This window comes from Ruditapes philippinarum, unplaced genomic scaffold, assembly GCF_026571515.1.
Source record: "Ruditapes philippinarum isolate M1 unplaced genomic scaffold, ASM2657151v2 ctg3062_1_1_1_1, whole genome shotgun sequence".
NCBI lineage: Eukaryota > Metazoa > Mollusca > Bivalvia > Venerida > Veneridae > Ruditapes > Ruditapes philippinarum.
The window spans coordinates 273,514-345,602 of record NW_026852595.1 but is presented as its reverse complement, the minus strand read 5'-3'; the positions used below and the strand labels follow the sequence as shown (position 1 = coordinate 345,602).

The window sequence follows — 72,089 nt, the reverse complement described above, 5'->3', positions numbered from 1 at the left end:
AAACATTTAACCCGTGGCAATTTTACTAGCACTCCAATCAAATCAAATTCCATGCATACAGTATCATCCAAGATAAATAATTGAGTAAAATGTCACATCCATTTTTAAATAGGAAATCATTCCCAAGAATTGCTTCATTCTTAAAGATCCTGTAACACAATTTTTTCATGGTTATATTTCATAAATATGATGCTCAAATTAAGATTTGTCAATATTGTAAGTTCCAATAAGCATTATTTATAAAGATATTACCCAATTTAACATTTCATGTAAATAAAGGGAGGTAATTAGAAATTTATTTTCTATAAATTCTAAGTCAAATTTTCCAAAAAGAAATGAATGCCTGTAATTTATTGATTAAATATAATGTGCACAAATATTTGCAGTACACATTTTACATATTCTTCGATGGCGTTCATATAAAAATAGTAAGTAAAATGATACCTTTACAGCAAACGAAGAAATGGGAATGACATTTTAATATATATTGTAAATATAATTTGCAAAAAACGGATAACGATTTTAAAATGAATTCATGTTTAGAAATAAGTTAAGTAAAGACAGTCCTAATGTGCACTGTAGGAAACTGTAAAAATGACAACATAGGGCAGTTCTATGTCTTAAAGGACACCTGTAAAAAATTTGAACAAAGTTTACCATATGGTTATTAACATTTTTTTGAACTAAGACTTTGATATTAAAAGGGCTCTTTTTCAGAAACGAGGAAACTCATAAATAATCTATAAATAATCTATAACATCATCATTATGAAAGAAATGTTTTTCTATTGATCATAAGTAAGAAAAAAATAATAGCATTCAGGTAACAAATCAAACGATCAAAAGGACCGTTTCTACAAAATGTGCTTGAAATATGTATAAAAATGTTACCGTACCCCACCCTTTTTAACCCATTACTTTAACCCATTACTTCATGAGCATTTTGTGAAAAATGGCTCTTTTCATTGAAAGGCATCATGTTACAAATTCAAATTGCTATGAAACTATAAAAAATTCTTCAATACTGTTCAGACTTGGCACAAATGTTGACTGGACAACGGCATACTCAATCTTAAATAAACTGTTACCATGGCAACGAGGGGACATCTCAAAATTGCAGAAAATAACTATTATTTATTGAATTTTTCATCAAAACTGATTTCAAAGTGCTGCAACTTTTAAATGGATTGAGATACAGTAAAAAGATTTTCAGCGTTGGTTACACATTACCTTAAGGTCGACCTGAAAATCAATTTCATGCATATTGTCGTATAAAACAGCTACTTTTAAAACGCCACCAAAGACAAAAACACATTAATACCAGTAATAATCGAATTGTATTTAATACAAAATGAACATAGACAATATATATCTAATAACTACGAGAAAGTTTGTTAAAGATTGAAGCATGAGATTATCATGGGTTATATCTATTATGAATGACTCCGTACAACGACATTTGTGAGTTTCTTCATTTTTTTATTAGTTTTGGCAACTATCCTGATCATAAATTTTGTTAGTGAGTTCTGTGTTTGATTTAAAGTGATTCGAAATATTAGAACAGCCAATAAATGAAGTAAGGCGTTTGCTTTAAAAAGCCACAAAAGGTATGAGGAAGAAAAATTTCTAAAGAAGGCTATCAGAGACAAGGTCGTTAGTCTTTGTTGACAGTGTCGATTTTAGCGAAAGTGAAATCTAGAATCTAGAGAGACAGGTGACACACTAGATGTTTCCACTTTAACCTTACTTTTTGTACTAGCATGGTATAGTATGCATTGTTGTGTTATCGTTCTTTGCTGTACTTGTTAATTAAAAGAATTTGTGTTTTTATCAATTTACATACTGTTGAAATATGCATTCAACTTTAAAATAACATTAGAATGTTTTCAAGTCCATGTAGTTTTATTTTCAACAATAATCTATGAGGTTTCAAATCATTCCTCGTATTTCATTCAAAATAAGCGAAGTCATGTGGCTAATGTTGACCTATCATCTACATTGAAAAATAAAAAACAATTTCCAATAATTACCAATAAAAGATGTTTCCACTTTAACCTTACTTTTTGTACTAGCATGGTATAGTATGCATTGTTGTGTTATCGTTCTTTGCTGTACTTGTTAATTAAAAGAATTTGTGTTTTTATCAATTTACATACGTTGAAATATGCATCAACTTTAAATAACATTAGATTGTTTTCACGTCCATGTAATTTCATTTTCAACAATAATCTATGAGGTTTCAAATCATTCCTCGTATTTCATTCAAAATAAGGCGAAGTCATGTGGCTAATGTTGTGACCTATCATCTTCATGAAAGATAAAAACAATTACCCAGAAACTTATCCAACGAAAGTAAGCGCAGCGTCAAATCTAATGCCTAATGTGACAAATGTGGATTAATATGATATTATGAATGATTTTGCTGTCTTTCGTCCTGCCTTTTTCATCAAACATATGGAATACATGAAATGTGTTTAGAGATTTGTTTTAAATGAACAAATATAGATACACCGTGTCCTTATAAAATATGATATATTTTTTCATTTTTGGCCTTATCAGTATTTACTTCCTGATCGACTTCTAGGAAAAAAATAAAGTAAATATACATTAATACTTGAATTATCTATATTGAAGATTGCGAAACGTTATATTGTTCTGAAGGGTTATAATTTATGCTTACCTGTACGTTCAAAAGTTTGAAGTATCATACAGAAGCATAAATTAAACAAGAAATATCTCTTAAAAGATAAGCGGGGTTAATACCGTACATATAAAGGATATTTGTTTGTTTTGCAAGATCAATATATATTCACAGAAAGAGCATGACTGTATGTATTTTTGTAAATTGCGTAGACATGACTGTAATATAATTTGATCTTACATACAAACGAATTTGCTATTCATATCATGTGTTTCTCGTAACCAAGCACATATTACATATGAAAAAACGTCTTTCTGACGAGATTTCCTCTTTTATTGTTCATGAGCATTCACGTATAGTCCGGCTACTGTGTGTGATTTCACTGTGAAAGAATCAATATATCTTCTCAAAAGCATGTAATAGTATAAATGTCTTTTAGATTCAGAATGTTATGACAGCCCCTGTAATGAAATAAATAATAATCTATAGATGGTAATAATTAACGATCTTAATGTTTTAGGCAAAGTTTACTTTCAGATCATCAAAAATATATACTTTTCCATTTTACAAGCCCTCTGTTAAATCCAGCTTGTTTGAAAAACGATGATAATCAAGAGTGTGCACAAATGGAGGCTATTCGTTGCCAAAAATCCAGCCTTTGAAACTTGACAATGCATACTTCGGTTCTACTAAACAGATTAGTAAATCTAATTGTCGATTCGAGAGTTACACACTGCACTGGTATTAAGCATTTTGATTATCACGATTTGATAAAATGGAAGCTGTTAACATGCAACTTAGATAAATTGCAAACTATATTTTAAATGTATAACATGTAGAAATGTTAACGATATAACGTACACTATACGTTTAATGCTGTACATCATGACGTTGAGAATGAACTGCATCAACTTGACACACTCTGGTTTACAACACCACACTTTCATTTTACATTCTAACGCGATTAACATTTGTAAACGATTTTGCAACTTTCATATGTGGAATTATCACGGAAATAGACGAAAGGTAATAAGCGGAGCTAATTTTCACGAAAGCAAAATATAAAGAGAGGTACCTCTTCAAAGTATATAGAAAAGTATTTCGAAGTATATAGAAACTGTTATAAATTTCACATACATCAACTGCATTACAGTTGACTTTAAACATCCTCTGATTTTGTTAAAACGTATTCTAGTACAGGATAGTAATGCAAGTAATGCAAAATTGGTTAAGATATAATGTAACAATGTAACAACGTTTATACTGATAATGAGCATTATAATATGCAAAAATAAAGTTGGTGAATTAACATAAGGGAATATAATGACACACACAACTACTTGTTGATATGAACGATAAGGATTATGTGCCTTCAAACGTAACACGGTAATACTCGTACGCATATCTTTTACAGTCAGCAAATAGTACTAGAATGCGATACATGGAAGTCACTTTTGGCAACACGAATAAAGAGAACTGAACAGTAAGCCTGTGCCCTCTTTCTTTAAAGGACTTTGTTTGGTTGTAGAAAAACCCATATTTTGACCAAGTGTATAACCACGAAACAATTCAAAGATTACTATCGATAATTCCGTTGTATAACCAAAAACTTGTGAATATGTCCCATTCTTATGTTGAAATAAATATTCAGTGTATCCTAGCATCTCTGTTTACCTCCATTGGGAGGTTTTTTGAGTCATAGGATGTGATTTAGCCTTTTAGTTTTTAATATATGTAAGCTGACGTAGGTTAAGGTCTTTCTATGCATTGTACTGAATCAATAGCAACTCTAAAATCTGAGTATATGTGCTGTCAATAGCTGTTACATAGACTTGCTGTCTATCTGATCAAAAGCAGAGAACTATTTTTATGTACATGACATACTACACAAAATATTTATTAAGGTTTTGTAAGTGATTACTTTCTAAGAGATAAAATAAACATGGTATATATAAATTGATAATCAACATACATACCTTTGGACTCATTTAAATATTATTATTGAAAAATAATATGGTAAAATTGGGAAAATATATCTATACAGTATGGTTATTAAAAGTATGTACGAAAGGGTTACATACAACTTGGTTATAAATTTTACTTTTGTTAAAAGTTTTTTCTTGTCAAGACATACCTAGAATTAAGTACTAATGTATCATAGTAAATAATACTACTAGGAAAGACAACAGCCATAATTGGTCTGTATTATAATTAACTATCAAAAATCTCTGTCAGATGTACTTTAAAATTTGAAATTAAGATAGCATATAACTGAAATGTACTCGATTCTATGCAAATGAATACCCTCAGTAAAATTTATTTGTCGTGAATATAGTCTTATCAATATTTTTACTTCATGAAAAATATTAACCCAGCAGAAGTAGCCTGGTTAGTTTTTTTAAATTATTTTTTTAGTTCTTTTTACTAGGAATGTCGGAGTTATCTACAACGTTTTAAAACTTATAGCATAATCCTTTAAAGTCCGCTGATGTTGATTTCATAGAATGTTCAACCATGCAAGGAATTAGTTGGTGAAATAACTAAAATCACATGATGTTCGACAATGTTAAAGCTAAGAAGTTAACTATTTGTTTTGTCGGCGTATACACAACAATGAGTATTCGAACACTTGGATGCTAGACATCAGCAAACAGTTATATGTTTGTCGTTTGTCGTTAACAAAATGTATTCTTGTGAAATGTATATTAACAATTTTAATCTGCCAACTGAAAATCCAAGACATCAACATTGGAGTTACATACAAGAAATCAGATTGTATTTTGCGGAAACAAACTGTTCAACTCAGATCAACAAGACTGGATTTTTGGCAACGAATAGCCTCCATATGCACAAGGGTAAAATAGATTTTTGTAATTCTCCTGCACATCGGTCGATATTTTCACTACCACCATCAGTTTTATTAGCTGCTAAGTATGATGGCTACCTTATGTCGTTTTTTCGCTCCGCGGGGAGCCATCCCAAAAACCCCGGAAATCGAAAAGAGTCAAAAATTCCCTATAACCCTAACGTAGGGTTAAATTAAAATTTATGTAAAAAAGGGTACATACAACTTTGGTTAAAATTTTCTTTGTAAAAAGTTTTTCTTTAAAAGACTCCCTTTAAATTAAGGTTACTATGTAAAGTATAGTAAATAATACTACTAGGAAGAAAAACACCCAGAATTTGGTCTTATTGTAATTAGACGTATAAAATCTTTTTCCCCGATTTTTGACTTAAAATTGTATTGGTTCTTGAAAAGGGAAATTTAACCCCGCTTTTTGTCCCGACGGTAATCCCAAAAATGGGGCGAATAAAACTTTTATTTCGTAATGTGTGGGGGGAAAAAAGGGGCGGAGCTTTTTTTTATCTCCTATTGAAAAGTGTAAATAAATTTGCTATCCGAATCATGATGGTTCGCAATGTAAAGAAAAAATTGAAACTTTTTTTTGTGGGCGTTACACGAAAAATTTGAGTTTTAAAACCCTTTGGTATTCCCTATTTATCGGGAAAAACATTAATTTTTTGTCGTTTAAAAAAATGTATTTTTTTGAAATGTTTTTAAAAATTTTAAATCCCCCAAATAAACCCAAAAAAGAAACCCTTTTGGGGTTTTTATTTTAAACCCAAAAAATACAATTTTTTATTTTGTGGGAAAAAAAAAACGTTCAACCAATAAAAAAGGGTTTTTTGGGAAACAAATTTAGCCTCCATATGCACAAGGGAAAAATATTTTTGAAATTTCCCGGGAAAATTGGTCATTTTTTCCCACTCCACCATCATTTTTTTATTCCCCAAATTTTGATGCTACCTTATGTCTTTGTTTTCCTCCCGGGGGAGCCATCCCGAAAACCCAGGAAATACGCCAGTCAAACCTTTTTTCAGATTTTTTTCTCAAAATAGGCGTTAGCGAACACATCAAAGACCCCAAACTTTTTTTGTATTTTCGTTTTCCCTTATGGGGGCCAAGCGAAAATACGACAACGAAACCCCTTTTGTTGTATTTTCTTTTTCGTTTGCGCCTGAAAAGGACCCCCAAAATTCACTTCTTTTGCCCGATTTTATGCCGGGCCCAAAAACGAAAATACTCCCAATTTCTCCCTTAATTATCCGGGGAGTCTTTGCGCCTCGTTCCCGCAAAACAAAAAAAACATTGTTTTAAATTTGTTTTGCCTTACACCCCCAAAAATTTTAACAATGGAAACTAACCAGCCACCAAGCAAAAAGGGTTTCCCCCTTTTTAAAAACAGGAAAAATTTTCAGAAAAAAAATCTGTGTCCACTAAAACATGTCCCCTTTACAGGGGTTTTTAAATTTTTACAACAACATATCAAAAGCAATAATTTTGGCCCCCAAAAAAAATTTATTTTTAAAAAAATTTAACCGGAACTTTCTTTCCCCTTTTTTTTGCAAATATTACCAAAAAAAAATAAAAATGACATAAGTCACTTTTTAACCCCGACTTTTACTTTATTTTTTTTTTACTAAAAAAAAAGGCAAAATAATAAAAGAAATAGAAAAGCTTTGAAATATTTATCTTTTTAAAAGTGGATGTACTAGCCCCCTTTCTAAGTATCTGCAACACCACAAGAATAAAATCATGAAAAAAAAAATACCCAAACTTCTCGGTTTTGGGAAATTTTGTGTTTTTAATCCTCTTATATCCCTTTTAGGGAAACCTTTCTTCAGACAGTCCCGGTAACTTGAGAAAAGGGACACCCCCCGGCGACTACGCCGCCCCAAACCCCACACACGAAACGCACACCCACAAAACATCCAGAAAAATCATTTGTGCTTTAAATTTGGTTACAAAAATTGATCTAAATTTTCCCAGTCCCTTTCGTCTATCGCATCTTAAACATAAAACTTTAAAACGTTGATTTTAACGTCACATTTTCGTCGGGATATTCATGTGTATATATACATGTAACATTTCTTTTTTAAATTTCTATTCAAATAACTAATGAAGTTTGGCTTGAAAACACCTTTCTGATGACCAAAAATAACAAACGTTTTATTGACTTTTAATAAATTATAAAAAAAAACAGCTTTTTGGACACCACAATGACAAGTGAATTAAAACTTTTTAAAAACTCATCTTTCATTTTTTCAAATCTTTATTTAAATGCTTTTGGACTTCAGCGGAGTTCCTTTAATACAACAAATTATAATAAATTGATACTGTTGATTTATATAATGTACATTGAAAATATAAAAAAATGATTAAAAATGTCTACCCTCCATTACAATAAAATGAAGTCATTGAAAAGACTAAAATGTTTTATTTTCCCATTGTTTAGAATTTGCAAGAGAATTGATTAAAATAATAGTGTGATGAAAAAATTAGTTTATGAAAAATGAAAAAAAAATGTCTTTTTTTGTTTTGTTGTCATTCCTTCATAATGTAAAGACAATCTTTCTTCTTTCGTAAAACTATTTGGCCCAGTGTTAAAATTGCGAATGACAAACAATTGAGGCATTGTCAAAGGGAATTTCCTCCATATGCTCTATTGCCCGAGTTTAGATTCTTGACCGACCAAAGATCTGACTGACCATCAAGTTTTGTAAAATTATATAGCCTTCTTGTTTTTTGATGTTCTTTTCAATTACTTTGAAACATAGTAGGACTTAATCATAATTCTTCTTCGAATTCCCATACTGAAATAGTCATCAACCAATACCCCAAACCGATACACATTTGAAATCTCAAAAATATCTTATCTTTGCAATCAGTAAAATCTTTATCTGTTCACGAAATCTAAACTGGTACTTATGATCTGGGTTGAATTTGAACGTACTTCTTCAACAGGGAGATTCATTTAATTCTCTGACACCCCCTGTATACAATTGTATGCCCCGTTAGGTATCCAAAGAATATCCCCGATACCCTTTTTATAAGATCCCAGAATCGTTTCCAGATATTAGGTCTGCTGGTATGTTAGTTTTCACGTCCATTTCTTTGTTCAAAGATTTTGGCTAGAATTTGTTCTCTTCTTGAGTTACAAGTGGAAAATTCCTATTTGCATACTTTCTATTCCATGGTTTCATCAAGACTCCATTCCTTTCTTCTGCCTTTTCACATTTGATCTAAATCCAAAGTCTTCCGAGATCTTGAAACAATTTTTCAAACCCTCACCAAAATAACCTTCAATTTAATCAATACCAGTTTTAATTTTTATTTCTTTAATTGAAAACTGTTCCCAGAACAAGCGTTAATGCAAAAATGTTAATTGTAGTTTTGGGAATTTGTTTTGCTTAGAAGTAATAAATGAAAAATGAGCGATATCAAAAATTAGCAATAATTAATCATCAACAGCCTTCATGAAGAAAATTACCAGCTGTAAGTAAAAATTTACCGCAAAATAATTTTTTTTAATATCCAATTAAAACATACCACATTGTACTAGTCCTGCAAAACAGCAAGCGATGACGAAAGAAATTGCCTTCACTTTCCACATTTTTGAACTTATTTGACACAAACAAACTGTCCGTTAAATCTGTTTTAAGACTGACGTTATCGCAATCTTTGGACTATTAAATAAAGAAATATTCTATCAAGAATAATCTTGTCCCCGTATTTTATCTACGGTATCCGATAAAGCTTAGTTCAATTTTAAAACGAAAATTTAAACAATCAACTTAACGACTACACACCCTCTCGACTTGATTTAAGATAAGAATATCCATTATCAATTCTTTTGCAATATACAGGTCTGGTCTTGTCATTCAGGCCTTGTCATGTAAAACACTGAACAGAAAGACATGCCTTCATGCAGAAGAAGAAAAAATGAAAAGCATTGTTGGATATATTTAACATTTTCTGTGCAGGTAAAACGTCTGGAAGGAACTATTTTCAACTTTTAATCCATTTTTAGAAAAGTCACCCCCGTCATTAATTAATTTTTATTCTGTGCCGATTTTTAATACAAAATTTACATGAAAAGAGTCATTGTTATATTTTCTCCAGACAGAAATGTTATTTTATGCGGTAGCTTTATTGAAAGACATTTAGAAACCTAACCTCCTACGTATATTGCTATCTACCTGATATGTCTTGTCAATCTCTTTATATTTCTTGTTTAATGTAAAATCTGATTTAAATGATTTACTTCGCCATGTTTTCCTGAGAGTCAATATTCACCTGGCGCTTCCATAACTTTTCAAGGCAAAATGAAAACCCTACAACGTTTGCATGACCTGAAAATATGATAGCAAAACAGTTTAATGGAACAAGTCTTGGGTGTTCGGCCTCGTTTTTTTTTTTAGTTCTTCCCTTAAGTTTGAAATTTGTTGTTGTTGCTTTTTTACATTCTACTTTTAATGTAGTTTCGAGTGATAGTGCAAAATACTTTTTCATAAACCTATAAACTTGTATTTTCTTTGAAAAGGAATAACACTTAAAAATGGTAAAACAGAAATGTTTGATCAATGGCAGTGAAATTGTGTGTGTAATTTTACGAAGAATAAATTAAAGCAGGGACAAATTTATGATTAGGTTTTGTCATAGTTATATATCTGTTTGTTTTTAATATGAAAATGACAAAAAGGAACAGATTCACTAGAAAGAGAGCACGATGATCCCTATTATGGTCGCTTTTTATCATGTTATAAGATCATGCAAAGTTGATTTAATTAAAAAAACAAAATATTTGTTCTGCATACATGTTTGTTGAAGTACACTTTACCATGTTCACTTTTGTCATAATTTAATGTATTGTTATGTCGGTTATAAATTTCGAAAAATGACACGATTCAGTAAATCTGAATAGTGTTTACATTGAAAAGTATCCATTATTTTCAATTTTATTGTATTTTATATTGACATCGGAATAATAACTTAAGTGCAAAGTGTGAACAATATTTCGTTCAAATTTTTCTCCAAATTTTTCATTACAAGGAACTTTATTATAAACATTTATGATTTATAAACATAATTATAAAACATAACTTTTCATTTGACGTAGACGTAACACAATTGTTAACAAATTATACCGAAATAGATTATAACTTTTTACAGAGATAATACATAAACCCATCGCTACAATGTGAAGGAAAAAAATCAGTAAAACTTGAATACTTCATCTTTATCTCGTAAAGGCAATCACCGGGGCCCATTATCTTTTATGTTTTATTCCTCTTATGTGGTCACGTGACTAACAACGAAACATTATCAATGGAAGGAGCCATTATTCCTTCGCAAATATCTAAAAAATGAAACCACGAAGGATGTGTTCGTTATTATGGGACACTAAATATTTCTCTGACTCACTAACTGTTGTTAAGATAGACATACAATTGATGAAAACAAGTCATGATTTTTATAAAAGTAACTACAGACTACTTTTAGCAAATTTACATAGAAGTTAAATGTCGCAATAACTTATTTTCAATTTATGGCTATTTTGGACCGCCATCTTAAGACTTAAAAAAGAAATGACACGAGTTAAATTTAATAAAAACTTAATTTACATCACGATACATTTAATAACCCGAATCAATGAAATTTTACAAGTTATCTATTAATTATTGTAAGGTTTTACAAAATATTTCTGATGTATGTACCACTGGAAATGTTGCCATATTAAAATGACTCAATATCAGAAAAGAGATAAATTTCGTATTTTCCGAAATTATCTAATACTTGTTTAAAAATAATTCCTACCATAAATTGATATGCTTTTATAATCTTGATCAGTATGAAGAATTCTTTTATTCGGAATCCATCTGGGAAGACATTAAATGTTTCTTTTTCCCAGTGGTGGCAGTATGACACCCTGAATTATTTGCAATGCAAGTATTTATGCAACTTTCTAAAGAGAAAATTAATAAAGAAATATATTTCCCTTTTATTAAACAAGAAATAGGTAAAACTTGTTTTTTGTTGGTCGTCAACCAGATATGGTAGTAATCTGATTGTGTTACGCATCCTCCACAATCATCGGCGCACAACGCTAGTCCATGGACAAAGCTCAAATACTATGTACTCTGATGTATAATTATAATACACATCAAACATACTTATATATATATTACATTGAGACCTCTATTCATGGAAATATATACATCGTCTGCTATTGTTATCGTACTGATACTTGTCGCCTTCTTCACTAATCACTGGCATTAATTACAATATATTACTTTAAGATATTACTAAAATTCATATCTATTGATTCAAGTTTATTACCCCTAAGTGCTGTCGTTTGTCTAATGTTTACAGTTGCATATGTACCTGGGTAACGCACTTAGGGTGCAGTGTTACAGGGCCTTTCCATGCTCAGTCAACACGTTTTCTATATTTAAATAAAAGTGATTTTTTTTCTTTTGGTTGAATTCAACTTAGTACCATAACAGTATAGGTCACATGGCGACTTTCAAGCTGAACTGAAGGAGAAAAGCTCTCAGGTGCCCATCTGATCATTATTTCAGGCACAAACGGGAAACCTGAGCAGAACCATCAACGTGCCGTTAGCTAGCTGGATAGCTATCTCACAATTTAGCTACAGTGTGAACTAATACGGGTATGGAGAATTATATTTAAGTGGAAATATTGTGATTCTCTCTTCAAATCGCTATTTTAGCTGCCTTTCTTAGATGCTACCGATCTATGTCCCCGCCCGCGTATAACTCAGAGAGCCAATATATGTAAATGACGATTATTTTGATAAATTAATCTTGGTTGTGAAAATAAACATGCATTTTCATAATAAATGCCTTTAAACTTAAAGCTGTTTGTTACTTGAGTACATGTAATTGATACATGCACATGAATTTGAAATTACGTCCTTGTACAGGGCGATCAGTCAGTGATGTTCATCCCCTGTATAAAACTTTTTATGCTCTGTTTTTGAAGTTCGTGAGATGAAATGAAATTACATTATTTTCTCAATATCAACTTGAATATCAAAATCAGTTTTCCCCACCTGTAGCCTCAATTTCAAACCAATTTCTCATAAATATAGGATAAAAAGTAAGTCGAAAAATGAACGTTGAATTTTGATGATATTATTTTTTTAAAGAAATATATGAATAATCACTTGTTTTAGTTAAATAAAACAAACAATTCTAGAAAATTAAAATGTAACACCATGCCGAACTTCTCCGCGAAACGGCAAAAGTACATATGAGGCTAGCCTTAGCTATGTAATCGACCATCTTTTTTTAAAGTTGTGTATTTTACGGGAGGAAAGAATAAAATGTGTTTGATCAAGCTTAATAAAAATGATTATTATGAAAAGTTTGAGACAATTTTTAAACGACATACTGTTAATTGATTTCAGCATCCCTATAAATGATGTTCCAATAAAGAAAATAAATACTTATCAATGTTAAGACACAGTTTAGATTTACTTAATAGCGTCATTTCCGACATTAGATACGTTCAAATTATGACAAAGTGTACTTTTACAGAGATATATGCAGAACGAAAATTTGTTGTAAATTTTACCTTAGTTTGCATGATACAAGCAAACATAATAGGGAAAGTCGTGTTTGTTTGCTGTTGATATGTGCTTAAATTCGTCTTTTTGTTCTTTCAGATAAAAAACAGATATATAAACCGTATTACTTAATTAGTTTCTGCTTTCTATTTCTCCTTGGTAAAATACCATAACAAAAGTTTATATCATTTTTAAAGCAAATCATGGTAAGTTAATGAACAGAAGTTTTGCACCATTACTTAAATGAAAGTAAACTACATGAAAAATCTGAAAGTTTAAGGCTTATTTGAAAGAAGCCATTGTTTCAAACTGAAGGGAAGGTAACTCGAAAATGGAACTGATAACCCGAACTTTGTTTGCTAAAATGTTTTTCTCATGCATACATTGTACAGTTTTAATTCTGCTTGCGAATCGTAAAATTATGAATAAGTCTAATGTATATTAACTCTCAGTAAATGTGGAGAAGGATATCAATCCAATCAGACTTTACATTAAATAAAAAATGCACCCCCCCCCCCCCAAAAAAAAAAGAAAAAAAAAAAAAAAAAAGAAAAAAGCAACCAAAAAAAAAAAAAAATAAAAAAAAAAAATAATAAATAAATAAAATAAAGCAACAACAACAACAACAACAACAAAAACAACAACAGAAAACAAAGACACTTTGTTATAAACTTAGTGATTTGACACAACATAATTATCATGTATATATATATTACCACCGTCAGTTTAATTAGCTGCTAATTATGATGGTTACTTTATGTCGTGTTTTCGCTCCGCTGGGAGCTACGCCAACACGGAAATACGGCAGAGTCAAACTTTGTCAGTTTTTCTTTCCATAAAAGGCGTTAGACGAAAACATACAAGACACCATTTTCTTGTACTTCGCTCCTCTTGGCGCACAGCGAAAATACGTAACCATTTTGTTGTGTTTTCTTTTGGCGCCCTGCAAAGCGACACACGACAGTCACTTTTTTGTCGTATGTATGCCAGGCCATAAACGAAAATACTACAATTTCTACATTTGAATGTATCCGTGAGTCTTTGCGCCTCGTCCCACAGATCAAAATGAGACATTGTCTAACTTTGTCGTATTTGGATTTTTGGTCTTATCACCGCAAAGCATAAATACGACATTGCACTAACCAGCCACCTTAGCTAAAAGAGTGTCACGCACTGTGTAAACAGGATAAATTCAGAAAGAAAATCTGTGTGCACTCAAACTTGTCTCTGTTACATGTTTTTGATAACCCGACATTTCATTGTCCATTGTTTTGCGAATATTACCAAAAACAAATCAAAATTGACATAAGTCACGTTGAAGCCGACTATATCTATTATATTTTTTTACTTAAAGTAAAGGCATTAAGTAATATCAAGCAATAGAAAGAGCATTGGTTGAAATAATTATCTCTTTAAAGTGGATGTATTAGCCGCATTTCTAAGTATCATGCAACAAATGACAAGAATAGATAAAGTAAAAAAAATATCCAAACTTCTCGGCTTGGAAATTTCTATGAAATATATTCTCTTATAGATACCTATATATAAATACCTTTACGTCTGACAGTGCGGTAACTTGAGAACATGACACACACGCGCACGTACACATGCGCACACACGCGCGCGCGCACACACACACCAACACACACACGCACGCACCAACGCACACACACACGCAAACACGCACACACACCAGTAAAATCACTGTGCATTTATTGGCTTAGGAAATGTATCTCGAATTTTCAAGTGCATATTCGTCGATATCGCATCTAAAACAAAAAACTTAAAACGTTGATTTTAACCGTTACGTTTTTGCCGAGAAATTCATAATTTATATATGATATACATGTACATTTTTAATTTTTTTTTATTCAAATTACTAATGAAGTTTGGTATGAAAACACCTTTCCTGATGACATTGAATAAATAATAAAAACTACAGCTTTTGGACACCAGAATGACAAGTATTTAAACTTTTTTAACTCATCTTCCATTTTTTAAATGCTTTTGGACTTCAGCGGAGTTCCTTTAATACAACAATTATAATTTTTGATACTGTTGATTTATATGATGTACATTGAAAATAAAAAAAATGATAAAAATGTCTACCTCCTATACAATCAATGAGATCCTTAAAAGACTAAAATTGTTATTTTCATTGTTTATATTATTTGCAAGAGATTGATTAAAATAATTAGTGTGATGAAAAATTAGTTTATGAAAAATAAAAAATGAATGTCTTTTTTGTTGTTGTTGTTGTTGTTTTAAATGTCTTCCTTATAATTTAAAGAAAATCTTGTCTTCTTTCGTAAACTATTTGCCCAGTGTTAAAATTGTGATGACAACAATTAAGCATTGCATAAGAATTCCTGAATATGCTCTATTGCCCGAGTTAGATTCTGACCGACCATAAGAGTCTGACTGACCATCAAGTTTGTAAACTATATAGCCTTCTGTTGTTTGATGTTCTTCAAATACTTTGAAGACATAGTAGGACTTAATCATAACTTCTTCTTCATAACCATATTGTGAGTAGTCATCAACCAATACACCATACACATTTGAAATCTCAAAAAAATATCCATCTTTGCAATCAGTAAAATCTTTAGCTGTTTCACGATCTAAAGTGGTACTTATGATCTGGTTGAATGTGAACGTACGTCCTTTAACAGGGAGATCATTCAATTCTGTACATCCCCTGTATACAATTGTATGCTCCGTAGGTCCAAGAATATCGATACCCCTGTTTATAAGATCGCCAGATCGTTTCCAGATATTAGTGTCTGCTGGGTAGTTTTCACGCATTTCTTTGTTCAAAGTTTTGTAGAATTTGTTCTCTTCTTGAGTATACAAGTGGACAATTCCTATTGCATACTTTCTATCCATGGTTTCATCAAGACTCCATCCTTTCTTCTGCCTTTTCGACATTTGATCTAAATCCAAAGTCTTCGAGATCTTGAAACAATTTTTCAACCTCACCAGAATAACCTTCAATTTAATTAATACAGTTTTAATTTTTATATCTTTAATTAGAAACTGTTCCCCAGAACAAAGCGTTAATGCAAAAATGTTAATTGTAGTTTTGGGAATTTGTTTTGCTTAGAAGTAATAAATGAAAAATGAGCGATATCAAAAATTAGCAATAATTAATCATCAACAGCCTTCATGAAGAAAATTACCAGCTGTAAGTAAAAATTTACCGCAAAATAATTTTTTTTATATCCAATTAAAACATACCACATTGTACTAGTCCTGCAAAACAGCAAGCGATGACGAAAGAAATTGCCTTCACTTTCCACATTTTTGAACTTATTTTGACACAAACAACTGTCCGTTAAATCTGTTTTAAGGCTGACGTTATCGCAATCTTTGGACTATTAAATAAAGAAATATTCTATCAAGAATAATCTTGTCCCCGTATTTATCTACGGTATCCGATAAAGCTAGTTCAATTTAAAACGAAAATTTAAACAATCAACTTAACGACTACACACCCTCTCGACTTGATTTAAGATAAGAATATCCATTATCAATTCTTTTGCAATATACAGGTCTGGTCTTGTCATTCAGGCCTTGTCATGTAAAACACTGAACAGAAAGACATGCCTTCATGCAGAAGAAGAAAAAAATGAAAAGCATTTGTTGGATATATTTAACATTTTCTGTGCAGGTAAAACGTCTGGAAGGAACTATTTTCAACTTTTAATCCATTTTTAGAAAAGTCACCCCGTCATTAATTAATTTATTCTGTGCCGATTTTAATACAAAATTTACATGATAAAGAGTCATTGTTATATTTTCTCCAGACAGAAATGTTATTTATGCGGTAGCTTTATTGAAAGACATTTAGAAACCTAACCTCCTACGTATATTGCTATCTACCTGATATGTCTTGTCAATCTCTTTATATTCTTGTTTAATGTAAAATCTGATTTAAATGATTTACTTCGCCATGTTTCCTGAGAGTCAATATTCACCTGGCGCTTCCATAACTTTTCAAGGCAAAATGAAAACCCTACAACGTTTGCATGACCTGAAAATATGATAGCAAAACAGTTTAATGGAACAAGTCTTGGGTGTTCGGCCTCGTTTTTTTTTAGTTTCTTCCCTTAAGTTTGAAATTTGTGTTGTTGCTTTTTTACATTCTACTTTTAATGTAGTTTCGAGTGATAGTGCAAAATACTTTTTTCATAAACCTATAAACTTGTATTTTCTTTGAAAAGGAATAACACTTAAAAATGGTAACAGAAATGTTTGATCAATGGCAGTGAAATTGTGTGTGTAATTTTACGAAGAATGAATTAAAAGCAGGGACAAATTTTATCATAAGGTTTGTCATACTTGTATATCTGTTGTTTTTCTATATGAAATGACAAAAGGACAGATCACTAGAAAGGGAGCACGATGATCCCTATTATGGTCGCTTGTTATCATGTTATAAGATCATGCAAAGTTGATTTAATTAAAAACAAAATATTTGTTCTGCATACATGTTTGTTGAAGTACACTTTACATGTTCACTTTTGTCATAATTTAATGTATTGTTATGTCGGTTATAATTTCGAAAAATGACACGATTCAGTAAATCTGAATAGTGTTTACATTGAAAAGTATCCATTATTTTCAATTTTATTGTATTTATATTGACATCGGAATAATAACTTAGTGCAAAGTGAACAATATTTCGTTCAAAATTTTTCTCCAATTTTTCATACAAGGAACTTTATTATAAACATTTATGATTTATAAACATAATTATAAAACATAACTTTTCATTTGACGTAGACGTAACACAATTGTTAACAAATTATACCGAAATAGATTTTAACTTTTAACAGAGATAATACATAAACCCATCGCTACAATGTGAAGGAAAAAAATCAGTAAAACTTGAATACTTCATCTTTATCTCGTAAAGGCAATCACCGGGGCCCATTATCTTTTATGTTTTATTCCTCTTATGTGGTCACGTGACTAACAACGAAACATTATCAATGGAAGGAGCCATTATTCCTTCGCAAATATCTAAAAAAAAAACAAAAACGAAGGATGTGTTCGAGACATACAATTGATGAAAACAAGTCATGACTTTTATAAAAGTAACTACAGACTACTTTTAGCAAATTTACATAGAAGTTAAATGTCGCAATAACTTATTTTCAATTTATGGCTATTTTGGACCGCCATCTTAAGACTTAAAAAAGAAATGACACGAGTTAAATGTATGTACTCTGATGTATAATTACAATACACATCAAACATACTTATATATATATTACATTGAGACCTCTATTCATGGAAATATATACATCGTCTGCTATTGTTATCGTACTGATACTTGTCGCCTTCTTCACTAATCACTGGCATTAATTACAATATATTACTTTAAGATATTACTAAAATTCATATCTATTGATTCAAGTTTATTACCCCTAAGTGCTGTCGTTTGTCTAATGTTTACAGTTGCATATGTACCTGGGTAACGCACTTAGGGTGCAGTGTTACAGGGCCTTTCCATGCTCAGTCAACACGTTTTTTATATTTAAATAAAAGTGATTTTTTTTCTTTTGGTTGAATTCAACTTAGTACCATAACAGTATAGGTCACATGGCGACTTTCAAGCTGAACTGAAGGAGAAAAGCTCTCAGGTGCCCATCTGATCATTATTTCAGGCACAAACGGGAAACCTGAGCAGAACCATCAACGTGCCGTTAGCTAGCTGGATAGCTATCTCACAATTTAGCTACAGTGTGAACTAATACGGGTATGGAGAATTATATTTAAGTGGAAATATTGTGATTCTCTCTTCAAATCGATATTTTAGCCGCCTTTCTTAGATGCTACCGATCTATGTCCCCGCCCGCGTATAACTCAGAGAGCCAATATATGTAAATGACGATTATTTTGATAAATTAATCTTGGTTGTGAAAATAAACATGCATTTTCATTATAAATGCCTTTAAACTTAAAGCTGTTTGTTACTTGAGTACATGTAATTGATACATGCACATGAATTTGAAATTACGTCCTTGTACAGGGCGATCAGTCAGTGATGTTCATCCCCTGTATAAAACTTTTTATGCTCTGTTTTTGAAGTTCATGAGATGAAATGAAATTACATTATTTTCTCAATATCAACTTGAATATCAAAATCAGTTTTCCCCACCTGTAGCCTCAATTTCAGACCAATTTCTCATAAATATAGGATAAAAAGTAAGTCGAAAAATGAACGTTGAATTTTGATGATATTATTTTTTTAAAGAAATATATGAATAATCACTTGTTTTAGTTAAATAAAACAAACAATTCTAGAAAATTAAAATGTAACACCATGCCGAACTTCTCCGCGAAACGGCAAAAGTACATATGAGGCTAGCCTTAGCTATGTAACCGACCATCTTTTTTTAAAGTTGTGTATTTCACGGGAGAAAAGAATAAAATGTGTTTGATCAAGCTTAATAAAAATGATTATTATGAAAAGTTTGAGACAATTTTTAAACGACATACTGTTAATTGATTTCAGCATCCCTATAAATGATGTTCCAATAAAGAAAATAAATACTTATCAATGTTAAGACACAGTTTAGATTTACTTAATAGCGTCATTTCCGATATTAGATACGTTCAAATTATGACAAAGTGTACTTTTACAGAGATATATACAGAACGAAAATTTGTTGTAAAATTTACCTTAGTTTGCATGATACAAGCAAACATAATAGGGAAAGTCGTGTTTGTTTGCTGTTGATATGTGCTTAAATTCGTCTTTTTGTTCTTTCAGATAAAAAACAGATATATAAACCGTATTACTTAATTAGTTTCTGCTTTCTTTTTCTCCTTGGTAAAATACCATAATAAAGTTTATATCATTTTTAAAGCAAATTATGGTAAGTTTATGAACAGAAGTTTTTGCACCATTACTTAAATGAAAGTAAACTACATGAAAAATCTGAAAGTTTAAGGCTTATTTGAAAGAAGCCATTGTTTCAAACTGAAGGAAAGGTAACTCGAAAATGGAACTGATAACCCGAACTTTGTTTGCTAAAATGTTTTTCTCATGCATACATTATACAATTTTAATTCTGCTTGCGAATCGTAAAATTATGAATAAGTCTAATGTATATTAACTCTCAGTAAATGTGGGAGAAGGATATCAATCCAATCAGATTTTACATTAAATAAAAAATGCCCCCCCCCAAAAAAAAAAAAAAAGAAAAAAAAAAAAAAAAAAAAAAGAAAAAAGCAACCAAAAAAAAAAAAAATAAAAAAAAAAAAAAATAATATAAAACAACAACAACAACAACAAAAACAACAACAAAAAACAAAGACACTTCGTTATAAACTTAGTGATTTGACACAACATAATTATCATGTATATAGGAGTTTAAATTTCTAAATGACTTTCGGTAAATTAAACATACCGCATAAAAACATTATTGTCTTTTCAAATCGTATTATATCATGAGTGTCGGCCTGAAAATGGCACAATTGTCAGTTTTTCAATATTTTATCAAAGGGATGGATTGGACGTTCCTCAGTGGTAGCGTAAAGGTTATTAATGTTTTTCTTTAAAAGTTAGCAAGAACTTAATTATTTTTGCAGTTAGAATGATAAAATAGTTCTTTCAAGAAGTTTAACCGGTTCGGAAGATGTATAATATTCCAACCAAAATCATTGTTTTATCTATATTTATAATCATATAATTAGTACTATTCATTGGAAGTAACTGCGGTAAGACAATAGTGTACATATTGTACCGAAATTGATTATGATTTTAAAGAGGGATAATCTATAAGTGCACCGCTACAATGTGATGGTGTACATCGGTATTTAAGATCAGTGTATCGTTAACTAAACCGTCGGGTCAATTATCTTTTATTTTTCATTCCTTTTATCTCACGGTTCAGTTAACATGGAGCATAGACGTAATATTGCTTTCAGTGTCAAATCGAAACTAAGTTGTTGCGCATCAAACACATGATTCTAAACTTTTATCCAAAAATTTTCGTTCGTTCAAAAGACTTTGCATGCATCTAACTGCAAATCATCTCTAAAACATTTACAACTTTCTACTATACAAACCTACCTGAATACTATTTTTTTTTTATTTTGTCTTGTCGCGGGGACTCCCAGATAGAACTACATGTAAAAGCCGATTTTCCTTTCTTTATTTGAAATTTGACAACATATATAAAGCGATCATACTATTTTTTTTTTCTTATTAACTAAACACATACATGAACATGATGTACTAACATCTGAATATCGAATTGTAGTAACTACATATTTATATGTAATGTTCACTTCAATTTAAAGCCTCCAGTTGAGCGAAAATATTTCAACTAATCATACTTGAGAAAAATGTACTAAGATTTTAGGAAAAGTAGAAAGATTCAAGATTCAAGTAATAATTTACATGTTATGAGCGATTAATAGTGAGTTTTTAATTGTGTGTAACTATATTTCTACTGCGTTACTTACGCAGTAAGGACATACTTTGCATATTTTGACCTCTTTGTTTTAGTTAACGTGGGTTGTAAATGTGATTAATAATGTGTAAAGTTCTTTCTTTAGTTTACTATTCAATATTATACATTTTATTTTATTTCATTAAACTGGAGGCGTGCTGCTTTAAAAAGCATGCCTGATTCGTATAAACGCTTTCAAATTTTAAATTACCCACTAAAGGAAAAATCTCGTAACTATGTTCATTTATTAATTTTACATTACTTTTTTACACTTTTAAAGTCTGTAAAACTATATGTCTGATGTTTGCAGTTTTCAAAATAATTGGTTAAAATTCACAAACAATGCTTCAAAAATACCTATCTGAACGAAATATTTGTATGTAACTTAACGAGCGAATGGCGCATGCTTTACGGCTATCATTTTGATCCGGTTATGTGCAATATTCATGTGTGTGAGCCTTTAATTTCATAGATTCAAGATTCAAGATTCAAAATATTTTATTTGGTAACGTAAACATGACGTTTCTTGCTACACAACACATATACAATGATACAATATAACATGTCAACATGACACAAATTTATAGACAATTATATTTTTAGCGGAAAATATGATACATATAGTCAAAACAAGAAAGAAAATGGAAACAAGGAGGTTGAACTAATGGAGATTTTGCATATTTAATGACTTACAGCTAAATAACAATCAAAATCAGTCAAATGTTTCATGAAATTATTGAATTATAACACGGACAATTTGTATATTTTTGGTATATACAGTAATAAGCTTATTCAGATATCATATTAACAATACCTTGACGTATTTCAAACGCTTCATATATATATTTACATAATTTAAGTTGCATGTTTCTGTTTCATACATGTTATTCTATAATTACTTCCTGCTTGACTTTTAAGACGAACGATTATTAGGCAAGGCTTTATACTTCTTGGTTTACTTCTAGGAAAACGGTAGGGAGAAACCAGATATACATGTACACATATGCAAACAAATCATTTTAAAGTAAGCGTATTGTAATTGGTCATGAACATTTACTATTTAACGTATCATATATTTTTTATAATACTGCACGTTTGTAACGTCGCTTTTCATTGGATAATCGTGACGTTTATATAATTTTATATACAAGGCTGCTGTCGATTCATGAAGAAATCCTACTTTTTCTATAAAAATGATGCCTGCTGTATTATAAATTCGTTATAAAGATTGTTGACAGGTTATATGGCCGTATATAAACGGCTGTTTGCAATATAACCATAGCCTAACTAATAATATTTGTATAGCAAGTGTTGTATAGAACTTTAAAACGTTAATGTTCTGTTGCATTTATCCTTGTTATATTTATTATGACGTAATATAAACCGTATGTTTCTTCTATATGATTTACAGGACATAAAACTATGGCTTGATAAAACATCAAAGAAGAAAAAAAGGAATAAATGAACTCGCTTTTAATCAATACGATTTGGATATTTATCATTATGTTATAGTTATACCCTTTTTACATTTTTTTCTTATGTCAATGTATCAAAAAAATATGTATCAAAAAACTGTTTCAGGTAATCATTTTAAACTTGGAATACTTGTTCATTTAAAATTTAAATGCAATTCTAAAGAGCAGGTAACTTTTGTTTTCTTAGTAATCCCCCATTTGACGTTTAACTTATTTTTTTGCTCAAAATGTATCGATGTTATTTACTTAAAATACTTGTTCGTTTTGAAAGAATTTGAAATACATTTCGAAGAGACAATCGTGAAAGTCAATTTTGCTTCATTATTGCCATTGTTTTACTTTTATCTAATAAAAAGTATTCACTTCAAACTTGAAATATTTGTTCACAATCTAGGGCAGGTAAGTATGCTCGGCATAATTGCAGAATTATACCCCACTTTCTATGTCTAAGACACTAAGACAAGTGGAGCATGCTGTCTTGTTTTACTGAGTTTAATACTAATTATCCAATTGATGTGAATCTAAAAATATAAACTATATAGTCTAATAAAGTTATAAAAGACAGTTAAAGCAGAAAGTTTACTGGACAATACTTTTCAACAATTGATTAAAAACAATACAGTTAAGAAGTCGTTTGACGATTGATTCGTTTTTTCATAAGGTGAGACAATGCATTATGTGATTGCCATAAGTGACAGATGGTTTGATCTTCAATGTAAAACAATTGTTTCGTGCTTCAGTGTAATGTCACTGCTTAATCTTAAAGTTTTGTTGTTTCTGTGACGTCTTCTTTATCATATAACAACACATTTAATCTCTATGAGTATTTGACAGGAAACAAACCTAATAAAATGACATTGTTAAAGTTAGTTGTTGGTGCTATAGACTTTGGGACAACATTTTCAGGATATGCATTTTCCTTTGTACACGACTATGATAATAAACAATGAACAAGCAAACCATTGGATTGTTGGAAGACACATCTCACTTAAGTTAATCATCTGATAACTACATGTACAAAAATTAAGGTTAAAAAACACAAAATGAATTAATACGAATATATTGAAACACCCTTGATTTTGTTGGAGTTATAAAATGTGCAGCAATTCAGACCATCAAACAATAAAGATACATGTCAATATTAGGAAATATGACCGAAACGATATTCTTCTAAAATATCAATTTACGAATGTCTATCGTCTTACAATTTCACGTAGTGGCAGAGAATCCTTGTGTAACTATATAAAGTTATTACTTTAATATAAAATATATTTTAGATAAATCTTCATATGATAAGTGAATGTAAACAACATTGTATTGATATTTCAATGACAGTCTTCAGATTTGAAATCTATTAACCTTTATTAAATGATGATCTCAATCTTGAATATATTTTTCTTTATTTGATCTTGACGGAACTATTCTCCCATCTTTGATATAATCACGAATCATGTCATTGAAACAGCTTTAAAATGACATTAATAATTATACAAGGAAATTGGTTGTACTTAACAACCCGATGTTAAAGATTATAAGTTGAGACTTGATGTGGGACAGGGAAGGTTTTGAAAGTCACAAACACCGAAGCTTTATACTTTTAGAATGTGAGAACATTTTTTCTTAAGATCAAATCAGCAGTTACACAAAACAAAATAGTTTCGGTTATATAACTCACATCAATTGTGTATAAATTAAAACAAACAGAATTTACTTTTGGCAAGTCTGTCAATACCTATACAATCAGTCCAATGTAAGCGTATATATACATTGCCATATTATTAACATATAAATAATGATAATTCCATAAAGTAAACAGCTGTGGACGAGTACGTATACGATTTCTAAACAAATGTTTTTAGTTATACAGCTACACGAATAAAATATCATTTTTATCATTTACTCAAATTACTGTTTATAGTCAGTGGAATAAGTTTATCATTGACGAACCTACACTGTTACGCCAAAGCAAGCAATCTTTGTATAAAATAAATGATGGAACGTTAAACCAGTGGATATATGACTTGCTCTAAAGATATAACTGGTGTTTGATGTCTATGAAACTTATGATCAAGCTGCTTTGCCAAACACACTGATAATGAATTTTAAAGACATTTATTTAATGAAATAAAACTGTCACGAAATAAATGTCATGTCAAAAGCTCGGTCAGAAGGAAATGTATTAAAATTTTAAAGTTTTTGTAAATAGTGGTTGTATTTATAGCAGAGCAACAGAAAAACATAAATAAAAGTCCTTAACCAATAATAAAAAACATGTCTTAGCTATTTCACGTTCATGATGTTTTATCTAAAATTAAGGAAATGCTGCCGATGTTTTATATGGTTTTCAACGTTATATGTTCGTGTCATTAGATATTGTGTGTTCTTCCTAAAAGAAGAAATATAAATAAATAAAAAATGTGTAACTAATTAAAATGGATATAGGAGCCTGTTTGTCAAACGGGACCTGCAACTGTCCAATGTTTGCAAGTTGTGTGACATTCCAGATTTTCACTAATATATTTTCAGGCCCCAACAACCATTCTCAATTCACCTGAAAAGGTTTGCGATTCATTTGAATATCAAGCAGAAGATAATTACGCTGATCTTGCTGAAGAAACAATCATAAAACTTTGTATACTTTAGGAGGTTTAAAATGATTCTATATCTGACATCAGAAAACGGTAATATTTAAAAACTTAAATCACTAAGCTACTAGTACGATACAGCTTTTTAGCAAGTTTGAATAAACAAATAAATGTATGTAATGTTTAATTCTTACCGTTATTGTTTTCAGTTACAAATCTTAAAATAATCTTTAAAAACCGATTTATAGCACATGACATTTAACCCATTACTTTATATAGACGTCTTTTCACGTCTTATCAACCCCTTTGAGGCCTCAAATGGTGAAAACACCCTATTTAGACCCAAAACACTTGTTTAGGTTTGAAAAATGTTTATGAAAATGATCACTTTTTCGGCGCCGTTTCATTTTGGAATAGATTTATCAATTGGAACTTGTGACAGGATGTTTTTTTAATGAAAATGGCCATTATCCACAAAATGCTCCATAAAATGCCCATGCAGTAATGGGTTAAATTAACGCAATTTTGTGATAAATAGAATCAGATTGTTAAACACGAGATTGTACTATTCGTTTGTAATTTTATAAATATTAGACATTGTCAGGCTCGGTTTGGTCGGAATTGTACAGTGCAAACATACGTCCACGCACACTAACATCGGCTTGAGCAGAATTCAACATTTAAACATGAAATGGTAAGCTTTTGAATTTAAAAACATCCGCAGACGTTTTCAATGTCCTTTAAAATGGTCTGCATTTTACCTGAGTGTGATGATTACAAGTTTGTGGATTTGGCGACACTTAATTTTTCGTTTGGTGTTGAATGATTTAAACAGTACCTGTAATACAGGCACGAATGCGGTTTTAGAATTTTAACACGCTTTTAAAAAAATAAAATAAAGCACACTGTTGGGTTTAGAACAAAGAGTTATTTTAAACAGATTATACTGCCTTTGAGAATTATACATTGGATAACTTCTGTAATTGTAGGATAAATCTTTTTATACACCTAAGAAAATTGACTAAATAGACCTTTATCTCTTCTCCTTGCTTTTTTTCTATTATATACAATTAAGCTTGTTTATTGAATTTTTAATTGTATATCAACCATAAAGTTTTTTTCAACTGCTAATTTTCTATTTACAAATTTACTTATTTTTCTTTTATTATAGTCTGGTCTTTACATACATACACAATTAAAACAATATACATCCAGTAAATTGCATAGCCATTCTTTTAAGAATTATAACAGGCTTTTATAATTTATAAGAGGGGCAACTCCACAGTCCATATTACAGATACTGTAGATTTACCTCCCTTATTTACATAATTATACACATTTACATGTCAATATAAACACATCATAATTAATATCTCTAAAACATTTACAAGTAAAACAGCATATTCCAAGCATTGAATGTTATACTTAAAATAATTAAATTGTACTAATATTTATACCTACAACATAACTGTATGAGTAATTACATTAGGGTTGTTAATATTAAAATGAAAGAATGAAATCTCATTATTGTACTAAACTCTAAATGGATGTCTCCTCATAAATGTACTAAAATCATCTATATGGTTTGGTTTTATTAACCTGTCAATTACATACTGATTACACGGTCGATGCACACATTATATACGCTGTACGGTTAAATTTAATTTAATTTGTATCTATAAACTAAGTGTCCTCAGAGTAATAGCGCAATGGGGTAAAGCACGAGTTTATAATCTATGTGCCACACGTGTTTTAAGTTCGAGGCCGCGTTGGTCCATGTTTTAAAATATTTTTTTTGTTTATTTTTTTTGTTGTTGTTTTCTTATTAATAGTTTTAACATTATTGAAGCTATATAAGATTTTTTTGCTGTTCGTTTTGTTTTATTATGTTTTACTTAATTTTGTTAAGTCTATCTAACATGATTGAATAATTCATGTTTAAAATTAAAACGGATTAAAATCAATAAATGCATTTCAATGCCGTAAAACACACTACAAATCTGTTCCCTTAAAATCTACTGCAAAAATAAAGAAAGAGTGCTAGTAGGCTTAAAACAATGGCAACAGTAAGGATCGAACCACAGACCTCTCAATTTTCAGGCATTGTCTTAACCGACTGTGCTATTGTGAATTGACGAAAACCTTCACATTAAGTTGGCGTGACTTTCTATTCATGACTAATATACTCCACATTAATTCTCGTAAACTACACGGACTAAACCGAAGTGGGATCGAATATTTAAATGAGTGCTATAATGTATTCATAATTGACAGGTCAATAAAATCAGACTATACATACTTATTATATTTTGTCTCTATACATTCTAAAAGTTTGATAACAACCACTGACCTCAACTTAAAATCTGCCATACGAAATTTGTTAATAAAATACTGGATTTTGTAAATGTGGCACTATTGCGCATAAAAAAATGTCTTTCAAAATCATATATCACTCATGGTCAGACCATTGACCTATACATGTTTACTTTAAAAGTAATGATTAAAAGAGCAGTTTAAGGAAATAAACACTAAGAATAGAAAAGGTCTAAATAAAATAAGTGCTGTAAATAAATAATTGACGATTACATTTTATCTTCTTCCAACATCTAATAATTGTAAATATCTGGCTTTAAATATATAAATGTTAAATAACAAACATGTATTTGATTATATGTCAGTTGAACTTCTTTATACGCAGATTGTAAAAAGGATATTCAGAGATTTTCTTTAAATTCTGATGCTGACGCTGCATATCTTTATGATTATTGATAAACATGTGTGTAGCCTTATAATGGATATATTCTAAGAAATAAGAATGACCCTGAATGATATTAATGAAAATGAAAACACGTTTTCAGGTGGCACTGTTGATTTAACTGTTATCATTATGAGTACGTTGGAAGACCTAAGTGAAATCGTCCGTTTTAGTGGCATGGGATGGAACTCATATTGATAAAGTATATTCAATATTCCTTTGAGAATTGTTTGGTAGATGCGTTTTTCAAGCTTTAAGAGAAAACAACAGTGGTGGTTTTCTTGATATAATGAAGGAATTTGAAATAAAAAGAGACCTATAAATATAAAAGAAGACAAAACTACATTTAGGTTAGCAGCTTCACTTTCGAAAACATGAAAAGAAAAAAAAAGAGAAAAAATCGAGAACCTCTTGCATCAGTACGTTTGTAATCATTTGTAAAATAAGCAGGATGTTGATGTAAACACTGTGAAAATATTATTTCTGGATTCGATCACAAATTCAGCAAACATGTTATAAAATGTTTGGAAGAGAACGAATTCAGGGAAATTGATACGTTAATACATGTTGGGGGATTTGCTAAATTGGAAATAGTTCAGGAGAGCGTGAAAGAAAAATTACCAAATAAACGAATCATTGTACTTAGCGAACTGGCTTAGATGTTTCAAAAGAGGACAGCTTTGGATATGAAATCAAGAATAAGTTAACACATTTATGGATGAGTATATCGACGGAAGAAGCCCAGAGAAGTACAAAGTAGCATCAAATGTAGATTTAATATTTTGTTTATTTTTATTTTGTTTATCTTGTTCGAGTTGATGATTTAGATCCTGTTGATAAGGTCTTTAGAGAACACTTTAATTCAAATACTTTTGATGAGAAAGAAGGGCTTGGAAAATATGCATCAACAGATGAATATCTATATTGCTGTTGGAACTGTATAGTCCGATAAATCTCTCCAACAAAACATGATTGAAATGCATTTTGGAGAGGCAGAAATTTCTTTAAATGTATTTTTTCAATGAGTGGTTAATTTGCACGACAAATTATCATATTGACCATGTTCTACACCCACATACTTGGCAAGGTCGTAGTAAGAATACACAATGTGGTACAAATGACTTGTATGAATATATATATATTTTTTTATTGTTGCACATATTTCATCTGATTTGTTGCTGCTTTTAAAAAAACATCTTTATATCTTATTTCTTTGGCAACATGTTTTGAAAATTTCGACAATTAGTTTTGATTATTTAAGATGCTTAATTATATTACAACAATTGAAATAATAATTGGGTACATGTACATCTTCATCACACTAAGATGATTATATATATTAAAGTTTGTGTATTTGTTTTTACCATTTTCACGCTATAATGTCAGTCATCTTCTGTAATTTATTTTAAACTGTGTTACTTTATATGCATTTTATACTAGAACATGTTAAACTTTATATTTTTATTGAATAGTAAATATAATAGTATTTTTCTGTAGATTTTTTATATGATTTAATCATTACTATATTCTCTTCTGCTTCATAAACCTGTATATATGCACAGTATAATGTTACAGATCAATAGTAGTTTCTCGTTGATATAGACTTTTATTTATCTCGTTTTGTTGCTGTTTCAGTATTTCTTTTGGAATTCTGTATACTGCTACTCCTCATGATACTTTGTTGCTTTTTTAATTTTATATATATCCTTTTATCCCTTTTGCTGCTGTCATTCTTACTATAATTCAAATAATTATATTTATATTTTCAGTGTGAAAAATACCTCAAACCCTAGTCGGTTTTTTAAATTATTTTTATTATTTTCAAGCGATGCAGCAAAAAAATGAATCCTAAGATTCGCTGAGTTTCACTAAATCTGTCTCCAATAAAGAGGCATTTTGACAGTTTGACAATATCGCCTATTTGTGTTGTCATGAAATTCGCACGTCGTTTAAACAGTCTGTATAACAATTATGGACTGAATAGCGGGCCCTAGTGCGATTTAAGGACTGGATGACGTCATATTAAATATAGAAGGGCGTATGCTAATGAGGTATAATACGTTCGTCTAAAATATGCATGACATTTCATTGGGAGCATAATATTTCTGGTTTATATTTTATTTTGCGTGTGCTTCATGTGTTGTTTCTGCATTTGCTTTTGCGGGAGAACAAATTTTGAACATAGTTTGCATATTCATATGTCTCGATTAACTCGACCCGTATGCCTTCTTCAGTTGAGTGGAACAAATGCCAATGAAAGGTTGAATTATAAAAAGTTTATATAAATATTAGATTTCAAAACAATTATTGAAGTGCACAACATTATTACCAAAAGTGAAATGAAACATGTGAATATACAAAATCTTTATGAGATATCAGGGTAACGTTAATATGACATTTCTTAAGTAAACAATATCAACTCCTGTATCACAACGAATAAAGTAAAGTTCGTCTATTCTTATGAAAATGGTGTCCTCCGCTGCACATTATTGTGTTATCGTTAGTGGCTATATTTGTTTATTTGAACGATGAATTCAGTTTATTCAAAGATCATCAATAAATTGAATTAACTAAAAAAGGATAAACAATAATTCGGTGAGTTCGTTAATATTTTGACTTATCTTCGTTCAAAGTATCATTTACATGTAATAAACAAAATTACCGTACAAGTGGCCCAAAGTATGGTATGTGAATTCTATAGCCAAATTGAATGACAGAAATGTAGAAGGAATCTACTGATATCATGAAGGACATCTCGAAATAACAACGTACAATATAAATACTGCCAAGTGCTTGCTGTGAATAAAAGAGAGGAATTTGATTTTTGGGGCAGATTGGTGGCATATTTCTAGAAATATTCCATCTTTTTCAAAAAAAAAATTAAAACCCCCGTTGTGGAATTTTATAAACCCCTTAAAAATTAAAGAAACCTATAATTTTTCTTATTAAAAAAAATATCTCCCCCTTAACCTTTGTTTTTTCTTTTTAATACGGAAGAAGGGGCAGTAACCGGGGCGGTAACAGAGGAAATAGAGGTGGACAAAGACAGAATCGTGATCAGATAGGCCATCGTTGATGAAAAATGGGATTTTGGAACGTTAATTCTTTTAAAAATGATTTTAACTCTGATAATTTTAAATTGAGAGAAGCATGTATTAGACATTATGGGTATTGCAGAACCCATTTGAGGAGTAACGATATTATTGACATGAATGGTTATAAATGGTACGGTAATAATAGAACTGATATTCACATACATGCTTGGTCAGGTTCTGGGGCTGTGGGAATATTTGTCAAATAAGAACTACTTATAGACTATTATGTTTCAATAGTTGATAATTCTTTTGAAGGTATATTATGGATTTGTCTTGATCACAAAAGTACAAATGATAGTTTTTACTGTTGTGTGTGTTATTTACCACCTAAATCGTCGACTAGACACATTGATGCTAATTGTTTCTTTGATAAATTACTTACTAGTATTTATGAATATCAAAATAAAGGTGAAATCTGTATTGTTGGTGATTTTAATGGTCGATGTGGAAATTTGTCTGATTTTATTGAAGGTATAGATTATTTACCAGAACGAAATGTAGTAGACTATACTTGTAATAACTATGGTGAAATGCTTGTTGATTTTTTAGTTGATGTGAATTTTGCTATTATGAATGGTAGAAATTGTGTGAAAATGATTTTACTTGTATTCGACCACAGGGACTTTCTGTTGTAGACTACTGTCTGGTGGGCCATGATTCTTTACATATGTACAGTGATTTAACAGTTATACGGTCCCGTGAATTGGTACAAATAGCAGGTGTACAAGATTATTTAGGTGTTCCAGACCACCCACTCGGTACTAACCTGGGTGTATAATTTTGAAAATGGTCTTTGTAACAATCTGACTCCTTTGAGTCCGGTCCGTTCGAGTGCAAGTTATGTCAGTTTTCAAGTAAAAAACATTCCATCAGATCTTTTTTTCTGGTGAAGTATGTAATAGCCTTTTAAAAACAGTAAGCTCACTGGAACAAGGGTTCCGAACACAAGAAAATATTAATGATGCTTACACATCATTAGGTTCTTTGATTAAAGATGAAATGTATAATAAAATACCTCACAAAAAGCCAGTGTCTGTAAGTTGCTCGAATAATAAACGTAGAAGGGTATATAAACCTTGGTGGAATGATAGCCTTACAGATTTGTGGAATGATGTTTGTTATTATGAGAAACAATGGGTAACGGCATGTGGTAGAGCAAATAAATCAGCTTTTAAAACTTTATACTGAAATAACCGTAACACATTTGATAAAGCTGTTCAAAAATGCAAACGTCAATATTGGGTAACATTACAACATGATTTACTTCAATCAGTTGAAACTGATCCCAATAAGTTTTGGAAAAGCATAGGTAAAAATGGGGTAGCTAGTAAGAAAATTAACAAGATACCCATGGAGTATGTAAAAGATGATGGGTCTATGGAAAATGATACTTATAAAGTTTTAAATCATTGGAAATGTACCTTTAGTAACCTTTTAAATGATGATTCATGTACAAATTTTTGTTACACTCCAAGTAATGATACATCAGAGAGTACTTTTGAAAATAACATTTCTGTTTTAGAAGTAATTAAAGCAGTTGAAAAAAGTAAAAGAAACAAAGCTCCAGGTTTTGACAATATTCCATATGAAGTGTTCAAGAATGATATTGCCATCTCGTTTTTGAATATACTTTTTAATGCATGTTATCAATCTGGAAGGACACCGTCAGATTGTGGTAAAGGTGTGTTAAACCCAATACCTAAGCCTGGTGTGGCATGTCTACGACAACCATTGAATTATAGAGGGATAAATAAATCTATCATCAACCATGTATAAATTGTATTGTTCTCTACTTAATGAAAGGCTGTAAATGTGGCTTGATGAAAATGAGAAAATTGTAGACGAACAAAATGACTTTCGAAAGAAGGGTAGTACGGTTGATCATATATCATCTCTTTCTTCTTTAATTGAATCACGTATAAAGATAAAACAATCCACATTTGCAGCCTTTATAGATTTTAGGAAGGCTTACGATTGTGTCAATCGAACTATATTATTTGAAAAACTTAACAATATTGGTGTTAAAGGAAAGATGTACAATGCTATACAGTCAATTTATAGTAATGTTTCTTGTTGTGTAAAAGTAAATGAAAACTTTTCTGATTGGTTCAATGTGAATCTTGGTTTAAGACAGGGGTGTATTTTATCTCCAATATTGTTTAATTGTTTTATCAATGATTTAGCTATCAAAATCAAGGCTTTGGGAATGGGTATTGACCCAGAAGATGGTGAAAAATTGTCAATTTTACTTTTTGCTGATGATATTGTATATTAGCCTCTAATGAACGTGACCTCTAAGAAATGTTAAATTGCCTATCAAATTGGTGTACTGAAAATAAGATGACTATAAATGATAAGAAAAGTAATATTGTGCATTTTAGAAACGTATCTACTAGTAAGACAGATTTTCAATTTTCATGTGATAATGCTAGATCGGATATTGTAGATAAATATGTCTATCTTGGCTTGGTTCTTACTGAACATTTGAATTATAATATTACTGCCAAATTTGTATCACAGGCTGCTAGAAGAGCGTTGGGTGTATTAATAGCAAAATTTTAGCTTTTAGGTGGCATGCCTCATCATTTATATAAAAAGCTTTATGACTCAATGGTGTGGCCATTTATAGCATATGGTGCTGCCATTTGGGGGACTATGAAATTCTCTTCTATAGAAGCTGTGTAAAATCGCGCTATGAGATTTTTCTTAGGTACAGGAAAATATACTCTGCTGTAGCCGGTGATATGGGTCGGGATCCAGTTTATGTTAAACAATTGAAATGTGTTGGTAGCTTTTGGTGTAAATTGTCAAATATGGATCAAAACAGAGTAAATTTCAAGATATCAAAATACTGTTATAGCCTTGCAAGTTGAAATTGTAGCAACTGGCATTTTAGGATTAAAAACCTCTTTATAAAATTTGGTTGTGTAGATTTTAGTGACTGTACATTACCACAGAATAAAGATCTAGTTGTTGATACAATTGTGAAGAATGCAATGGATGTATTGATAGATGAATGGACAAGATCAGTTCATTGTATATTTAGTAAATCTGGTGATGGTAGAAACAAGTTAAGGTTATATCAGTTTGATTTTGAACAGGAGCATTATGTTAATAAAATTATGTCTTATCGCCATAGATCAGCATTGGCTAAATTTAGATGTGGTGTTGCACCAATCAGATTGGAGATTGGCAGATACGAAAGATTAAATGTTAACGATAGAGTATGTCCTATTTGTAATAATGGCATCGAAGATGAGATGCACATATTATTGCATTGCCCCCAGTACACTGATATTCGCAATAAATTATTTAAAAATGCTGCTGAAAATTGTACTTTGTTTAATTCTTATAAAGATATTGCCAAGCTTTGCTTCCTCTTGTCAAATGATGATATTGTCAAATATACTGCAAAATCCTGCTACGAAATACTTTATGTTAGAGAGATTTTTTGTACCAATAAATATATATTTTAATTGCTTCATTTTAGGTGGAGGATGACGATACACATTATTAACTTTAAAAAACTTGAAGTTGATGATGTATGTGTCTCATCCCCTGCCTAAAATGAACATTTTAATAACAAAAGAACTTTTATTGTATAAATGTTATAAATGTATTTTTAAACTAACTAGAACATTTTATCTTCCTGTTTTGTTTATCACCACTGACCAGTCCATCCATGGTCTGACCATGAGTGATATATGATTTTGTAAGACATTGTTTTATTATGCGCAATAGTGCCACATTTACAAAATTCAGTGTTTCATTAACAAATTTCTTATGGCAGATTTTAAGTTGAGGTCAGTGGTTGTTACCAAACTTTTAAAATGTATAAAGACAAAATATAATAAGTATGTACAGATGATTTAAGAACATTGATAAGGAGACATCCATTTAGGTTTAAGTACAGTATTGAGATTTCATTCTTCCATTTAATATTAACAACCCTTATGTAATTACTCATACAGTTATGTTGTAGGTATAAATATTAGTACATTTTAATTATTTTAAGCTTGGAATATGCTGTATTACTTATAAATGTCTTTAACTCTTAGAGATATTATGATGTGTTTATATTGACATGTAAAGGTGTAAAATTATGTAAATAAGGGAGGTAAATCTACAGTAGATATTATAGATTTCTGTAATGTGGACTGTGGAGTTGCCCCTCTTATAAACTATAACAGTCTGTTATAATTCTTAAAAGAATGGCTGTACAATTTACTGTATGTATATTGTTTTAATTATATATGTATGTATAGATCAGACTATATTAAAGAATAATAATGAAGTTTAATGTATCGAAAAAAACAACAACAAAAAAACCCCCAAAAACAAGATATCACACATATGTAAGGAAAACAAATCTATATATTACAGGGTAAAGAGGTTGTAACTCATTTGAAGCCAAAAAACGGGTCTATGCATCCAAGATTATATATGCAAACATGATTTGCTAACTGTTGATAACATAAAATGGGTGATAACAAAAATAAGTGTTCAAAAGTTTGTTGAAACAAAAAAAATGAGAAATAAAAATGAAAAAAGAGTTCAGCTTTAGAATTAAGCGATTTTTATTTAGGCCTTCCGGGCTCAGTAAAGAGGTTTCTGACATAAAGAAAATATTGTTTTAGCTTTTAAGTCGTTTTATCGTAGGACCAATATGTTTAGGTCATATGGTGACTGTCGAGGTTAACAGGTGTAGGAAAACCACTGGTTCCCTCCTTTACATTATTTCAGACACAAACAGGCACCTGGGTAAAACCACTAACGTGTCTTAAGCAAGCTATACAACGTTCTAATCTTCGCTTGCACGCTTTAAACCTACAGCGGCGGGATACAAGTGGTTTGTAGACAATGACTTTAACTACTCAGCCACGGACGCTTTAAATATACATGTACTTAATTTCAGTTTGGAATATACAATGATAAATTGATAAAGATGTATTGCCTGTAATAAAGTTTTTAAAAACACAGACAGGTGACATTTATCAATGAATGTCTGAAAATACCATTCTGTTTGCATTGCAAGAAGAAGCGAGGGACTATTTCACGACATCCAACACAGTTATTTAGTACATATTTAATTTTTGAAAAGGGGTTCACAACAATTACGCTACAGTGTATATGGGAAAGTTGATTTAAGATGAAATATTGTGGTTTATTAATTCTCTCTTAAAAGTCGATAAAGTTGCCGCCTTTCGAAGTTACATGCACCCTAGACAAGATGTCACTAACCCTTTTTCTAGCATATCAGACTGGAATTTTTGTTAGTTTTACCCATGCCGGAAATTTCATCTGGCATGAGGGGTGGGTGCCAAATGAGTCGCGTGCTATACAATGACTTCATTTGAACGCATTTTATATGTGTATCGAGTTAAAATGGCATTATTGCGACGCATTTTAAAATCGAACTATGTGCTTATGATACCCGGTAGCGTCATTTCGCCGTTGGTATTAAATTTGTAACTTCATCCGCTATTATAAGAAAATAGTTATGGATGAAATTACATTAATGTACATGAACAAATTTCTTATTGAGGTAAACCATTCTAAATATGAAAGAAGATGACAGAATATGCAAGAAAAATATCTTACATATGTTTGCTGTTCAGATCGAAATATCCGTCCCTCTGGAACCCTAAGCAGTCCTCGTTACCGCCCAATGGGCGGGGCACCCTCGGCATTTATATTCCCCTGAAAAGGTTTCCAAGCTAAAATACATGTCCCGGATAACGAAACTCGAATTTAAATGTTGATACAATGTTTATTTAACGTCAAATGTTTGGCTGGATTCACATGTAATATATGATATACATCTAAAATGTAAATTTTCGTTTTAAAAAAAAAAATTTTGATAAAAATTTTGAAAAAGGGGAAACTGTCTGGTTTTTGAAAATAACAAAAATTTTTTTAATTGTTATTCATAAAAATTTAAACCCAAAAAATACCCCAATGAACAAAACATTTTAAAGGGGGTTTGTTAGGGGGTGAAGAACCACTTCACATATAAACCCGTGACATGACACTTCCTACATAGTGGTCAAATTTGACATTTTACTTTTTTCAAAGAATCTCAAAATGCAATCTTTTCTAAATCATTCAAGACAATTTTTTTATCTTGGACAACGAAAACTTGATTTATAACGCTTTTGACGATTATAAGTGACGTCTTTTATTTGACGGATGTGGTGACGTCATTAAAATGCCACGTGAATAAACTGAATCATTGTTTTAATTGACATATACTCCTATTTACTTGTATCTTAGTACGTAAAATTATTAACGACGAAGCTAACATTTTTATTGTTCAAGAGTACCGTGTCAATTGTTAGCCATCTTAAGTACATGTAACGACTTGTCGCAAGAATAGACATATACAAGTACGTGTGTCTTTGTCAATTATGACACTTAAGAAATGGTAGCAAATTTAGAGCACGCAGTATCCGGGTACGAAATATAAGCGTTAGGAGTTTTCCTAAATTACCACACCTGGTCTGCTTTGCTCAATCCTGATAACGTTGATTGAAGATATATAGAAATAATGACATAATGTTTTGAAGAAAAAAGCATATACATGTATATACATTTATCTCATTCAGTTCATTTTATACTGTAGACGTAAATATGGAATAAATCAAAGTAACAAATCTGTACAATGTATATCAAAATATTGAATCCTGAACTGTTGATATGATGCAAAACATTGCAACAGTTTGTAATTATTGTCAGTCAAACCATGTTAATTCTGGTTATTTCATCCCCTCATACATCTGCAGAAGAAGACATGTTGGGGGTGATTTGCAAGATCAAGCAAGGAATCTACATCAAATCGATTGCATGTAAGATATAAAGTTCAATAAACATACAATTTAAACACTGCCTAACTATGACATCATTTCCTTAAAGCAGCACACTCCAGGTTTTTGCGCTAATTTTCAAGAAAATTTTGAAAAAATGCTGGTCAAGCTTCGGAAAATATTCGTTTTCTTTACGAAAGTTTGTTCTGGAATAATGGTCGAAACGAGTGTCATCTGATTGGTTTTAGGACGGCGTTATTAACATACATAGTCAAAATCGTTTTACCCAAAAATGTGCGTACATGTAGAGGACATTTAGTTGTTTTGGGTAGATATGCTATGTTATATCACACCAAAAATAAGAGAATTATTTTTCACGAGCGCGTATCACACCTGGACATTTTGATATTTTATCACGTCGTTGTGTGTATGTAAACAAACAGCAAAAAGAAAAACAAAACCAGACAAAATTATAATACAGTAGGGACTACTTTACATGGATTGTACGTGCCGTATGAAATGTGTAAATTGTTTCCTTTTTTCACTTCACACTATTTTTCTCTCAAAAACATATTCATTTTAATATCATCCATTTCCCGCTTCTTTTAACAACTTAAGATGTCATATACTCAGAGCCACTTGTGACCAAAACTGGCATTTTATCAATAAACGAGTTTAACAGCAATAATATTATAATAAAACAGGCAAAATTATTACAGTTTATTTTTTTTCCTTTAATTTTATATATAACAGGACGTGATTTATACAATTTCAAGTGTCCTTACACTCATCCTCTAAACAGAACAGTTGTCTCTTACTATTTAGTTTCCGTTAAATAAAGCAAAGATACACACGTAATGTAATATCCTCCTTATTCTATTTTCATTAAAGTGTTTATTCTGATTTATATAATGTATATCAGCCCCTAGATGTTACTACATGTATATATATGGATACAGAGACATACTTGGAAAACATCTTGACACTGGAAATAAAATAACAATCGAAAGAATAAATGTGATTATCGTTCAGTAAGCCCTGAAAGTGTTCCCTGCTGCAAGGACAATATATCAAGTGTCGTAAGAACAGATGAAATTAGATTTGTCAACTCATAAATTATCTTGTAATTATCTTTCTTATAGTCTTAAAATACGTTTGAGCGAGTGTCTGACAGGGGTTGAAGCATAGCCGAAAAGGTTTATCAGCGCAGTTGTTACTTTAAAAATGAGTTTAACTGCGGAATAACGTCATAATTGAAGTGGAAAAATATTGGTGCAGTAATTGTCATTGAATCGAGAAACATACTTAAAGAACAAGATACACAATACATTTATAAGGAAATTTACGGAATCATAAATTAATACGTAGGCCACAAAAAATCGGCACAGCTATGTTCAACACTATGAGTGATCTACTCTGAGTAATATGTGTTTTATATCACTAAATAGAAACCCAGACTTTCATTTATAAGCATCAACTATTACTATGATTTGACAGAGTATTTCCTGCATATCAGACTGGTGTTTCCATAAATTTTACCCATGCCGGAAATTTCATCTGTCATGGGGGTACCAGATGAGTCGCGTGCTATACAATGACATGCTTAGGATAAAGCTTTTTCGCCGTTGTGAATGAATGTGTAATTTCATACGCTGCTGTACGAAAAACGTCATGGGTTTAATGACATACATTTGCATGGCAAATTGGTTTATTCAGGTCAAGAATCTAAAAATAGAATAGAATATCGTAGAATATGCATATCAAACATATATTACGGTTCGGATCGGAATATCAATCCCTCGGGAACCTGACGATTGACTGGTCCCCTGAGGACGGATATTTCGATCTGAACCGCAAAATATGACAGATTTTTTTTTTATCTCAAATAACAACCCAAACTGTTGACAAAAGAAAATATACGCTTAATACCGTAACGTTAAGCAACAATTGTTTCTGAAACGGTAGCTTAGTAGGCGTTCGATTAGAGATTTAATACGTTCGATTCTTAATTTACTAAACATATTTTATACAATATCTCTGTTTTTGTGTATCATTTTAAAATATCAATACGATAAAGTTAACAAAAGATAAAACCAACGTTAAATCAAAATTAACAGGTTTCACCATAAAAGCAAAATACAAAATCTTTTTCTGATTAAATCGTTCATCGCAATTGTTAATTATTCGCTGTATAGCCAAATGAATGGTAGAACAGTAAAATTCAAAATATGTGTACTTCAGAGATGAAATATGCTCAAATTGTGTAAACTTGGCATGTTGTTAGAATATGATAACAGAAACATTTTAAACGAAAGAAAATTGGAGTCACCGTCCTCATTTTCGAGTTATCTGCCCTTGAATTGGACTTTTTTGTTAAATTCAAGGGCAGATAATTTACAATGAAGGGAAACATTACAATTTTTTTTTCTTATTTTCATGAAGCTTACCTTCGTTTTAGTCAATATGCAAAATTCAAGAACCAATTTAGAGTGTATGGTTTTTTCCACTTCTTCTTTTAACCTATGATTTTTTTCCGTAAAAAATGGCCTATTTTTTAAGAATTTAAAGTACCTTTATTTTCATTGAAAAAAAAATAAGAGAAACGATTTAAGGAATTGTCTGTTATTATGAATTGTACTCAACAATAAAAAGAAAAACATAATTCAGAGTTAAAAACAGATATTCATTTAAGTATGTGCAAGTTATCTGCCCTTGAAATGACCTCAAATAAGTATAGAATTCTGATTTAAGGGCAGATAACTCGAAAAAGAGAACAGTGACCCAATTTATTTTTCGTTTAAAATGTTTCTGTTATCATATTCTAACAACATGCCAAGTTGAAAGAAATTCTATTGAACAGTTTTAATTTTATTTGTCTATATGAAAACTCCCGAAATCGTCCTTTTTACGTCATTTCACCACTTTGTTGACGGCTCATATATTTTTCAATCCCTTCCTAAGTTCATTTCTCCTCTGTCCTTTGAATGTTTCTTTTCCGTTTTAATTGCCCTAGCTGATGTTCGTAAAAATTTCGTTTTTATTTTAATTGAACTCAGTGTTGATTGTATGAAAATAGTTAGTAAAACGTTACTTATACAACAAATGAAACTAGAATCTAGAATATTAAAGTAATAACATATTAACAAACAAAAATGTAAATTGAAAAACTTGTTTACTGCACACTGATTACAATTTTAAGTAATATTTGAAATGTTCTGAAAAATGTTAAATGATTTTAATGTTTTTTTTTATAATTCAAAGAAAACCTTATCTGCATTCGTAAATTATAAACCAAAAGTTAGAATTAAGACGGTAACTAATGAACATTGCATTAGAATTTCTGCATATGCTCTATTACTCGAGTTTATAGATTCTGACTGACCATCAAGTTTGTAAATTGTAAGTTTTTCTATTTTTTGAGGGTCTTCCTTTACTTTGAAGACATAGTAGGATTTTATCAATACCTCTTTTTCAGTTTTAAATGCTGAGTACTTTTCAACCAATAATCCATACACATTTGATATCTCAAAAAGAATTCCCTTTTGGCATCCGGCGTCACCAAACTTTTTGGCCAAATCTCGACGTAATGTGGTACTTGTGATCTGATTAAATTTGAAATCACGTCCTTTTTCAGGACGATCATCCAGTGCTCTACATCCCCTGAATACAAGTTTATGCTCCGTAGGTCCGAGAATGTCAATACCCCTGTTAATTAGATCACCAGATCGTCTCCAGATATCAGTCTCTGTGGGATAGTTTTTGCGCATTTCCTTGTTTAATGTACTGTAAAAAGAACTTTGTTGTGTGTATAAGTTGACAAGTCCTATTGCATACTTTCTATCCATGGTTTCATCAGAGAATTGCAACATTTTTTGTTCTGCTGTTTGGACGTTTGATTTATAGTCTTTGAGATCCTGAAACAATTCTTTTACCTCACCAGAGTATCCGTCATCTATCGATTTAAAAGCAATGGATAACTTTAGTTGGAAACAAGTTCCCGGAACACAACATTTAAGTAAAAAAGTAAATGTAAATAACTATTTCCTGTCGATAAAAAGACTAAAATTTATATTGAACACAATAATCTTCTTATAATTATTGTCAATTTCTTTAATTAACAGTGATTACCAAATTCAAAAAGAATACAAGCGAAAATTAACATACATAAGTGATTTCGATTCCGACAAGACATATAACAATACTTTTATTGAAAGTACAAAAAACCGTATCAATGAAATATAAAAAATTATTCCGTTGCCAAAAAAAAACATACCACTTTGTACGAGTCCTAAAAAACAGCAAATGATGAAGAAAAAAATGCACTTCATTTCCCACATATTGTAACCTTCCTTCATACACACTACTTCTGTCCGTGAAATCTGTTAACGAGTGACTGCCTTTATCACGTTATTTACGCTATTAAATAAGGATATATTCTAAAATTAATTTCCTCGTATTTAAACTGCGGTTTCTGATAAAGCTTTTTAAATGAAAAGAAAAACGCAAATTGTGCACAATGACCTTAAACTTGCACAACTGCTCAGTTGTTTGCGACACGCCAACCTTTTCTGATAGGCCTGTTTATAAGTAAGAATATAAATTATGAGTTTTTCTGTGTTTCTTTTTCACTTCTTGTCAGACAGACCCGGTCATGTTACACACGTAAAAAGATAGAATTGCCTACATGCCTAAGACCTAAAACATTAACTGTAATAAAAATGAAAACAAAAATAATTGTTCAAAAAATGATTAAATGATTATTATAAGATTCTTTTTTTGAAAAATTGGAGACACGTTATTGTTCATTGATTGCACTTAGCAATTATTCCAGTGTCCGTTTTATAATCTTTCAATGAGAAATTATGGATAATCTATTAATGTTCAAATACAGTTTAGGTAAACTAAATCGCGACATTTTTATAAGAATTATAATTGACATTAGAAAACGTTGAACATCAGTATATTACAAAATAAGACGTTTAAAGTGTACTTAATATACAGACATTTAATGCAGAACTAAAAAATTTAATTGATCGAAACTTTGCATGATCTTAAAACATGGTAACAAGCGAACATAATAACCGTGCCCGTTTCGGCTCATGCATGTCTGAAACAGTTTTCATCCTGCCTTGTTAAGTTATGAATGCGTCAGATGTAAACTGATTCTCAGTAAACGTAGCGAAGTCTATCAATTCAATCAAATTTAACATTAAATAAGATTCTAAAAAAAAGTTTGTCATGAACATAAAAATTTTACACAAAATATCAGGTAGACATGTATATACATGTATACAGGTAATGTAATGTGTCTTCTTGTTTCTTCGTAAAACTACCGCGTTTTAGACATTTCTATCTTGAGAAGTTAACATCTCAATTTTGTATTAAAATAGGCACATTACAAATAAATTAGTCAAAAAGTGATATTGACTTTTTTGTTAAAATGTTTCAGATAAGGTTTTTGAATACTTTATCAAAGAGATAAACTTGACGTCTAGTGGTAGCGACAATCACTGAAATAATGATATAAGTGAGCTTCTTAAATGTTAGTAACAACTTAATTCTTCTTGTCATTAGAATGATAAAAATAATATATCCAACCAATGACATTGTTTTATCTTTATACATAATTATATAACGGTACTATTCAATAGACTTAGATGTAAGACAATAGTGTAAAACTGTTCCGAAATGAATTATAATTTTACGCAGGGATTATACATAAGCCCACCGCTACAATGTCAAGGTTAAACTTAAAACTTGAATTTTTCATCTGTATCTCGTTGATGCAACCGTTGGGTCAATTTTCTTTTATTTCTCATGCCTCTTATCTCACGGTTCAGTTAACATCAAGCATAGGCGGAATATTACTTTCAGTGTCAAATCGAAACTAAGTTGTTGCGCATCAAATAACTGATAGTTAACTTTTGTCAAAAAGCTTTTGTTTGTTAAAAAGAACTTGTATGCATCTAACTGCAGACTATCAATTTAACATCTACAATCTTCCGTTATTTAGACCTTAATTTTTTTTGATTTCGTCGCGTCACGGGAATAGATGACAAAAACTTCTTACTTAAACATTTGATTTAACCTTTAAAGCAACCTTACTAAATTACTAAACACAATACATGAATGCATGATATACTATCAAATGAAACTCAAAAAGAAGCAACAACTTGACTGTATAAAAATTTTGTATTTAAAATTGAAACGTTTTAATACAATTCAAATGTGTCTGATTTGTGCACTCGAATCTTTCCAGTTTGAAATTACCCACAAAAGGGAAAGTCTCGTATATCTCTTTATTACTTTTAAATTTGTTTTGTTTTACAACATTAAAGCGTAAAAGGCTATATGTCTAATGTCTGTAGTTTTCAAAATAATTCGTTTAATTTGAAAAAGAAAACTTCGAAAATACCTTTCTGAAAGAAATATTTGTATGTAACTTTACCTGCGAATTGCGCATGCACGAACTCATTGCTAAATTATCATTTTTTGTTCTGTGACATTGCATTCAGTTTATATACAATATTCATGCGTGTTAGTCTAAAATTTACTTCCTGCTTTAATCTTTAGACGGAAGATTTAAGGCAAGGCTCTTTCCTCCCCGGATAAAATAAGACAGGTACCGCAAAAAATATACTATTTTTATTTTAAGTGTAATATAAGAGCACACTTTAAATCGGTATATCGCGTGAAGCTTTGTTGATATTATACTTGTTTTATTATGACGTTATACAAACTGAATACATGTAAGTTTCTACTATATGATTTACAGGACATATAAAAAACAAAGAAGAACAAAAAGAATTAAGAATTTGTTTATTTATCAGTACGTTTTAGATATCTATCATTTGTGCAAAGTTATGCCCTCTCATTACTCTAAGGTCAATTTCTTAAAAACGTCAATTTCTTAAAAACTGCTTTAGTTAAGACTTGTTCAAAATTGGAATGCATTTCTAAAGAGCTGGTTACTTCTTCTGTCAGAAATGCCCCTGTATGATTTTGAAATTTTTGGTTCAACTTAATGTTTTGTTTTGTTCAGGAACACGTCTCAAAACGAACCAAAGATATTCATTTAAACTTTGAGTACTTGTTCAGCATCAAACCTGTTTCTCTAAAGAATATGGGTAAAATAAGTAACCAGGTGTTCGTGTTAGATATCTAATACCTTGTCTTAAAGTGACTCTAAGAATATAAACTATTTAGTGTAATAAAATTATTTAAGATAGTTGAAGTAGAACGTTTTCAAATATTGATGAAAGAAAACGATAACCGGATTAATTCGGTGAGTACTGACGGTGACAATGCAACATCAGAACGCCACAAATGAAAGATGATCTCCATGTAAGAGAATTCTTTGGTGCTTCAATTATATGCCACTGTTTTATGTTTTGTTATGTTTTTAAGTTTTGTTGTTTCTGTGACGTCTTCTTTATCATATAACAATACAGTTTAATCTCTATGAATATTTGTGAGGAAACATACCTAATAAAATGACATCGACAAAGTTAGTTGTTGGTGCTATAGACTTTGGGACAACATATTCAGGATATGCATTCTCCTTTGCACACGACTATGAAAAAGACCCAATGAAAATACAAGCAAACCATTGGATTGGTGGAGGACACATGTCACTTAAGGTACTCATCTTATAACTACAACTACTTATTAAGAGAACACAAAATGAATAAATATATACAAAAACATTGCAACAGTCGTGATTTTATTGGTGTTTAACGATATGCAGCAATCCAGACCATCAAACAATAAAGATATATTTCAATATAAGGAAATACGACCGAATGATATTCTTGTACAATAACAATTTACGACTGTCTATAGTCTTACAATTTCGCGTAGTGACAGATAACCCTTGAGTAACTACATAAAGTTAATGCTTTAATATAGATGAAACTTTTTCATGAAATATTTTAGTAAGTCTCTCTGTTAATTTTCATAGAAGAACAAAAGTCGATACTATGTGAAATTCTGTTCATAATCGCCTTCTATTATTCATAGTACTTCATAGAACCGAGTTCGTACTAATGGTCTTGGGGTAATAAAGAGAATATTAATGAAGCCAAGTAAAACTTGACACTAAGTATGTTAGTATTTATACGTATCTGTTCTAAAGAACTTAGAAACATTTCCAGTCGCTATTGATCCCGTCGAGGTTTTTCATCTCTGAAGAACAGCACAGATGAAAACTAACATATACATACTCTTAAGATTTGAGAAAATACTTTTCTTAAGATCAAATCAGCAGAGTTAAGCAAAAATGGTTCCGGTTATATCACTCTTATGAAATTAAAGCAAACATAATTAACAGTTAGCAAGTCTAGCAATGCCATACAATCAGAACAAAGTGTATTCATTGCCATATACTTTATGATAATTGTCCTAAAGTAAACAACCGTGAACGAGTACGTAAACGATTTCTGAACGGAATATTTTTAAAGCAGTAAGACAGAATTCAGAATTTTTTTTCTTTCGTCTTTGATAAATATGTATACAGTAAATAATTTTCTCTCATTATGATACGATATTTTTAATATACACAAAATCATTTTGACGTATATATTATATAAAAAATATGTGATCTTGAATACATGTAGGGGCTTCGATAATATCATTTTTATTCCCCTTGTTCAATATATTTAGTATACAGCTACACGAATATAATATCATTTTATAAATTACCAAAATTACTGTTAACAGTCAACGGAAGTTTTATCATTGGGCACCTTCACTGTTACGCCAAAGTCGCAATCTTTATTTAACAAAAATGATGACACGTTAAATCAATGGATATATGACTTATTCTAAAAAGAAAAAAACTGGTGTTTGATGTGATCAAGCTTTTTTGCCAAACTAGCTAATTATGAATTTTAAAAACATTTGTCCAATGGCATAAAACTGTCACGAAATCGAAGCCACGGTCAGTAGAGAAATGTCTTATCCTTTTTTAATATTTGCAAAAAGTGGTCGTAATAATAGCAGAGCAACAGGAAAAATATAACTTAAAGTCCTTTACCAATTTAATTTATTTAAAATACATGTCTAAGTTATTTTACATTTATTATGCTTGATAATCGTTCATGCTATTTTATTCAAAATTAAGGAAATGCAGCCGATATGTTTATATGATTTTCAATGTAACATTTTCGTGTCATTCAATAAAAATGGTCTAAAATAAAATAATGTGTGTGTCCTTAACGAAAAAACAAGTGGAGCTGATCAAAGGTAGAACATAAGGGATTATAAAGCCTATCTGTCAAACCGGACCTGAAACTGGTTCAATGTTTGCAACTTGTGAGACATTCCATAATTTAATTTCACTTATATATTTTCAGGCTCCGACAACAATTCTCTTTACACCTGAAAAAGTTTTTCATTCATTTGGATATCAAGCAGAAGATAAATACGCTGATCTTGCAGAAGAAGACATTCACAAAGATTGGTATTACTTTAGAAGGTTTAAAATGATTCTACATCAGCAAACGGTATTTGTCACTCATCTTCTAGTTTGATACTGCTGTTTAGCAGATTTTCTAATGTTGTTTGAAATATACAAATCAACAAAACCTGCTAAATTGCTACATCGTTTAATTCTCCCCGTCATTATTTTAAGAATCAATCTTTAAAAGAAATCACATTTAAATAAATGTAATTTTGTGATATATGAAAATCAGAATGTTATACACGAAATTGTACTATATGTTCGTAATTTTATGAACATCAGACATTGTCAAGAAAAACATTATTGTATGACGAAAACAAGAAAGCGATGACGGCTTTACATGTCTTCTCGTCTGCGATAAAATTTCTTAAAGACGATCTTTGCGATGAAATATCAAAGAAAATGACAGGATTTGAAGAACGGGATATTTTTTGGGTGCTGACTGTACCCGCGATATGGACTGATGCAGCTAAAAAGTTTATGAGAGAGGCTGCTGTAGAGGTGAATACTTTTATTTTTGAGAACCAAATTTGTCTGTTCAGACATATTCTAAAATTCTAAAAGTTGTAAAATAAAAATGGGCGTAATTTATAGGTTTTTATATTGACATTTTAATTGTACTCGCATATGGTAAAATTATACTTACTGTTAAATGTTATTCGTTTTTTTGACAACTACTTTTAAATATATATCTTATTTTACGTCACACAAGTTAACCCTGTGAATAATAATAAAAACATTCTGGAAACAAAGTGATCCCTCGGAAGCATTAATCTCAACAAAATAACATAAGAATTGCAGACTCGGTTTGATTGAGTCTGTACATGAGGGATAATGAATAAGTGCAACATCCCTCACGCCCCCTATCACCGGCTTGGGCGGTACTCAATTCCCAACAAATTATAGTGTTGGCATCGATGATCCCGAATGACCAGAAAATATAACAACACTGAAGTGAAGTACGGGGCAACTTTTTACGGCTGCCACATGGCACTTGACACCTGCTGTTGTGATGTACAAAATTCTTGGAACAAAGTGATCCCTCGGAAGCATTAATCTCAACAAAATAACATAAGAATTGCATAAACATTTTTTGAATAACCATTTTTATTTCACAGGCTGATATTAAGTCAGAATGTCTATCCTTAGCACTAGAACCTGAAGCCGCCTCTGTGTTTTGCAAATTACTTCCGGTCAACTGTCTTAAGCTGAACAGTTCGAAATTCGTTGAGACGTTTAAGCCAGGAACAAGTTACATTGTCCTTGACCTTGGAGGTATGTTGATAAGAGATAAGATCTTTCGTGCGGTATTTATAATACACAAAGTATGTCATGCAACAAAGAAAGAAAGCGAAACATTATGTATAAAATTATCTATTAGTACTATTAAAATATAATTATTATAATGATAATGATGGTGATTGTAATAATTATACAATGTCTTTAAAAACAATAACAAATCAAGCGATGTAAAATCTCGATAAAAGATTTTCTGGTCTTTTACATTTTACCTGAGAAGGATTATCCCGGGTGTGTAGATATAACGACATTAAATCCTCCATACGGTGCGGTATTTGACAAATTAGGAAAGAATGCAATTCTCTACAAGTCCTTTAAAAGATAAATGATCAAATTTCTTTTGAAAGACCCTGTTCTATCTTAATTCTATGGAGCATTTTAATTGATAATTTATAAGAAATATATAAATACATGTGTGTGTGTGTGTGTGTGTGTGTGTGTTTGTGCGTGCGTGCGTGAGTGCGCGTTTTGATTTTTTTTCTCACTTCCACTTGTGTATCTATTCTTATGAAACTATCCGGAATATAATTATGTATTATAAAGTTTGACTTTGTGGGAAGGGCTGCTGCTAATGTTGTATTAACTTGTAGCCCAACCCATTTGCACTATACTTATATGTACATTTGTTTTTGTTTCTTTGTGTGTTATTCATATCTTACATGTATTATATAGTTGCAATAAAATATTATTAAACTAAAAGATAAATGATAATGATGTTGGTTGTTATAGTTATAATTCTTTCAAATAAGATGATCAGGAATTTTAAACAGATTATATTGCATTGCAGAATTATACATTAAACTACTTCAGTAAATGTTGAATAATTCTTTTGCACGTCTAAGAAAATTGACTAAATGGACACAAACTCTAAAAGCGCTCTATGTTTTCTTTCTTCTTATCTTCAATCTATAATATGCAATTACGTTTATATTATTTATCTTTTAATGTTCAAAACTTTACCGTAATATTTTCTGCTGTTAGTTTTCTGTGACAAAGTTTCCAAAGTAAAAATATGTGTGTATGTATACTTTAAGACTATTGATTAAGCAAAAACAAACATGCCTTAATTAGTGTATAAACAAATCAAATACCAGTTATGCAAAATAATTATTTGGTGAAAAGTATATTTTTTGTTGAAACGCTGATTGTGATAAAAGTATTGAAAGAAACTTTTTTTTAATTTCTGATGCTGGCATGAATTTTTTCTGATATAATTGGAAAAAAAAGTCTGTAGCCTTAAAGATGATATAGTTTGAAGAACTTGAAGGACCCTTTATGATAAGAATAGAAACGTCAATATTTTTTTCAGGTGGCACTGTTGATGTGACTGTTCATCACTTAGAGTATGATGGAAAGCTTAGTGAGATCGCTCGTGCAAGTGGCGGTGCATGGGGTGCTACTCAAGTTGATGAAGCATATTTAGAATTCCTTGAAGAATTGTTTGGTAGATGCGTTTTCCAAGCTTTCAGAGAAAACAACACAAGTGATTTTCTTGAGATGTTGAGAGAATTTGAAATAAAAAAGAGACTTATAAATACAAAGAAAGAAGGCAAAATTGTAATAAGATTCGCAGCCTCACTTTCGGAAACATATAAAGAAAAATGCGGGAAAACTCTTGCTTATCACATATTACCAGGACATCTAGGATCTTTTGTCCAATTAAAAAAGAATAAAATATTGGTTGATGCAAACGTAATGAGGAAGTTCTTTTCGGAATCGATCAAAAATACAAGCATTCATGTAAGAAAAATTTTGGAAGAGAACGAATTAAGAAAAATCGATACGTTATTGCTTGTTGGGGGATTTGCTGAATCGGAAATAGTTCAGGGGAGCGTGAAAGAAGCATTTCCAAACAAAAGAATCATCGTACCTAGCGAACCTGGTTTAGCCGTTTTAAAAGGGGCAGTACTGTTTGGCCATAATCCTTTGGTTATGAAATCAAGAATAAGCAAGTATACTTACGGAACGGAGATCATTCGTCCTTTTGTTGATGGCACAGACCAAGAGAAATACAAAGTTTTCGAAAATGGCATATACAAATGCAGATATAAGTTTTTTCCATTTGTTCAAGCTGGTGAAATGGTTCCCGTCGGTACGGTTGTCAGAAGGTACTGCATTTCAGATACTTTTGATGTTGAAGAAGGAGTTGGAATATATGCCTCTACAAAAGAACATCCCAAGTACGTCGTTGATGACTGCTGTTTCCGGGTTGGAACAGTATACTTTGATGAACCTCGTCAACACTTCATGGCTGAAATGCATTTTGGAGAAACAGAAATCTGCCTGAAATGCATTTTTGAATCAGGCATTAAAAAGACTGTGGAATTTGACTATTTATGTACATAAGAAATTATAAGGGTATGTGACTGTTGTTGTGTGCAAAATTTTTTACTAGTACTAGTATGTCCTAGTGAAATTTTCTTTTTATCAAACAAAGGTTTTCAAAGAAAAATATATATGTGCATACAGATGTTAAAGAAATAAAAAAGTAATATTCCATGATATTTTACGCTTGTGCTTCACAAATAATAATGACACGACATAACTTATGGAACAGAATTAGTGCATTTATTCCATCTTGCTTACTTACATTATGCTTGCTTCCATACTTCTTTATGACAATGGGAACCTACGTTTTGTCGTATACAATCTTGCATTATGATTACTTTATGCATTATTATGTAATTGCAACTCCATGTCTTCCTTTCTGAACCATCAAACTCACATATTTTAATATGCTATATGTTTATTTTCATCTTTTATTTAGGACAGCGTATTATGTTCGGTGTTTAAAAGAACATTCTTTCCTTGTTCATGATTTAAAAAGAGAATCTTTCGGTACTTTTAATTTGTTATAAATCTGCCACTTACATTGTCGACACTATTTCACAATTAATAATTGATTTTGATCAATACTTGGCGAATTTGATGTGTCTTAGCATTCATATATTTCAATATATTCACTGATTACAAATGAAATGCCATACATCATCACTGCGCATCGACAACGAAGATGACAACGATAGATATTATAGTCGCATGTTACAGCACGCACTAAGCAGTTGACAGTAAGCATACTGCGAGTTGCAATATTTTGTTTTCATATTATGACTAATGGTGTCGCTGTGTCGATACATCCCGTTACTTTCCGGATGGTCCCGCTCTTTTTGCACGTGGAGTAAACAAAGTTACGTCCCCTTTATATAGGGGCGTATACCGTACAGTGTTAGTTGGGGGTTGACATGTAAGTGGAAGATTTTGAGAAAAACAATAGAAAACGATGTGACAGGGGAAAAGTGCGTGTTTTTGAAGATTCAGCATGTAATAGATGTCTCTTATAACTCATTCTACAAGTGACAAAACACCTCTCATACAATGTTTATACACCTTTTTGAGTGTGTGCCGAAGTCCTATGTACAATAGTGAAATTGAATTTAAAGATTATTTGAAAATATTGATTGTTGCTTCACAGTCTGTTTGTAATATAAAATAAATAGCATTTGGCTTCACACAAATATGTTACTTTAAATCCTATATACACTATAAGTGGGCACTATGAATATAGTGCTATTAAAATAATATGGCAGTTTTTTAAGAAGACACAACTTACTTGACCCGTAATATAAAGGAAAGCAGATTCTTATACATTGTGTGTAGGTGTTTTTATTTAAATAAGACATATTCAGTAAGAATCTTATATATTTCAATAAATTTCTGTAATAAAAATATATTAGTGAAATATGTGCATAGTATATCTTTAAGCACAAATGGATATGAATGTGGTGGTGTGTGAGGGGTGTCTGTGACACAGTAAATTGGTGACTAATAGGCCCTTTAGGCTGTGTACTATAATCATTATATATATATATATATATATATATATATATATATATATATATATATATATATATATATATATATATATATATATATATATATATATATATATATATATATATATATATATATATATGCTCATTATTTGTAATTGGCTAAATATGCACATGTCACAATAATAAACAACTTCCTTCTTTCCTTATTATATATTGTACTGCGTAACACACCTATTCGCCACTATTAGTGACTCTGAGACATTTGGAAAGTTAATAGGCCAATAAAAATTGCCTTTTTAAGGTTCAAGTCATTAGATAAAGACCTTTGCAGCACCTAGACAGGTGCTTAACAACTGGATGACAGCATTTTATGTTTTGATAAGGGAGTACACTATGACCAATTTGGCATGAAACTGACACGTATATATTCCATCCGAGCTCATGGACGTATCTTTTGGCTGAGCTGGGGGCTATAAGCCCTTAAGCCAGGGCCTGAATCCGCCACTGTATAACTGCCCCATTAAATAACTGTTCACGAATATATTTTTCTATCAGACTGCATACATATATAAAATATATTGCATAACCTTTTCCTACTTATATTTATATTCTTTCCTGGGCAATTTATATATTTTGTGCTTGGTATGTATTTATATACACGCAAAATGGTCACTGCAGTTTGTGTACGGAAAATACCGATGATAGGCGAAATGTGGAAAAATTCCGTTGATCTCGATAACAGAGTTCTCGCCCCTTAACAGTTCACTCTCGTTACACATTGTTTAAATTGTTTATATATATTGTAAGATGATCAAACATAATCCACAAAGCATCAGACACCGAGCTTTATTTAGCATAAACACTGAATATAATGGAAATTAGCGAAAGGTAATAGTAATCACGCCATGCGAGCGATAAATCATATAAGTCACACTTTAACAAAATCCATCGTATAATTTAAGGTGTACAAAAAGAAATAGGGAAGAAGAATAGTCGATTTTAAATCACTTCTACATAAAAGTAATACAAAAAAGAACTAAACCATATATAGTTTGTAAAGAGCATGAAGAAAGGTAGCTTATACATAAAGGTATATGACGTTAACATTTTAATATTCCTAAACAGTACAATGAATGGCTTGTGCAAGTTTAATAGTTATAACTCAATGATAGAATTAGTCACTACGAAATTTTTAATGAAATAATGAAACATAGAATGCAGCTTCATGCAAAGTTTAGATATCACAAAGCAAGATGGAATCAAGCATAATGCAAGTTCTAATGTCATCAAGCAAGATGAAATCAAGCAAAATGCAAGTTCTAATGTCATCAAGCAAGATGGAATTAAGCATAATGCAAGTTTAAATATCATAAAGCAAGATGGAATCAAGCATAATTCAGGTTCCAATGTCATCAAGCAATAGAATAAATGTATTAATTCTGTTCCATTATAACTGGAATATATAATCCGGTATAGAGTTGCTAAATCTTTTACAGATACCATTACTTAATGATTGGATATATTGGTAAAATATGAGCACCTAAAAAGAAAACATTACTAAACGATATAAGTTATTTAATGTCAACTTTGCTAGGACGGATAACACTCAATACTTATGTTTGTAATGCACCTGGTAGTAAATGAACAGGTTATATTATCCAAGCCTGCAACATTTTCAATTTTACCGTGTGCTGGGCTTTCTTATTTTTATGTTTCACATATTTAAATACAAAATATACTTAATGTATTGAAATGTTTTAGAATTTTACAAGAGCATGATACAGGTGCGTGTAAGACTATTATTATTATTTTTTATTTATACCTTCTATTTCTCTATTTTATCGCCACATGATTGTACCGTAGTGAGGCCGTTTTATGTCGCCCCGTACATACACAATCAGAAACGTAATATATCCGATAATTGAAGACGTTCAACAAGACATTTTTGTTGGGTTTGTGGTACTTTTAGTTATTTCTATTTGGCTTTATCAAGTTAGATGGTTCCATTATTTTCTTACCGGAATAATATTTAATCACCCTTAGGATATGTTGCTGCTTTTTTCCAGTTTTGAAATACTGGAACCACCCAACTAAAAAGACCAAATAAAAGGTACCACACACATTCACACACAACAATAATGTCATGCTGAACGATCTTTATAGTTCGAAAATATAACATCTTTGATTATTTGTTCGGGCGATTTCTTACGGAGCTAGGAACCTTTGAAGCCGCCAAAGCTCAAAAAGAACCTCCTTATTACCTTATTTGTGAACATAAAAGTTGCCTTAATTTATAAAAGAGCAATACGTTCGTCAAATTAATAGTAAACGTCAGCTTGATAATGATCAAAATGGTTCGAATAAATTTCGCCAAGTTTTATTAGTAACTGTTTGATAATGATCAAAATGGTTCGAACAAACTTATGCGAGTCTGCAATTTCCTTGTTACTTTGAGTATGAATAAACTACAGATAATGATTAAGAAGGTCCGAATAACTTTCGGAAAAAACGGTCCCAGATGCAAATAAGTAAAGTGTAAATAAATACAGCTATTGTTATGAAGAAAACATGACACTTAAATTATATTCCACTGAAATGCACTTGATGTTTTGAAGGCCATGTAACATTTTATGTAAACATGAAATTAACACAATATTGTAAATAACTTAAACACGGGCTTATTGCCATGGTTACTCAATCAAACTATAGACTTAATATGTTCTTGTAAACATTGTATGAATATGCGGATAAGTGCGCGTTATTGCTAGAAAACAAACCTGTGGTATCTATTATAATATCTGTAGGTTTCAACCACCACCCACTCTGAGCTAGAATGCAGCAAAAGCAGAACGGACCACATATTTTATTTCGTTTCAACTAAATCAAAATGCCAATTGAGCTTTGGTAAAATGCTACCACAGGTCTGTTGAGTATCAATATTATCCCACCGACTGCTCATTTTTGGGAAAACCTCATCAAATGTCATATATGGCCGTTGTATTGTTACACCACTTGACTGCATTTTTTTTCCATTAAAACTAAGGCCTTTTTATCGCTCATTTTACCCAATATGGTACTGACGATCCTACAACCAATGTCACTGAAAGTATATGAATAAACTGAAACATAAATTGCAAATTTACTTGTAATTATATTTGGTATAGGTGTCAGGAGCACTTATAATGACGTCATGCTGGATGTCCGTTGAATCTAAATACGATGCGGCCCAATACGAAAACTGTGAGAAAGTAAAATCTTTATTGACGAGAAACCAAGCTACGGTAAACACTTTCTAAAAAACAAATAAAAATTCAAATATAGTTACGCTATGATTGTTTGCATGGCAAAACCAAAGTTGAAAAGGTCCTAATGTCCAGATATGACGATATGGCTTTAATGGGCATCGCTGTCGTTTTTATAGTTATCACCTGTAGTGGGCCGCATACGTTATTTTTCGACTTTCCAAAAGGTGCAATTTGCAATCTTGGTGTCATTAATTCATTGTAAACTTAAATCTGATTTGTATAAAGAGTATTCCAAGGAGCATCTAGTTCGTTTATGTGAAACAAGCCAAATAAGCCTACAAAAAGGTGCGCAAAAAAGACACGTTTCATACCAAGAGGAGATGACGGAATTAAGTAGCAAGCAACAGTTATCCTGCTTTTCAATAGTTATGGGAAACCTGACGTCGGCATTAATTTTTACGCTTATAGCCACCCACTATTGTTTAAACGTAAAACATACGAAATATAGTGAATATTACAAAAGTAACTAATTTTGTGTTAAGAAATATGCCATTTGAAGCTGAGAATTCTGTTATTTGCTAAAAGATATCTAGAAGATGCATACGAACGATCGCTGGTTATTTGTCTGATTTTGATTAAATGGTCATCGAGACATGTTGTCACAACGAATAAAGATTTTTGTGAACAAAATATTTGCGCACCAAAGGGCAAGCACTTACCAAAGAAATATTTGCCTTTGTGCTTCATACCTTGGTGTTCAAAATCGTAGGATTTATAAGTAATAACCAATGGGTTGACTAACTATAAATTTAAGCTAAAAGGGTGTGTCTCCCGAAATTTTACAGTATGATAACGGTCTCATCAATATGTGTTAACTGGACTGAGCTTAGTTCTAACTGTGAAGAGTTAAAAGTATGGTGAATGAATAACCTAACTTCGTTTGTCTCTTTTTTCCTACCACATCTACCAGAGAAACTCTAAAATTTAAGAATGGGGGATCATTAAACGGGCCATCCATTCTCCCTAACTCAACATTTTTATGTTTACTAAGTTCAATAGACACAAGATCAGGGTTCTTGAGGACGGACTTGAAATTTCTGGTTCGATCAAAATAGGAAACAGACAATAAGTAAGAAAAAGCGTCCGCAATCTCTATACCTATACTTTTAATTGGTAACGTTCTGACTCCTTGTTTTAAGCAAAATGTTTATTGGCTATGAGCCTGACGTGAATCTGTCACTTTAAAGTTTTGAACTGAAATGCATGTTGTGTTGCTTAACTGGTCCGATAGGTGAAACAATAAACTTTTGAAAGCAAATTAATCAAGCAGTTTGAGCAAGTGATAAAATCTTCACTTTTGTGCAAATAGGGAAATAACACTCGTTAAACCTAATACAGGGTACTTGCAGAAATGATGGTTCCTGTTTTGACCCAAACCTGTTTACTAGAAGGGATATGCGTTTTTAGAAAAGTCATGACTTTCAGCAGGGATCGAATCTAAACTATACAGCATATAGATATGTTCCTTCGAACATATGCGAATACTGCTCGGCTTAATTCCATTCGTAGAACTACTGTCTAAGTGAATACGACAATGTTGTTTAAAAAGGTTCATAAGCAGCATTTGTATTTCTAAAATGAATATCTAAAGATAATTTAAAGACATCGCATATTGTTATTTATATTTTCAATTTGCACCGTAAATTCTTGAGCAATTTTAAAGGAAATTGAAAAATATGTGCCTTCTCCCAATCGGTTAAAATTTCCCGTAGGATTTATAATAAATTTAAACCAATGCCTGACATATTTTCTTAAAACGTAGCTCCGAAATTCAGTATGTGGCTATTTTTTGGTGATTAGTTTAGTGAAGAGTAAAGTACTGCTGAAATAAAATAACTAACCTGTTGTCTTTATTCCACAGATTTTTATCACAAAAATTATTTAAAATGTGTGGAATCAATTGGAATTCTCCCTACTAACATTAGTTATAGTTCTAGACACAAGTCGGTTACTTGAGGGGATTCAAATGCGCGAGTCAATTAGTGCAAAACGATACGTTAAGGCTGCTAATTCTCGGTAAACAGACTTTTAAATTGGTAGTTTGACTTGTTTTAAGGCGAAATTTTATTGGCAAATTGAGCCTAATTGAATCAGCAAATTTGAATAAGTTGTGTTTGTATTTAAGTGAAAAAATGTAATTTTAAAAAATAATCAAGCGTTTAGCTGTAAATTTCTTTTTTGATAAAAATGATTGTAATAATAGGGGTGCAAATGATGGTTTGTTTGACAAACCTGCTTTAACTGTGCTAGACGTTGTTAAAAATCCTATTTCGAGAATGGTCGTTCAAACTTAGCCAGCGTTTATAGGATTGCTGTTCCTGACTCATCCCGTTAATGCCAGGCTAAACAGGGCGAAAGACTCCTGTTACGGAACATGTAGTTTTAAGACTCAAAAGAGGTTTGTTCGTGGACGGTGCAATTCCGTAGATGAATAACGCATCGATCTTGGTTTTATGTTGTCAATTCTGGTAAAGTCCGCCAGAGCGATTTTGGAGGCATTAACATAATATCAAAATTTATTCGAAGATTAATTTAAACATTGCATATTTTCAAGATAATTTAATTCTATTTATGTATATTCTTAGCAAATGTATTCTCAGAAATAAATTAAAAAATCCTATGCTAATTGCCACGCAGATTTTTATTATCATATTTGTCACATGTTGAAGACATAGCGTTCTCAAATAAGTAAAATCAAGGTCGCCATTGTTTACAACACACATGAAATCTACAAACGATGACTTCTTACGAGTGGCAAGTCGGCCCTTCAAAAGAATTTGTCAATCTTTGATGTTTACACACATATGTAGTCCCTGCTGTGTCAAAGGTACCGAAACTCAACTGACTTGCACTTATTTCTTTATAGATCAGAAGTTAAAAAAACTGTCAAGAAGAAATTACATTGTGTTGTTGAAAATATTTTATCGGATATTATTAGCGGGCCAATTATTGACATACCTATGTAATACAAACTATAATTAATCGTATTAGGTTTAAACGAATCTGGTACAAACGGAGGAAGAAAGCAATTTACTTATTTAATCGGCTCCAAGAAATGTTATAATAACATTGCTGTCTGCTTTTAAAAAAGCATAATGTAGACAATAAAGTTTGTAAGAAACTATTGCTATCCAAGAATTTAATGTAAATTAACATATTCTTGTTGAATTATGATAACCGGAAAAAAAAACTGTGGTCTTTTCACTTCTATATAATAGTATGTTGCTAGAATGACTTAAACATACAATATCTTAAATAACAAATTTGTATTCATAATAGCAATCATGTGTTTTTCTATTTTTCATTGATTTTCAAAAATGTTATCTAAATGTTTTGATTTATATTGATAAACAGTCTGGTATCCATCCACTTTAATGTGTTGTGCGCATGTTCCAAAATACGCATTCCATTTTCTGCCTTAACAAAATTGCCTGTGAAAAATAATGCAACCATGGCATCATTCGTTTGTTGTTCCTGTGTTCCAATAATGCCCATATGTTTACAACGTCATTAAAAACACATTTCAAAAATGTCTTGGTCATGTCTTATTTTGTGGTTTTTGATTTGTTTGAACGGTGCTCTGTCTTCTAGTGTCTACTTCATTTATTTGCTTCTGCATTCTTAGTTTTAACATGGCCATTGCCAAGGAGCGGATTTTTGTCATGGTCTGCATGTTCATATGTCTTTTATGTCTTGATCCGTATTCCTTCTCCCCTTGAACAAATTCACTGAAATAAATGAAAATACAACAAATGAGCATCGTTTCAGAAGGAAAAGTAATTGTTTGGCTGCATTTATGCGTCAGTAACACTAAAATATACTTTTAATTAGTATTTTGTTAACATATGTATGATGATAATATTTTGAAATATATTTTGTTAATTCATTTGTCAATGTACTTAGACTAATAGTATTCAATAATTTGTGAAACAAAATAAAGGGAGTAAAACGTAGTATATTGACGCTTTATAAAATGAGCCGCGTCATGACAAAACCAACATAGTGCGTTTGCGACCAGCATGGATCCAGACCAGCCTGCGCATTCGTGCAGACTTATCAGGATCCATGCTGTTCGCTATCAGTATCTCTACTTGTAATAGGGTTTGTAAGCGAACAGCATGGATCCTGATCAGACTGCGTGGGATGCGCAGGCTGGTCTGGATCCATGCTGGTCGCAAACGCATTTGGCTGGTTTTGTCGTGACGCGGCTCAAATATAGCGTATTAATATTGTGTAATTACCTATAGTCTATGCTCCCGTCTGAATTAGTATCAAGTCTTGACATTAGTTCATCTATTTGGTCGTCGTCAGCTTCAATTTCCATCTCCTGTAGATATATCAAGTACAATGCAAAAAGGGGAAAAACGATTTTAAATATAGCTAACAGATGAGCGCTTCTTTCATAAATAGAACTCCTTAAATAATTAACATATTTATTGTACGAAGAATAAGAAGTAATAATAACACTAAACCACATTCATAAAAGTAAGTAAATATTTCACTAATCTCTCGGAACTTGTGAATTGCATAATTTTATCCATTTTGTAAGTCTGTTCACATAAGTTATAAGAGTCGAAGCTTTAGAACTTAAACAATGACAGCGAAATTTGTTAAATCTACATAGACCAATTTCAGATTTTTATCAAAAGAGATTTTAATATAACGAAAGACGAGTATATAAAAAAGTCTTCTTGCTGTCTGTATGTCTGTCTGTCTTTCTTTCTTTCTTTGAACGCTTAAGATGTATGATTGCGCTATTTATGTCGTGAACACTATGAGACTTTCATTTTTCATATATTTATTTATTTTTAAAGTACCTGCAAAATAACAAATCAGCAAATTCTTTCCCGAGGATATATATTCAACACCCATTTCAGTTAATCATTTATATCCCTATTAAAATTTGTGATAACAACAATTGATGAAAATAAAAAAATGTTGATGAAATATAAAATCTTGTGATTATATCTTTGCAAGTGCATTACAATTAGAATATCCTATTCAAATTGTATTTTTATGTGAATACTGAACCATAACTTCTCTCTTTAAAAAAATATATCTTTGTTCTTCTTCACACTTCACTTGATTGTAATTATAATATATCAGAATAAAATTTAATCATAAAAACCCACCAGTAATCCATTTTTAAATTCTTCCCTATCAACGACCATGTTATTATCTTTGTCCATTCTCATTAAGAGGTCAAGTGTCCGATATCCGTGCTCATATTTGAATTCAAACATTAACTCGAGCGGATCACGTGGTGGTAATGGCGGAGGAACATAAGGTTTTTCAGGCACATTACGCACTACTTTTCCGTGATTAACATGGAAATGTTTTATTTCCCCCTCAACCGCCTTTTAAACATTTCGGCAAAATCTTTATCCCCTGAAAAACATCCCGCAAAAATTTTTCAATATAAATACATTTAAAAAATCAGAATTTAGCATTTAATTTTTTTATTTAAAAAAATTGAGTAAAAAAATCAATGAAAAGTAAAGCCCGCCCACAATAGGGCGGTCAAATTTTATTTAAAAATTTTCAAAAAGCAAAAACTTAAAAATTTTTGTACACGTTTTTTTCAAAATTCGTTTTAATGTAAAAGAGTAAATTTTAGTATTCTTACAGGTGCCAGAAACAGGTAGGGTTTTTTTTTTTGAAAAAGAAAAAAATTTGAAAAATTTTATTTCTTTTAAAAAGTATTTGTAACAGTTTTTTTAAAAAAAGTTTATGGAAAAAAATTTTTCCACGGGGGGTTTTAATGTTTTGTACAAAAATTTTATTTTGGGAACCTTTTTTGCAAGCTATTTTTTAAAAACAATTAGGGGGCGGGTAGTTATTTGTTTAGTTATAAGATATCAAAATGAAGTTAAATTGTGCACTTACTGACATTTCTAAGTGAGTTATAGCACATTTCTCATTGGCTTCAATGATCATGAGTAGATGCTTTGCTACGTCACTGCTTATTGGATTCATTCCAAGCTTTGTCAAAAATAAAGTTTCATAATGTCAATATTCAGCTCTTTTAATCATTGAAAAAATGTATACGCCCTCCCTCTAACAAAATCATCATTTTCATTCATTCATTCATTGATTCATTCATTGATTCATTCATTCATTCATGCATTTTTCATTCATTCATTCATTCATTCATTCATTCATTCATTCATTCATTCATTCATTCATTCATCTATTCTTCGTTCGTTCGTATTCTTCATACGTTCGTTCGTTCATTCGTTCGTTCGCTCGATCGTTCATTCATTCATTCATTCATTCACTCACTCACTCGTTCGTTTATTCAATCATTTCATAATTCATTAAAGTCATATAAAAACTTCTTCAATTAGCTCTTTAATCAAGCGAAAATTTGATTATGAGAATATATGTCTGAAATAAAAGAAATTCAAACTAAACAAAAATGTGTTTCATTGTTTCATTTATCTAGAATTTAAAAACAACAGTAGAATAAACACTCAATTTCAGACTAACCTTTAACGTTTGAAGAGTTTCATTGGTTCGCAGTCCGATCATGAACATAGCCATTCCGTTAGCATCGATTCTATTATTAGTAATATCTAAAACACTCAGTTTCTTGTTCTCTGGGAGAGCTTCTCCTAAAGCTTTAGCCCCCTCTTTACCAAAACCATTCCAAGCTACATTTAATGACAGTAGACTATTGTTCGTCTGAAATTAAATTGATGCATTTATAAATACAGTTTGATATATCCCGGCAGCCTGCATGTGTGCATTGTCGATTACTACGCGATACAAATAGTTCTGTAAAACAATTTGTTAAGATGACAAAATATACGTATACATTTTATTAATGTGAAATAGTGTTCGTCTGATATAAGAGTTATATGGATGGATGCAAACATCGTTTGAAATTTCGTTTAGAATCCTGATTATGTTTTTAATGAACTTTTTTTCAGCTATACAATAAACATGCTTTAAGAAGAGAATTTATTTGTTTAGAATTATATAATTGTGTTCAATATCACATACTAAATTGACACAATGTTCAACATTTTCTATGTCAACCACGTGATACTAAGTTTTTCTAGACGGATCATGTGGTTTAAAGATTCTACCTTAAAAAGCCATCGATTCCCTGCTTAATAATCATATGCTTTTACAGTACACGTTATTGGACAACATATCCTCATCAATACAATCAAATGTTTGTGACTATGAGCAATATATACATATCCTACATCATGTTGAACAGTGAGCTACTGATAAATTCTACCGGCCGTTAAACTATTAGCTAATGATACAACCGACCATTCACTATGAGCTATTGATATAATATTTATGAAGAAGAATTGCATAAAATGATGTTTGAGAAATTTGAAAAATATTTGTTTGGATGTTTTAAAGGCTTTACTTCTTTTACCTCAACAGTGTTTCCTTCGTTAAAATCACTTTATTAGGAATGTCTTAAAATAATTAAATCTAACCATATTACCATTTTTGTTATCTTTTGTAATTATGGGTGGTTAACAGGCCCATTATATAAAAGTAACTTTGAAATTTGTCCAATCAGTTATTGCTTTGATAATTGACGCAATCAACGTTAGGTGTGAAAAAAGAATATTTCATTGGTCCTTCCAAAATCTTGGGATAGGCTCTTTGTTTTTCAAATTTTGATTTTTTAAAATCAGTTAATCTGGACTTCCAGGCATAAGGGATACCTTAGGGCAAAAATTACATTCTTGTATCAAATTGGACTTCCATTGTTTATTTGTGGGTGTAAATTTAAAGTTGTTTCATAAACCCACGCAGAAGATATATTTTAATTTTTCTTCAATCCACCCATTAGACAGAAGATGGTTTTTTTTACATAAAAAGGATTTCCTAAATCACCATCATTAAATATGGTATATGTAATTGAAACTATGAGCTATTGTATATCCTAGACATTTATGGAAACAATGTAATAACCTTTATGTTGGTAAAACGAGTTTTTTCATAATAAATAATAAAAACTTTTAATTTACGAGCTTTTAATATATCAACATTAAAACAACTACGAGCTATTGATATTATCCCTTACCCTTTGAACTATGAGCTTTTGATATGTATTTTACCTTTAAACTACGAGCTATTGATAAATATTTTAATTTTGAACTATGAGCTTTTGATATGTATTTTACCTTTAAACTACGAGCTATTGATAAATATTTTAACTTTGAACTATGAGCTTTTGATATGTATTTTACCTTTAAACTACGAGCTATTGATAAATAGTTTACTTATAAACTATAAGCTATTGATATATATCTTACCTTTAAACTATGAGCTATTGATATTGCACCTTTCCCCCTGATGTGGTTCCAGCTAAGATCCAGTTTCTCTAATTGATTCATTATTTGGCTGAAATTGTAAATTTTAATCCAGTGTGTTAAAGGTACTCTAACGTTATAAATTGAAATCGACATTAATAACAAATAAAAGATACTTGGAAAGAACGGATTGTATTGGTATTTCTCATTGAAAAAGATTTTTCTTGAAAATCAATGTAATAAAAGACTTAGTGTTTGCTACTAGCTCACCTAAGTTCATATAAATTGTTGTGTAAAAAGTCCGGTAATTGGATACTTGAAAGTTAATAAGAATAAAAATCCATTAATCATGTCACTCAAATAATGTTGCCGTTAACGCTACCATCCGAAGATAATTATATTTTAACAATTAATAAACAACAGAAGTAAGAAAAAAATACGTTTTAACATAATTGTTCTTCATGTCATTCTTAAAATCCTTTTAGAGAAAAAAAAAACAACATATGACCGCCAAATGCAAATGCGACAAATTACTTCTAAACACGAACCTAATGCATTCCCTATTGCCATAGCGCCCGATTCACTAATACAATTATGGTTTGCCCGTAACCGTAACAAGCCCGTTCTTGCCTGAAATAAAAAATATTGAAATAGAAACATATTTACATTAGTCATCATGTAAGTTATAATAATTAATTCCATCCTAAACGAAATAAAAAGTGTATGCAAATTCTGTTGAATTATATAACATTTGAAGCAAACAATTGTCTTGCTATCCCCAGAACTGTGGGCAACCAACAAAACTTAGCTTAAAGTCGCCATTTGATTTAACAGTATGTATGTGCACGTGCGTATATTCTATATCAGAAATGTTTTAGTGCCATTCTGTAAAATTGTCACGCATACGGTTATAAAAACACCGAGAATTCAGTAATAAAAATATGAAATTAACGAACATGATGTTCGACGATATATGACACGAAAATAAGATATACTGAAACTGTAAATACACAAGCAACGAAATATTAATGTATGAATATACATGTTCTTACAGATTATTTACACGTGATCGACATGTGAAAAACTATAGATATAAAAATTACAGGACAAATTTATCACAAAATCAACAGCATTCTGTCCTGCCCCACACAACGAAACATACCTCTATTAGTTCAGCAAGGCACTTAGCACCCTCATCTGTGATTTCATTTCCTAAAATGAATTAATCAACACAATCAGATTGTGTATGATTAGTTAATTATGCTTGATAATAATAATAATAACAATAATAATAATAATAATAATAATAATCATAATAACAAACAAATGCTTAAGTCAGCTCAAACTCGGAGGCTTGTGCAAATTTGTTGAGAGATTGGTAGTTCCAGACAACCGCGGTTGGTACTTTATCATGAATTATATCATATTTTATGTAGGATATAGGCCTGAAGGGTTTCAAGCGCTTCGAGCGATCGGTATTCGAGCGATCCGAGGTAAAACAATAGATTTATTATATAGAAAGAAATTTTGCCGGGGCTGGACGATTAGTTCGAGAGAAGAGAGGTATTCGAACGATGCGAGTTCGAGCGAACGAAGTTTAACTGTATTTCCAACTGTGCGGCTTTTTGTACAACTACTTGACAATGACATGTTTGTGTCTGCATAAACTGTATTATTTATAAAGATGTCTGACAGAATATCTGGATTACTATATAAGCGGCTGTATACTTCAATAACCCGTTCCGCTTTATAACAAATTTATCATACAGCAGACTTAGTACTGTGTCAAGTGCTGTGTGACAGTCGATAAAAAGTTGCACCGTACTTCACTTCAGTGTTCTTATATTTCTCTGGTCCTTTTGAATCATTGAGTCCAGCACTTTTAAGTGTCGAAAATTGAGTTCCGCTCAAGCCGGTGCTAAGGGGCGTGAGGGATATTGCACTTTTACATTATCCCTCATGTACAGACTCATTCAAACCGAGTCTGCAATTTTCATGTAATTTTGCTGTCTTTAATGCTTCCGAGGGGTCACTTTTTCAAGATATTAAAGGTTATTTGAGAAAAACAAAAATTTCTTCATAAATGAAAACATCGTGTATAAAGATTATATCAACATCACGCTTATTCACTGAAAAGCACTTTTTTATATGTAAACGTGCAGTGTTGGACCGTATTTGGTACAAAAACGAATATGGTACAAATGTACCATATTCGGTCGAATATGGTACAAATGTACCATATTCGGACCGAATATGGTACAATTTTCGACCGAATATGGTACAAACATTGAACCATATGCCGGTTGGGAATTAAGTTTTTCTTATTGCTCGCCAAAACGTATTTGGTTTACATTTACCAAAAAAAAATCATAAAATGAAAATGGCCTACGTTATATGGGTAGCACATAAATTATGTATTTTATTTAATAATGAAATAGGTTCTGGGCCCGATGTGTAAACTTTTTTTCAAACTCAAATACATTGTATTAACCTAATTTGGAAAGTTGAGACAAAACGTATCATATCATCATCATCATTCGTCTTAAGCAAAATCGGTTTGGGGGGTCGAAAACAATGACTAGCCTAACTGTTTGCGTTTAGAGGAAACAAAGAAAAATTAAAAACATTCATTAAAACAGAAACCGCTTCAGAGAAAACAAACATCAACAGAAACTAAGTTTCTTAATCATGTTTCAACACACCATGAAAATCTGCAGTTGTTTGGATGGGGTGAATATTGCCATGACCCAAATCCCGGATGGAAAAATTGTCAATTTGCCTGCCTAATATCGCATCAACTTGGTAAAATTGGTAATATACAAAGACGTAGATGCCTTTTACCGTAAGGAAGCCAGTCCATCACAATTGTAGAAAACAGGATATTTCTAATGAAAACTTTTGTCTATGGATGAAACATTTGCATGAATACGTTAAGAATATGTCTAAGAATGGGACCATACGGCGATACAACCCTCACGCTTCATTGCACTTATGAGAGAATATAATTTGGGGCAGTGCCTGGTAGTTTCCCTACCCGAGGACTTAGAACACTCATCAAATTTGTGTCCAGCAGATGGAAAGTTCGATTGGTGATGTTGGAACAATTTTTGCCATTGGGGTATTTCCAGAAAGGATTTTTGGGGATGGCATTTTACGTTTAGTATCCGTATCAATCAACGCGTGTACAAGGACATAATAATCACGCCTTAGAAACAGTCGTAATGAACAACGGTGACTCTGGCGACAGCGCTGCGTCTGGCGACAACGCTGCGTCTGGCGACAACCCGCTGCGTCTGGCGACAACGGGTGACTCTGGCGACAACGGTGAGTCCGGCCCGACCACCGCTTGCGTCTGGCGACAAACACTGCATCTGGGCGACTAACGATGAACTCTGGCGACAACGATGATCTGGCTACAACGCCTGCGTCTGGGACAACGGTGACTCTTTGCGACAACGAGGTGACTTCCGGCGACAACGGTGACCTTCTTGCGACAACGGTATGACTTCCGGCGACAACGGGGGGGGGGGTGGTTACGGGGACTCCGGCGACAACGGTGACCTCTTCGGCGACAACGGTGACTCCGGGACTACGGTGACTCCGGCCCGACAAAACGGTGACTCGGGCGGACAACGGTGAAACTCCTGGCTACAACGGTTGACCTCCCGGCGACAACGGTGACTCTGGCCGACAACGGTGACGTCTCTGTGTGTTCAGCCCTGAAAGAGCTTCAAGAATATGATAAACAATAGGAGGGTAACAAGAGGCAAACGACTTTTTCCATTTCTGATGTTTACCACTTTCACATTCAAGTTGAAATTTTTAAGTTCTGCATCACCAATCAAACCCGTCAATCCAGTTTGTGTTGGCGAAGGTCGGCAACCCTTTAGAGGGATTTAATAAAGGTCAAAACACCTAGAATTTTACAATTCTCGGCCCCGGATATTGGAACTAGATACTAGTAACAGAAATCCTGTTTTCACGTTCCCGTTTCCTATTAAACAAGAAGCCCGGGCAGAAACAGCGGTCTTATTTCGGCAATAAAAGAAAATCATCAAGGGCCAAAATGGGCAAAACGCATGGCTTGCGTTTGCGTGGTAGTGGAATCGGTTGTATGATATCATAGATGTCCATGTACAGACATTACAGGTTTGGAAATAAACTGTATATTCGGTGTTTTGGAAAACCTGTTTAATGTTATTTTTGTGATTGTGGGGGAGAAAAAAAAATTTTTATGTTCTTCTACCGGAAATTTTTGTTGACATTTGCTTCATTTTTAAATGGTAACTTTTTACGAAGCACATTTGGGATATTTTGGCTGCTACTAAAATGAATGTATATATGTTATTATTGTCTGGTCCCAAAATGCTACAGTTGGAAAATTTTTAAATTTAAATTAAATGCTGTTATTAAGTTTCCCTTCAAATATTTACTTTGAAAAATCCTTGTCAGATATACCAATAAATGAAAAAAGTACAAGTTTGTTGAATCTCTTGAATGAAACAAAATTATAAAATACCAAAATTGTTAAATGAATATGTGATGATGATGAATGACAAAAAAAATTTTGATGAAAATGATGATGGTAAAAAAATTTGTGATGATGAAATGGTGAATGATGAATGGGACCAGTGGTTATTGATGATTGGGGTTTGGATGATTGCCCGGTGGATGAATGATGAATATGTATAATGATGAGATGGTAGATGATAACAAACGTTTTGGGATGATGATGGACAGCGATGTTTATCGGACGATGATGATGGTTATAATGATGATGATAAGATTTTAGATTGATGATGAACGGCTCGATGTTTATCGGCCGACGATTGAATGATAATTGATGATAAACAAAAATATTTGTGATGATGATGATGGCCGATGTTTATTGGCCGATTGATTTTATGATGATATTCTCCATCGTCGTCATCATCAAATCACAACAATCCTCATTATCGACCGAAAAACATCGCTGGTCATTTATTCATCACAAAAAAAACTTTTGTGATCACCATTACGGATCATGATAATGGATTATGATGATGTTGGTTTTGGATGGTGATGATGAATGGTGGTGTTGGTGAAATAACAACGATGATGATCATTGGGGTGTTGATAATTGATGTGATGATGATGATGATGATGATGATGAGATGATAACAAACGTATTTTGATGATTATGACAGCGATGTTTATCGGTCGATGATGATTATTATATAATGATGATTGATTATGATGACAAATGTGTTTTTGATGATGCTGACGGCGATTTTTATCGGTAGAAATTATGATGATGATGATGTGCTGAACCGTCGTTATCATCATTACAAAACTTTTGTCATCATCATCACCATCGACCGAAAAACATCGCAGTTTATCATCATCACATTTTTTGTGATCTTCAAATTACGATGATGATAATGGTGATGAATGATGATGGTGTTGATGATGATGATGACCTTGATGATTGTGGTGATAATGATGGTGATGATGATGACAATGATGATAAAAGTTTGTGATGATGATGATGACGGTTAATTTTTGATCGTTCGTCATCATCATCATCAAAATTTTGTCATAATCATGACGATAATGATGATAATGGCGTTAATGGTGACGATGATGATGATTTGGTGTTAAGGTGACGATGACGATGTAATTGATGATGATGACAATGGTGATGATGATTGGGGTTTGATGATTGTTGATGATGATAACTGCGATGTTTATCGGCCGATGATAATGATTTATAATGATGATGATGAAAAAAGTTTTTTATTATGTTGACGCCAATGATTACCGGCCGCCGATGATGATGATTATGATGATGATGATGATGCTGCTGATGATGAAGAGATGACGATGGATGATTATTTTCCATGATGGTAATTGATGACGTTGTTGATGCAAATTGTAGTAATGATGGTGATGATGATGATGATGATGAATGATGATGATGATGATTGATGATGATATGATGATGATGATGATGATGATGATAATAATGATAATGATGATGATTGGTGATTGATTGGTGAATGATGAATGAGATAACGATGATGATGATGATGATTGATGATGACGATTTATGAGTGTGTACCATATTCGGAACGGAATGTGGTACATTTTTCATTCCGAATATGGTTCAAGTTTTGTACCATATTTGGTCAGGCATTTTACCCCAAAACTGCAGATACGTATATGGTACAATTAGACAGTTGTACCATATTCGGCCGAATATGGTACAAATTTGTACCATATTCGTTTTTGTACCAAATACGGTCCCACAGTGCAGTATAATGAAAAGTACTTTATAACAATGCTCAGCACATGTTTGCAAATACAGCTCTTAACTTAGATTTTTACAATATAAAGTAAACATATAAACATAACATTAATGAATTTCATTTTTCACATATTATTACTTCATTTTGACATCATCATTTATGAGTTATAAATTTCATTGATTCTCTTACCTGAGACATCTAATCTTACTATGAGAATATTGTCCATTACAGCCTGTACTATTGCCTTTAACCCGGGGATGCCTATATTGTTCTCTGCAAAGTTCTAAAAATAATTATTTGAAATAGTTACCATATAAGTCTATTGCCCATTCCCAACATTCTTAAAACATTAATCGTTTAGCATGAACAACCAGATATTGTCACTTTGATTTTAAAATAAAATGAGCCATGTCAAGACAAAACCAACATAATGCGTTTGCGACCAGCATGGATCCAGACCAGCCTGTGCATCCGCGCAGTCTGATCAGCATCCATGCTGTTCGCTATCAGTTTCTCTACTTGTAATTGAGTTGGTAAGCGAACAGCATGGATCCTGATCAGACTGCGCGAATGCGCAGGCTGGTCTGGATCCATGCTGGTCGCAAAACGCATTACGTTGGTTTTGTCGTGACGCGACTCAAATAGGGTGCGGCTTCCAGGGGTTTACACCACTGTCAACATGCATGGGTTTGCAACTGATACAGGTTCTGTAATTAACGGGGTCCAGTCATGTATAGTCTGGGTCAAAATCAATAATTCAAAACGTCCAACAGACAGCTAATTCGAACTAGTCAATACTTTGCTAAACAAAAATGTTTACTTTATTATATCTTAATATATATATTATATTATATATATATATATATATATATATATATATATATATATATATATATATTATATTATACATGTATGTATATATATATATATATACATGTATATATATATATAATATATATATATATATATATATATATTATATATATATATATATATATATATATATATTATATATATATATATATATATATATATATATATATATATATATATATATATATTATAACACAGAATTATAAACTGCAAGGGTTTTTTAACGTTTTACTAATTTTACACAAGATTTATGAAGCCATCTGTATACATTTTTATGCATCCATTTGGTTGCAAGAGCTTGAGAATTGTGCATCCAAGAAGATTTTTTTAGGAGTTTATTAATGCAGGATCCTGCATCCGGTAAATCCCTGGGCTTTGTTGAGATACAATAACTTTACGTAATGATATCGTTTGATCACCGTGCAATTTCTTCTATATAATGGCTAAACATATTCACTACAGACGCATCTAGACCTACCCCTGTTTTATCAAT

General features: G+C 31.4%; 4 protein-coding genes across 5 annotated transcripts in view; 1 reads left to right on the top strand and 3 right to left on the bottom strand.

Annotated features, from left to right (window-relative positions):
* Positions 1 to 15,014: 15,014 nt before the first annotated feature.
* On the bottom strand, positions 15,015 to 16,536 carry LOC132718147 (uncharacterized). Its single transcript, XM_060701778.1, has 2 exons — positions 16,311 to 16,536; positions 15,015 to 16,061 (listed from the first exon to the last, which is right to left on the bottom strand). Exon 2 carries the CDS (start codon positions 15,999 to 16,001, stop codon positions 15,387 to 15,389), a length of 615 nt encoding a protein of 204 aa, XP_060557761.1. The 5' UTR covers positions 16,002 to 16,061; positions 16,311 to 16,536; the 3' UTR covers positions 15,015 to 15,386.
* Positions 16,537 to 41,475: 24,939 nt separating this feature from the next.
* LOC132718234 (uncharacterized) lies at positions 41,476 to 42,662 on the bottom strand. Its single transcript, XM_060701885.1, has 2 exons — positions 42,528 to 42,662; positions 41,476 to 42,206 (listed from the first exon to the last, which is right to left on the bottom strand). The coding sequence occupies exons 1-2, from the start codon at positions 42,607 to 42,609 to the stop codon at positions 41,539 to 41,541; spliced, it is 750 nt and encodes a 249-aa protein (XP_060557868.1). The 5' UTR covers positions 42,610 to 42,662; the 3' UTR covers positions 41,476 to 41,538.
* A 2,140-nt stretch (positions 42,663 to 44,802) lies between these two features.
* Positions 44,803 to 51,572, top strand: LOC132718219 (heat shock 70 kDa protein 12B-like). 2 transcript variants are annotated; one of them, XM_060701865.1, is made up of 6 exons: positions 44,803 to 44,876; positions 45,731 to 45,894; positions 47,608 to 47,757; positions 47,997 to 48,215; positions 48,833 to 48,989; positions 50,323 to 51,572. In XM_060701865.1, exons 2-6 carry the CDS (start codon positions 45,748 to 45,750, stop codon positions 51,357 to 51,359), a joined length of 1,710 nt encoding a protein of 569 aa, XP_060557848.1. In that variant the 5' UTR covers positions 44,803 to 44,876; positions 45,731 to 45,747; the 3' UTR covers positions 51,360 to 51,572. The 2 variants fall into 2 exon arrangements, with proteins under 2 accessions (XP_060557848.1, XP_060557857.1); XM_060701874.1 differs by having other exon boundaries at positions 44,829 to 44,876; positions 45,706 to 45,894.
* A 7,767-nt stretch (positions 51,573 to 59,339) lies between these two features.
* Positions 59,340 to 72,089, bottom strand: part of LOC132718455 (leucine-rich repeat-containing protein 74B-like) — a 16,385-nt gene continuing 3,635 nt past the window's right edge. Inside the window, exons 4-12 of the mRNA XM_060702155.1 lie at positions 70,913 to 71,006; positions 65,599 to 65,648; positions 64,981 to 65,066; positions 64,440 to 64,527; positions 62,641 to 62,835; positions 62,038 to 62,133; positions 61,284 to 61,508; positions 60,393 to 60,478; positions 59,340 to 59,879 (exon numbers count right to left, since the gene is read on the bottom strand). Coding sequence (XP_060558138.1) covers positions 59,690 to 59,879; positions 60,393 to 60,478; positions 61,284 to 61,508; positions 62,038 to 62,133; positions 62,641 to 62,835; positions 64,440 to 64,527; positions 64,981 to 65,066; positions 65,599 to 65,648; positions 70,913 to 71,006 — 1,110 coding nt within the window. The 3' untranslated portion in view covers positions 59,340 to 59,689. The remainder of the gene's footprint in view (positions 59,880 to 60,392; positions 60,479 to 61,283; positions 61,509 to 62,037; positions 62,134 to 62,640; positions 62,836 to 64,439; positions 64,528 to 64,980; positions 65,067 to 65,598; positions 65,649 to 70,912; positions 71,007 to 72,089) is intronic.

Bases quoted from the DNA above. Each gene is read 5' to 3' on its own strand.
- LOC132718147 (XM_060701778.1), bottom strand. From the start codon at position 16,001: ATGTCGAAAAGGCAGAAGAAAGGATGGAGTCTTGATGAAACCATGGAT.
- LOC132718234 (XM_060701885.1), bottom strand. From the start codon at position 42,609: ATGAAGGAAGGTTACAATATGTGGGAAATGAAGTGCATTTTTTTCTTC. The intron at 42,207-42,527 runs GTATGTTTTTTT...TTAAATCGATAG, and splicing joins TTTAGGACTCGTACAAAGTG to ATGACGGATACTCTGGTGAG.
- LOC132718219 (XM_060701865.1), top strand. From the start codon at position 45,748: ATGACATCGACAAAGTTAGTTGTTGGTGCTATAGACTTTGGGACAACA. The intron at 45,895-47,607 runs GTACTCATCTTA...ATATATTTTCAG, and splicing joins GAGGACACATGTCACTTAAG to GCTCCGACAACAATTCTCTT. The intron at 48,216-48,832 runs GTGAATACTTTT...TTTATTTCACAG, and splicing joins TGAGAGAGGCTGCTGTAGAG to GCTGATATTAAGTCAGAATG.